General features: G+C 40.7%; 2 protein-coding genes and 3 long non-coding RNA genes across 5 annotated transcripts; 2 read left to right on the forward strand and 3 right to left on the reverse strand.

Annotated features, from left to right (window-relative positions):
* Positions 1-11,285: 11,285 nt before the first annotated feature.
* On the forward strand, positions 11,286-12,477 carry LOC306997431. The gene is made up of 3 exons (XR_013797375.1): positions 11,286-11,441; positions 11,538-11,691; positions 12,180-12,477. It is a non-coding gene; the product is annotated as an uncharacterized lncRNA (long non-coding RNA).
* Positions 12,476-13,123, forward strand: LOC306997432. The gene is made up of 3 exons (XR_013797376.1): positions 12,476-12,576; positions 12,691-12,820; positions 12,957-13,123. It is a non-coding gene; the product is annotated as an uncharacterized lncRNA (long non-coding RNA).
* A 7,544-nt stretch (positions 13,124-20,667) lies between these two features.
* On the reverse strand, positions 20,668-23,286 carry LOC306997676. Its single transcript, XR_013797426.1, has 3 exons — positions 22,761-23,286; positions 22,229-22,438; positions 20,668-22,139 (listed from the first exon to the last, which is right to left on the reverse strand). It is a non-coding gene; the product is annotated as an uncharacterized lncRNA (long non-coding RNA).
* A 35,659-nt stretch (positions 23,287-58,945) lies between these two features.
* On the reverse strand, positions 58,946-63,938 carry LOC306997443 (uncharacterized protein; the record flags this gene model as incomplete). The annotated part of the gene is made up of 9 exons (XM_079610748.1): positions 63,222-63,938; positions 62,602-63,041; positions 62,206-62,527; positions 61,323-62,124; positions 61,002-61,211; positions 60,588-60,904; positions 60,211-60,467; positions 59,851-60,099; positions 58,946-59,759 (listed from the first exon to the last, which is right to left on the reverse strand). The coding sequence occupies exons 2-9, from the start codon at positions 62,832-62,834 to the stop codon at positions 58,946-58,948; spliced, it is 3,204 nt and encodes a 1,067-aa protein (XP_079466874.1). The 5' UTR covers positions 62,835-63,041; positions 63,222-63,938.
* On the reverse strand, positions 63,223-65,268 carry LOC306997444 (uncharacterized protein; the record flags this gene model as incomplete). Its single annotated transcript, XM_079610749.1, has 3 exons — positions 64,533-65,268; positions 64,149-64,441; positions 63,223-63,506 (listed from the first exon to the last, which is right to left on the reverse strand). The coding sequence occupies exons 1-3, from the start codon at positions 65,075-65,077 to the stop codon at positions 63,223-63,225; spliced, it is 1,122 nt and encodes a 373-aa protein (XP_079466875.1). The 5' UTR covers positions 65,078-65,268.
* Between the last annotated feature and the right edge of the window lie 6,821 nt (positions 65,269-72,089).

Below are 72,089 nucleotides of genomic sequence, written 5' to 3' on the forward strand. Positions count from 1 at the left end.
ATCATCCTGAATACTCATTCAGATAAGACAATATATTGATTTAAAATTTGTATGACATGTTTTGTGTAAGAAAGCTTTATGCGAGGAGGCGTAAACTACCATGAATATTGAGTGTTTCACACCTGAGAAAAGACAAAGGCCCTCCCATAATGGCCCTATTAGGAGCTCTCAGGCACTATCATTACATTACCTTGCACAAAGAATGAGGAGATTTAAAAAAGAACGGCTTTTTGATTGTTTGAATTTATTTACAACACAACATAATCCAAAGATACACAACAAATGGCAAAAAGCACATTATTTAACACACTGAACTAAAGACAGAGACTTAACCAGTCACACACCTTTCCTTTCCTGAAACATAGTGCATACCTGTCATTTCCAAGGTGTTTGGTTTTTCACTTTACCTCCTCATGCTCATGTTGAAGTCAGCAGGACGGGTAGCTACCTAAAATAAATATATATATATAAAAAAGCTGTGAACATGCTGATATCAAGAAGAAACCAGGGCTGCATGATTGTGGGAATACATTTTAGATTTCTGGTGAAAATCTAAAAATCCTTTTTAAAATGTACAAAATACACACACACACACACACACACACACACACACACACACATATATATATATATATATATATATATATACATTTGTTGTGCCTTGTAGGCATATACCTGCAGGGCTGAATCAAATAATAAGAACAATAGTATAGCAGGCATAGTTAAAAAGGAACACTTCAGTAACACTACACTAGAGAAAAACATATTGATTATCATATGTTACTTCAAATGTTTACAATCGATATGACGTTATGAAATGAGATTGGAGTAAAATCATGGTGCGTTTTGCTTTTCAAACGCACGTCGCGCGAATGACTCAAACTCTCACAGCGCGTGCAGGGAACATTCACTGAAGCATCGAGCAACAGTTCAATGGCAATGTGAAGTTTATGCAACAATAACACTAACTAATATAATTCAGAATTATTTCTTACCTTAAAATCGTTCTTGTCTTCAAATCGCGATCTTCTTCTTCAGATGTAAACCCTATAATCTCACAGCATGTCTTCCAAACTCGACGACTGCAGGACTGATAAAGTTTGCCGCTTTGTTGTTGAGGTAATGGGGGCGTTCGCGCGACACATGGACGATTTGCATCTCTATATGTTTTGCGCGTGTGGGTGTGGCACATTAAAACTAACGAGGAAGGGTTAGAGAAACTGAATATCTTGTTGGTTTTATACAAATTACTTAAACAGAGAATATTTGTTTCCGTTTTGAATCAGATAATTTAAAACTACACACTTAAATGATTATAAATATATAGAGCTCACAAATGTGTGACAAATATTCGCTGAGTTTTTTAAATGTTTAGAGAGGTGCTCAAGAAAAAAAAAGTTCACGAGACGGAGAGGCAGAATGCACACCCTGTTTAATTTCTTTATTTTACAAAAGCACAACGTTTTGTTTTGATTGTAAGTGGACACATACAAAAGACATCTCACAGATTCTTTTTAAATTTTTATTAAGTCTGTATGACCATATATGACGGAGTATTTTAAGTTTATTCAGCTGCTATGTGAAAAAAAAACGTGCAAATCACGCCGGCGTGATTGCCGACCCCAGGGGGTTAAGGTGGCAACTGTAGGTTCAATTCCAGACTCATTGATATGTCTTGAATGAAGAGTAGGAACTGTGAAAATGGGTTTAATTCCTGAGAGTAAATGTAATCGAACATATTATCATTGTGAAATACGAAACAAGCCCTGATGTATGAGTTGTATTTTGGGAGAAGGACAATTTAACTCGGAAGAATGTATGAAACGATCTCCTGTCCCTCTATTCACTATGAATGCTTATGGATGGGCAACTCCCGAAGTTCAAGAACTGATTATTAGATCACCAAGAACCGATAATATGAAGAAGCAAAGAAACACACGCTCCCTCTCTGACCGCAGCTCAGTTAGTAGTCTGGGTAGAGATAATCCAGTACCAAAAGAACATCGACTCTGGACTGGTACGGAAAAATTCTTTGAAGGTATTTTTCCAACAATTGGAATATCCAGTCTTCAAATAGAAGTAGAAGTTACAAGATATGAGTTGTTTTCATTTATTAAAACTACTAGGAACACATTATCTGCTGTCCAAGAGGAACTTTGAGGACTCCGCTTAACTGCTCTACAGAATAGGTTGGTCCTAGATCAGCTGACTGCGGCAGGAGGAGGGGTGTGTGTTATTGTTGGAGCTTCATGCTGCACATTTATTCCCCAAAACGATTTAGACGGACATTTAATATCGGAAGGAATAAATAACATGACAAGAATTGCTCAAGACTTACAAAAAAGAGAAGTAAGTGACAGAGATGGGTTCGGTGATTGGATCACAAGTTGGAAACAAATGTTTGTATCTGCTTTAATCCCGATAGGGGTTATACTGTTAATCCTTACATTTATTATTTGTTGTATTATTCCATTTATTAGAATTTTGATTCACCGTGCTATGAATACTTTTGTATCTTCTCAATATGTGACCGGTCACGGAAAGTTGGGACACAAGTCGGTTCTGGAGCATTTTGAGTTATTCACAGATTCTGAAAGTGTAGTCTCCAAGCTTTCCAACTATGTGTAACACATGGAAATCTGATAATATTTGGAGAAGTCGTGGCCATTTGAAGGTAGGCACTCAAAAAAATTCAAAGTGGAGAAATCTGCCTTTAAAGATTGAGCAGTTCTCCCTCTCTGCTGCTGGGAGTGACAATAGGGCTCATTTACATCTCATTTAGATAAGCCATATCCCCTGTAAAGCTCCCCCTGTAAAGCTGTAAAGCACATGTTGTTTTATTAACATTAACCCTCTGGGGACTAAGCCCTTTTTGGTCCGTTTTCTCTATTTTTACATTTGGGCTTATAAACCATATGTCATGGAGATGGAACACCATGTGTTTGGTATCTATGGATTCAGAAGACCCTAAGCTAACATAATCATGCATGTAATGTGTTTATAAAGGAAGTATGAGTGAAAAATGTACAATAATCGAGAGAATTTCAAAAACGAAAATTAGATTTTTGTCATTTATTACTAAAAATCACACCTCACACAACAATAGTGAACAGTTTTTGAACCAAAAAATATTTGTCAAACCGTGACTGCTTGACAGCCATTTGTAATTGTTTAATCAAATGTGTTAAGAACAATGAAATAAGGAACTTTTTTTACAAACAGTCCCAGGCGTGAAAAAGCGTCTGCTTCGAATTAAATGAGAACTGCTTGCTCTGAAGAACAGACACACTCACAACCTGGCATATTTACTTTCCACTAACTGTTCCAGAGCTTGTTCTGCCATAAATCTTACTGCTTGCCATCATAAAAGTGCTAAACAATACAATAATAATGCTATTTAAGTTATTCTGTCTCTCTCTTATATAGATCTCTGTGCGCTCTGTAATACTCCGCTCCGTTCGCTATCTGTCTCATTCTCCGTCCACATGACGCTGTTTGTTTGTACATGTTGAAGGCTACAGAGTCCTCTGATTGGCTAGAATACGTCATGGTAACCTTCCTCTAATTGGGTAAAAAAAAAAATTCCTCCCAGCGGCAATTTTTCCATTGGTGGAATTTGCCTAACAACATCGATTTCATTGGCCTTTTTATGCAGTGGTATTGCGCAACAGCGAAGTGTGTGTATAATACAAACGGGACATCACTGTTTTCAGCGGAATCTGAGGAAGACGGCAAAAAAGACCGCACCTCTCTATCATTAATAGTTTTAATTCAAAAGTTTTGAAGATAATTGCACATTTGTAAAAGTATGCCATTTTGGGCGGTACCGCCCAATTCGTCCCCAGAGGGTTAAATGGATAGTTCTCCCCAAATGTTTAGTTAATTGTCATCATTTACTCTCTCAAGTTGTTTTAAACCTGAATATGTTTCTTTCTTCTGTTGAAGTTATTTGGAAGAATGTGGGTAACCAAACAGTTGATGTTCCCCAGTGACTTCAATATTTATTTCCTATGGTAGTCAATGGGGACCAGCAACTGTCTGGTTACCCACATTCTTCCAAATATCTTCTTTTGTGTTCAGCACAAGAAATAAATAAATACAGGTTTGGAACAACATTAGAGTGAGTAAAGAATGACAAATTGTTTATTTTTGGGTGAACAATCCCTTTAAGGACAAGCGGCTGCATGTTTACTATTAGGGCTACTGTCTCTTTAAGACCTGAAAGCAACGCGTCTAATATGTACGCATAATATGACACGCAGATTTCTCTCAATTTAGACATAACCAACTTTCTTTATGTAAACAAAAAGACTCGAAAGATAACTTAGTCCAGTATCCAGGCGCTGTTAGACAGGCTTTTAGTGCATGCGCGCGTCGGCTGTTTGCGCACAGAAAAGCGCATTAGAACAGCGCTTCAACAGCGAATGACATGTTTAACCGGCAAGGCTTTAAAGCACATGCAAATAATGAACTTTTGAGAACTGCAGTGTCCTGTTCCTCTGCGTAAACATTTAATGTGAGTATTTGTCGCGTTGTACACTGGGCTGTTGAGACGCAGACTGCTACAAAAGCACGCAGCAGCTTGCAGCAAGGATCACAGCGCAACTTTGAACTATATCGATGCGATATGGTCTAATTCCATATCCCATTTAAAAAATATATCAATATATTTTTTATATCGATATTATATCGCCCAGTCCTACCACGCTGTTCCCTTGGAGGGCGGGGGCAATAACAAAAGAAACAAAAGCCGGCTTATCCAGTATGGAAATACACACAGACAATGACACGCCCCTACTGCGAGCTAGAATCTCACAAAACAAGCCGATTTCAACCTAAAAATGTATGATTTTAAATATACCAATATTGATATCTAAAACATGGAGAGGCTTCTTCGTGATCTAACTAACAGATTCTGCAAAAAAGCGAAAATCACCAGTTTTGAAAAAAAAAAACGCTTTCTCATTTTGCTCAAAAGTTGTGCTGCCAACTTGTGTCCTTACTTTCCGTGACGGGTCACATATGCTTTGATGAACAGAACTGTAAAGTGTTAATGCTTTGAAGGAAATGTTTGATTGAAGGAAGTTTATTGTACAAGAATAGACATGCAGAAAATGATATGATAATTATATTATATGATAATCATCTATCAAAGGGGCCATTGTTAGAAATATTAGTTCTTTCCTGCATGCTCTGAAAACCTACATATTCAGCATAACATTCCTTTATGTTAATGTAATGGTCACATCTGTTATGCATTAAGCAGGCCCCTGTTGCTTCAGTGGAGATCTGGTTTTCAGGTTCTATTCTTTACATTGGAGGGTCCTGTTCGGACCCAGATGTCTGTGTGGAGTTTCGACAGGAAACTGACCATATTTAGCTGTGTTGTATAACTATGCTATATTATCCTGTAACCGATGTTTAGGGCAGAGGGTCAATAACCACACTCCGGAGGAGCAGACACCAGAGGACACCAAGAAGTGAATTTTAAAAGGTAAGTATTTTATTACTTTAAAATAATAAAAGCAGTGATGCGAATGTTCGTGGCTGGGACCCGGCGTGGGAAGAGGAACGGGGGGTGCAGGTAAGTGGTCCTTCGGGGGTTCCCCTTCTCGCTGGTTCGTGGGTGAGACAGCGGCTTTCTTCGTCTCTTCGACCCGTCAGATGTGCTCGTGAGACAGGCAAATGACAGTGCTCAGACTCGGCTGGTGTGTATGTTCGTAGAACAGTCAATGGGAGGACAGCAACTTCTCTTCTCCGAGGGACAGACAGTGACAGTGCTTAGGCTCGGCTTGTGTGTGTGTTCGTAGAACAGCCGATGGAAGGACAGCAGTTTCTCCTCTTCTCCGAGGGACAGACAGTGATAGTGCTCAGGCTCGGCTTGTGTGTGTGTTCGTAGAACAGCCGATGGAAGGGCAGCAGTTTCTCCTCTTCTCCGAGGGACAGACAGTGACAGCGCTCAGGCTCGGCTTGTGTGGCCGGATCGCGGTACTTTACCCGCCTGCGCTCTCGTTCCGGGTACAGCAGAACGGCGTCGTTGGAGAGTTCGTGAGACTGGGCTTTTGTTGACGCAAGCGATAGTGCTCGTGAATTGTGGTACTCAGGGTGTATTGAGCTCCTCGCCACACCGTGCACAAAGGGAAACCTGGACACAGCTTTAGACAGATCAATTTGAAGGGATCTTCATATTCAGACGTCAATTTTCATTCATCACAGTTTCAGAGGAAACAGTCGTTTGATCTCACCACACTTGTGCATAAATCACTCTTATAAATCCTCACACGTGTGCATTTCACTCTTTCCGACACTGCAAACTCACTTCATCTCCACAGTGATTAATCGACCCGTTTCTCTTCTCGCTGTAGGGTGAATGACTGAAGGAATAGTGTTTTCAGAAGATTGACGTGAGCACATCAGCGATCCTCCCAGCTGTTCCAGTTACTACGTTTCGCTCTATCAACAGGATAACACACACTGCCCGCAACACAGGTTAGTCACACACTGGTGATGGACAAGCTTCACATGTGGTTTTCTCAAAGGGTAATCAAATGAAGGGTGCACTTAACTTTTCCTCGGTGTGTTATTCCAATCCTGCGATGGTTTCATCTCTCACTTTGCCCAGTCACTTCTCCTTTTTCTGCTGTATAATTTCCTCACTTACTTCGTGGTGCTGGTGTTCATGGTTGCTTCAGAAAACTCACTTAATGAGCACGTCTCGGGGAAACTTCACAATAGAACACCGATCAGACATTCAACCTTCAGCTTTCTCTTGTCAGCTTTACAGAAAAGACATGTCTATCGATCTCGATTGATCTGTTATCAGAATGTTATTCAGAAATGTAAAAAAAAAGCACACAACCTCGTTCTTAACTACCGACTTGCTATACATTACCACGCTTATTACATGGCTACCTACCAAATAAATCATTACTTTGAAACAAAATATTGATTTAAAAAGGAGTTTATTGATGGTTTACGATTGTTTTGCTTCCGCTAAGCTTCCGCCAAAGAAAATAGTGCGCACTGTCTCTACGGTTAGAATCCTGTGAGTCCATAGCAACGCTCTGTTTTTCATTTCATGGCAATGGTCTGTTATACTCTGACTGCAGCGATCTGTTATCAAGAAATAACAGACCGCATTCTACATTTTTGTTTTATTATCTGAGTTTGCATCTTGTGTATAAATAAATCCTGTGTTCATTTGTACCTGTTCCTGAGTGAATTGACGGATATTGTATCTTGATAAAACCTAAGTACTTTAATGTTGTAAACAATAAACAATTCATGTTCTGTTAGATGTGTTTTGACTACTTATTTATGCTGTATAATTATATCTCTAGGTAAAAAATATATATTTACAAAAATATATATTAGAAGGGCCCCATTGATTAATTTTGCCTGGGGCCCCCCTCAACCTTGGCACGCCTCTGGTTATGGCCAGCAATCAAACACCGCCAGAATTGGGACCAATGAGGGATTTTTTTAGAATAGCTGGTTCTTTCACCTGGTGACAATCCTATATGATGTAATGTATGGTTTAATTGGTTGGAGGGGTAATACTCCCCCTTATACTTTTCCTATATCTATGGTAAACTATTGTCTGAGATTAGAGAATCTTCTCTCTCCAGCGCTGGAAGATTGTTCATACATGCCTAATTGAAGACAGATGACTGGGGCACTTTAGTAGGACTCAATTCATTTCTAACAGGGCCATAGATCGCATCACCGCGAGCTGTTGATGGCCATATAGACCGCACGCATTTAGAGCATTTCAAACATTTACACCTGTATTCACAATCATCTGTGGCAATATTTTAGCAATAAAAACCGAACATTTATATATTAAAATATAATGTCTAGTATTTAGACAGTAGGCCTATCACATTTTACCGGAGGCTGAAATATATTTGCACGAAATCATATTTACACCTAAGCAGATATTCGCAAATAAGCTACATTACGCAAAAGTCAGTATTTTTAGCACGATAATCAGTGTTATAAGCTAATCAAAACGGAGTGAAATATAATACAAATATGTTTAGAGAGTAATATCACCTTGAAACAGTTTACACGACCATATAGCTACACGAATGTTAGGGATATTGTAAGGCAATCTTTCCTGTAATATGTCAAAAGCTCCCCCAAAACTAAGCAAAATATAGTCTGAAAATTCATATGAGTTCTATATTATCAGAAAAAGAATTAGCCTATATAACACTAAACAACTTACTCGAACTTGTATCTTCGGCTGGATCAATTCGCTCTTGAAAATGGAGCCGTTCTTCGTATGAGATGCGATCTTCTTCCTCTGAGGAAAAGGTGAATTCTTCCTCGCTGTCCATAATCATCTGGAGGACGACTTTACCGGAGAAGCGTGCCATCCTCAAAACGCGATGAACTATCTGACAAAGAAACTGCGTGTTTTCATGGCATTGATCGGAGGGCGTGTGCGAGGCAAATAGATCACCTAAACTATTACCATGTGAATAGCGCCGGGGGGCATGGCGGCCTCAGCTCATTAAAAATAATGAAGGGAGAACGAAAAACTGTGCCTCTCCTTGGTTTCAAACGGATTACATTAACTAAGAATATGTGTTTTTTAATATAAATTACTTAATTTAAAAGAAGAGAATTCTAGCTTCATAAAGACAAATCTCTCGTTCCTGAGTGACAAGTATTCGCTGAGTTACAGTTCATTTTCGGACACGTTTCAGAATGGACTTCCCTGACAGAGAGAAGGCAGAACTCGCATCATGTTTATTTTTCTTTGTTTGGCGAAAGACACAACACTTTGTTTTTATTGTGAGTATACACAAAAAAATTTGAAACTTAACTAGATCGAATGATGTAAAACACTTTAAATGTAAGATCAAAACCAACAGAGTATTTTGAATCTCTTTTGCACTGATAAGAAAAAAAGCGAGCAGATCACGCCTGCATGATTGCCAACCCCAGAGGGTTAAAGGGTCTTTAGTGATGGTCTGTCCAGGGCCGGCGATTGCTAGATAGATTTACGATGACGTCACATTTCTCCCGCAACTCCTTACGGCGCCATCTTGTGTGTCAAGTGGGTCAAGCGTTTGTGTTACGGAGCATGATAATATCCTGAAGCAATGGGTCACAACTGTGTTGTGTGGGGCTGTACGAATCGTGCTGATCCCAACACGACGAAGAGACAATATTTTGATATTCCAAAAGTGATTTATCACCAAAGAACAGAAATGGAAAGGCCTTTCGTAGAGATGTAACGTTAACGTATGGCTGGCGAGAATAAACAGAGAGGGCTTTGATCCTGACCCAAACAAAAGACACTATAAAGTCTGCTTTTTATCTCAGGTAAATTTCTACCAGAAAGACTCGGGAGATAAATTGATATAACAGCGTATATTTATTAACAGCCCAGCAAGCATGAATTTATAAAGTTCTTTGGCGTAGGCCCCGTCCTTAGAGAGCAATGCGAGGGTAGCGGAATCTGCATATCCTGCCTGAAGACGAAGGCAGGGGCGCAGCCGACCCCCCTGGAGGTTAAGGAAGGGACCATCCTGGTGGTGGTGGGGAGGATGAGGGGGATGGTACCATCTTGGTGGTGGTTGGGGGGGATGGAGGTAATTAGCAGCGACAGCATCTGCGAACTCAGACGAATGTAAGTACCAATCTTTTATACTGTGAGTGTTAGCACATGATTGGTTAGAAGTGAAGTATTATGTGGCGCGCTGATTGAGTCTTCCTGGCAGAACTTACGCTAAAGCTTTCATTGATAAACAGCTGAGTTCCTTTAATCGCTCCGTGCCTCTGCTCTCCATCTCTCTCCTACACTAAATTAGTTCGGAGCGTTATGGTGTTGTTTTTTTACCCAGATGGTGTTGTCTTGACACTAAGTCTAAATGTACCGTATAATAAGGGCTGTGCAGATATCAGCCGCCTGGCTACAGCGATTTGAACCGTCAATGCAGGGCTCCAGACTAACTTTTCCACGAGGGAGAGAGAGCAAGACAGCGCTTAGTTTGGAGATGGTGAAGTCTTGTTTACACTTTCGCCTGGCTACGAAGAGAGAGGGAGTGCGCGTCCGTGACCAGCTCTCTCTCTTTCTGCTCGTTCTTTCAGTTAAACATGCGCCCTGTCACAAGCGCAGCAGTTCATCTACATTACTCACCGATCAAATAAGTCTTTGGCGGGACAAAAATTCACTTTGGCGGGCGCTAAAACAAGTAAAATGCAGGAGAATTCATGCATGAATTTAACTGAGTAACGTTAGTAAGTTACATGACCAAGTACTCGCACAAATACGACCACATACAATTTTAACTCGCACATTCTCCAAAAATGGTCGCAGTCTAATGTGTCCCAGTAAATAACCTTCACCTTGTCGCCAGGTTTGGAGGAATTTGTCATCGTTATCTCAACACAAGAGTCAAAAATACTTGGGTAAATGAAAAGGCGGTTAACATGAGCATGCAGCTTTGACACACAATATGGCGGCACGCCGCAGAGAATAATAGGTTAGAGGATCAAATGAATCAAATTAATTATATATGTATACATTGTTAAATATTGTTATCTGACTATACCTACATAAAAAAAAAGAAAATAGGGGAATGACGTTACATATTACATGAGCTTCATGAGGCACACGCAAGCGGTCTCTTGCTCTCTCCCTCTCTGCCGTGCACGCGCTATGCGGTTTGGAGCACAGTCTCTGTCTCGCGGGCGCGCTCGCTCTAGATTCCGGGAGATTTTAACTAATTCGCGGGCATCAGTGAGCCGCTATCAATATGCAGGAGACTCCCAGAACTTCCGGGAGACTTGGGATGTCTGCATTTCTATACTGAAATAATATCGGCATTATAATTATTGATTTTTCATTAGGCTATTTTTTGGTGCTCCCTCAGCTCTTGGTGCCCTACGTGGTGGGAGTGGCGGCGCTGTCCTATAGTCGTCACATGAAAGTGCGTAGAGTTTGCCTATAATGTAAATGACTTATTTTATTCGAGCTTTCTATCTATTTGCTAAAAAATAAAGTGAAATAGGCATTCATTAGTAGTAGTCTAAATAGCAGCATGTTGAAATGATGTGCCAAAATGCGTTTTCTTATAGGCTACAATGAAAATATTGTACAGTAGCCTATCAGATAAGGTCAGGTTTGCCGAAGTGCGTTTAATTTAGGCTATTTGTTTATTTTTGACCCTGTGCGCCGATCGGAGACGGAGTTCACTGCTGATATTCTGAGCCTTGCATCGCCCAATCAGCGGATGGCGGGCGGTGCGGTTTTGAAAATTGGTCAAAACGTGAGAAGCACCTGGCTGCAGCCTGCAGATTTGGGCGGGGGTGCATCTGGGGCCCATTCTGCCAGTACACCAGCATTCCACAGCTGATGTATTGCCACATCAAAAATCACTTTAGAGGTGATGGAAACCCCCCTGCCTGTTGATTCTTTGACCAAGGTAAGCGCAGTATAAACTCCTGTCAATGTATCAGTTACCCTTTTTAATAAGTCGTATGTAAAGTTACATTTTGGACTGACTGTTGTCTATGGACAGATGCCACCTGACATCCTCTGACGCATCCTGATGGGAGCCGTCACAGACGACGGCGATGTGGCTTTCTGGAGACTTTCACTGACGTGCAAGGTCTTCAGGGACGTTGTCAACAAGCCCAAATTCAGAGAAGAGGCCCACTTTGTATGGCTGGACAGTAAGTTCTTTAAATCTAAGTTGTGAGTAATGTAAAAGGTACTTGAGAAAATCTGTCTGTCCGTGCATCTATTTCTGTCTGTCTATCCATCCATCCATCCATCCATCCATCTATCTCTGTCTGCCAATCTATCTCTACCTGTCTGTCTGTGTCTGATAGACTGTATTGCCTTCAAAACTTTCAGCTTGAAATCTACTATGATCTTCAAACTGAAAACCTTCAAACTTCAAGCTTTTAAAACTATTTCAAACTTTTAGGATAGGCTTTCTCAAGCCAAATTAAAGTTTGTGTGGACAAACTTTTTTAAACTAGTTTATGTACTTTACAGACAAAGCCAATAACACTCAAGCTGATCTTGTCTAACATTTTACTATAATATGTTTAAAACATATATATATATAAAAAATTCCTTGTATGACTCTGTACTATGTTAATGCCTTTCTTCAAAATGATTCAATATTGTTTGTTCTGTATTTTATCTAAATTAGGTGTTGTGAACTGGAGTGCATTTTCCTGACAGTAAGCAAGTGTTCCGGGTGCCCTACTCGTCGACTCTGTGCTTGCACTGCACTACACTACACAAGGACTGCCCAGCTGGGTCTGTGGTGATGGCAGAAGGAGACCTGCAGGGATTTTATTTACACAGTGAAATGCAACAGAATGTGAAAAACTGATCCGCGCATCTCTAGGGCAACAGTATTAATACTGGAGTAGCTGAAGCATCCAATTATAGTATTATAAGTATTTTTTTTTCTTATGAAGTTTTTGCCTTTTATTTAAATGTGTTTTACTAAATGTGTTATACTTTTGTTTTAGACAAATGTGCTAATTTGTGAAGAAGACTACAACAGTTGATCTTTTGCCATTTAATTAAAACCTTTCAAGGTGAGTAAGCTATTGAAATAAGTGATATATTAAAGGGTTTTTATTAACTTATTTTTAAAGACTCGTTTACTTATCTGAAAATATTTCTTTTTTTTCTACTTCATTCTAACACAGGAAGGAGTAAATGAAAGTATGCTGCTGGATGACAATGGTTCTCAACTCTGGTCCTGGACAGTGTACAATAGTGCACATTTTGGATGTCTTCCTTATCTGGCACCGGTTTTGGTGTCCCTCTAACAAGCTGGTAAGTTGAATAATGATTAGAGAGACCAAAAGTGCAGTGCTGGGGCTACTACATATACAGGTACAGTTAATTACTTATGTTTGCTTGTTTTTTCAGCTGTCTCCCCTCATTTTAATACAGTATGTTTTAATTTCAGTAGAGTCTGAGCTGGCTGATGACTGACAATGATTGAGTGGCAAAAGAAAGCAAGAAGTCCTCACAGCCAAGTCGAGGAGTTTGTGAGACACACACCACCTCAACAAACTGCAGTGCATGGAATTGATCCTCTGGAACAAAAACTATCGAAGAAATCATTCGAGAACATCCCAGACTTCACAGTTTTCTTGGAATGGTAAGTTTAATGACGTTCAGTATAGCGGGTTTGCGCGTGACGTCACCATCGAGTGACTGCGGTTATACCCACTGAGTGGCAGAATGACTGCCACATAAAAACACCAATAAAATGGGAGAGAGCTTTTCAATTTGTTTGTGCAGCTAGATAAATCTGAGGTATATTTTTACAGACTGCTGAAAGCTATAGTAGTAGTGGGAAGTTCTGATCATTTTACTATGTCTATAATCTATTTAAAATGTTACATGTCAATAGCCAAATTCACCAAACACATTCAATGTTGATCACATTTAGAATAAGAAAAAAATTGCAATGCTAGGAAGAGGCCAAATTATGAGAAACAGAAATGATTGATTCATTTATCTGCGTCTTCAGCCAATACAGTCTGTTACTTCACCTCCCGATTTGTGTCGTTCGTTCATCCCATGACATCCTCGTAAACTGAGCTTTGCAGTCTGTAGTACCGGATATAGAATTGATTAGTTCACGTTTCGAGTGTCGACTTCGCGTTCAAATAATTTCTTTCAACACACGACAGCCACATAAACTGAAGCTATGCAGTCGGCACTAGATACAGTGTTGATTAGTTCATCTCTCTGGTTTGAGTCATCAGAAATCCTTTGAAATTTCAACAGAAATTCTTAAATGATCAATTTAAAATAAATAAAAAGCTATAATTTGAGACCAAAACCACAGCATGATACTGTTTAAAAAACTGACTACTGGAAAATGCTTGTTTATAAGAAAGTTTGGGATTTTATTAACTCATTTATGTGTCCAGCACTGTCACATCACGTCACGTGACAAAAGAACGAAAGACTCGGACCCGAACCTGAAGACTCGATAGATGAACTATCATTTCTCTTTCCAGTACAGAACTTATAGGATGTTGCGCATGTGCGGTCAACACAAAATGAACAAATAATTGTATCAACTGACGCGAGTGCTTTGTGCAATCATAATCACTGCGTTCACGCTCTTGTCGTCTGCTCTCACATTAACACAACACGCATGCGTCGAGGTGCTCTCGTGAACATGCGTTTGAGTTTAATGTTTTGTAAATAAAGTGGTAAATTATGGTTAAGGGATAGAATATACTCATGTTGCTTCATATAATTGAGGTTGAACCACTGGAGTCACATGGATTACTGTAATGATGTCTTCGCTACCTTACTAGGGCTTAAAAGTGATAGTTGTGTGACTGTCAATGGAGGGACAAAAATCTCTCAGACTCATCAAAAAGATCTTTATTTATGTTTATTTTAAGTCTTATAGGTTTGGAATGGTATGAGGGCGAGTAATTAATGACAGAATTACAATGTTTGGGTGAACTAACACCAGGTGTAATGATGACTAATTAGAGTGTCCATAATTTAATTCAATACAGCACTGCTTTGTAACTTTTTCATAATTTAACACTGTTGATGTTGTCACAGTGCATGCCCAACTGAACTTTATTTATTATTTTAAGGTTGGAGCTAACATGGTGCCTATCTGAAGTTCTAGCAAGTTCTACAAGCCCGGATCCCAGCCTGTTCTCACCCAAATGCGTCTCTATAGCACGCAGTGTGTTTATCGTGCAATTTATACGCGAAAATGAATCCACATGACTGATGCTTGGGGACAAAGAGAACTCGCAAGTTTTTAATATATTCAGTGTGGAAGCAGTTGAGCCGAAGACTTTATTTCAACCAGTGTTAATTTTGACAGCAAATTTTGATTTAGTTTTAGTCATAGTCTTTTGACTAAAATGGCATTTTAGTTTTAGTCATATTTTAGTCATCTGAATTGTTTTAGTTTTAGTCTAGTTTTAGTCGACTAAATACAATCAGATTTTAGTCGACTAAATCTACAGTAGATTTAGTCGACTAAAATAGAATGGGTTTAGTTCAATTGTAATGCATTAATTTCGAATTTCTCTAAAATTTCCAAACCCATTATATTCCCGCAGAAAACATCTATTAACCTGTTAATATAAATTATTTTTAAAATTTGAACATGCAACACAGACACAGATTTAGCACTGTGACACAAAATAATATCTTAAACTTCTAAAGTAGAACAGTCTTTTTTTTCATCCAATTAATGATTATACAGTCTTTAACTTACATACCATTCTTTATTCTTTCAAGCAGATATATTTATTTGTATAAATTAAATATAATTAATCCTTATTAAAGCTATTAAACAGCAGTGTATGCTTTTCTCTTTTTATTTTGTTGTTTGATCAATATTAAGTGTACAGAAGGCAATAGGTTTATTACGCACTGTCACTTTAAGACCGAGTGTGCAGATCCAGCACTGCTGATGCACATCCGATATTCTCACAACTGTACGTTCTGTAAAGACATAACCAACTTTGTTTACGCGAATACTCTCCAAAACGGACATTTAGACATAACGTTGTGTGTATTTGTCCATTCAGACGCGAAAGAGAGCTCAATTCAGTCCTTGCGCGCAGCGCGCTGTATACAGCTGTCTGCAGGGCTGCGCACGCTTCGGGTCTGGTGTATGTGTGTGTGTGTGTGTGTGTTCGCACAGAAAAACATACCGAATAAAGCTCTCTTTCGCGTCGTCACTCTTATTCAGATCAATCCATGTCTGCTCTTCTCTTTCTCCCAGACGTTTACATTTTTTAACGATTTATGAGACATGCATCAAGCGCATTGTGTGCCGCCGCGCCGGGTAGATCAGCACGTTACAATTCAAATGTGCGCATCTTCCACAAGCGCAAATCAGTTCTGACAGGATCACTTCCCCAATCGTCCCTCCCTAACATTTTCGTCTAGTTTTTATTCGTTGACGAAAATGTCAATACATTTTTGTCATAGTTGTCGTCATTTAAACCTGTTTTTATTTAGTTATCGTCTCGTTTTCGTCTGTGAAAAAAATGTCGTTGACGAAAATAATGACGAAAATTATTCGTCAACGAAATTAACACTGATTTCAACCAATGGATGCGTTTCAAAAATGTTTTACATATATGTAATTTGTAATTTATTTATGGATAACCCCTTGAGATGAACCATCTCATTTTCGAGGGGGTCCTTACAGTACAAAGAAACCAACATCAAGAGATGATTTTAAGAAATAAAAGGAGGTTATAGATCTGAGCGAGCTAGGAAGATTGTTCCAGTCTGATGGAGCTTTAAATTTAAATGCATGACGAGCTACTTCTTTACTGATTCTGGGTACATAAATACAGAGCTGATCCGTATGTCTTAAATTGTACGGTGTATTAAAAGGAATTAGGTAATATTTCAAATATGGAGGAAAGTTGAAATGAATACACTTAAAAAATAAGTAGTAACCAATGGAATTGCCTTCTTGATTTGGGAGCCAGCCAGTTCAAAGACTCATACATTTGACAATAGTGAGTTCTGTAAGGACATCTAAGCACGAATCTACAAAGACTATTATATAATACAGAAATAGGGCGAAGATTTGAATCTGTGGTGGTCCCGTATACAGTATCAGCATAATCAATTATTGGAAGTATCAAATGATTAATAATTATTTTTCGAACTTGTTGTGAGAAGCAATCTGCAGAGCGATAAAGTGATTTCAATTGACCATATACTTTCTTGCAGATTGAGTTGATATGAGGTTTGAAGGAGAACTGGGTTTATATGACATAAACAACTTCAAGACCTCTGCACCCATTTGGTTGTTTTGGTAGCATTCAAACTTTAATATATCCGGAGTAGTTCCTTCAACACATTGCTGCCTCATTAAGAACTTTGATCATCATCATCATTAGATCCAGTAGTCAACATATGTATTTGTAGTTTTATTACTTAAAGGGGTCATGACATGTGTTTTTTTATTTTATTATTATGTTCCCTTAGGTGCAATTATAGTATTACTATAGTTTTTTTTACAAAAAACTTTCAAAATGTAGTGATTTATGATGTTTTCCCACCCTGTTTCTCATCCTCTGATTCAAACAGTCTGTTTTGGGGGTGTTTCCGCTTTAAAAGTTCAGTGTTAATGCCCACTGTTATGATTGGCTAACGTCAGTGCCTATGCATCAATTATTAACGCCCCCAGCCAGAACATTTGCGGATTCGGTGCAACTGTTTAGTAGCGGGTGATGCATGCGAAGCGATGGCTCTTGCAATGATAAAACCTTATATGTTTGAGCCGGAATCAGATGAGGAATCAGAGGAAAATTAACCATCACCACAACAACGAAGACTGGATCAGCCCGTGTCCACATGGAAAGTGAAACTATTTTGAATTAATAAAAAAATTGTAACCCGAGACACTTGTAAACAGATTATTGTTGCATAATTATCCTATAGCTTAATTTGCTAATAGTTTAACATTATTTAACTAATTTCAATGAAATGATAGGGTGTACCACGGACAAAAATGCATTCACAGGACATATTTGAAGATGCAGGATTGATAAAGGCAACATTTTAAATTTTCTATCACATGTAGGCCTACTAGAAAGGCGACATATTTTCAAGATTCTCTTATACAAATGTGTTTTTATTAGCCAGTGATCAAAAGTAAGTTTGCGTCGTCGTTGTTGAGCCCAGAATAGTCGGCACGGACTTATCTTTGAGCAACAGTTTTCTGGCAAAGCCAGCATCAAATTGGGATTTTTTCTCAAAACAGTCATCCTTAAAATGTATAGAACAAACGCTGAAATTAACACTGTCGTGACTGGGACGTCCGCAAAAAATAAAGTGCATCCATTTTTCCCTGACGTCTGGATCTTTCGGCAGCGTATTCAAAGATGCTGTTTGTCCACAGCCAGGAACAGCACATCTGCAGCATCGTAATTTCCCTGTACACAGACCCACTCGCTGTCCGTCGACTGAACACTTGTGAGGCGCGCAGCGCGCGGGCGCGACAACGATACAAAATGAGCGTAGTTGCCTTGCGCTTAAAAGAATAGTTCACTTTAAAATTTAAATTCTGTCATCATTTACTCACTCTCAAGTTGTTTCAAACCTGTATTAATTTATTTCTTCTGCTGAACACAAAGAAAGATATTTTGAAGAATGTCCGTAACCAAACAGTAGTCTGTACCCATTGACTTCCATAGTAGGAAAAAAAATACTATGGAAGTCAATGGGTACAGACTACTGTTTGGTTACTGACATTCTTCAAAATATCTTTCTTTGTGTTCAGCAGAAGAAATAAATTAATACTGGTTTGTAACAACTTGAGGGTGAGTAAATGATGACAGAATTTTAATTTTAAAGTGAACTATCCCTTTAAAGCGTAGTTGTCTTGTGCTGGAGGCGGTCATATGCAAACGCTGCTACGTCACTTCGCACCGTGACGTCACTTCTTACCATGGATCCAGAACAAGCTGTATTTAGAGCTTGATTACATAAATGATTTGTTTATAATGGGGAGGACGTCTTAAGCTATGAAACTTGCAGAGCGTTTTAATGGTAAAAAGACCTCTTATATACCAAAAGATCAAGGCAAATTTGGTTTCTCATGTCATGACCCCTTTAAGGTATGTTTACAACAACACATCTATGCATTCAGTGTACAGAATAAAGTTGTGATTAGGATTTAATGTCATTCATTTGTGTATTCTGTCCATATTTGTATAGGAATTTAATGTATAGTTTTTGTGCTGTGTATATATATATTTTATGTATGTTTTGAATGTGTACTGTTTGTACATATTTGCATAGGTTTTGAATTTATTATGCGTGTTGTATGTACACTTGTGTATTTTGAATTTCTGTACACAATTATGTATATTTACATTAAATGCTAGACTCCCCAATATATAGTGTGTCCTTTATAAATATATTTGTTAAAACGTATTGTTTTATACAAATAAACAATCTGTATTTGAAAACAATGTGGATTTTATTTATTAAAATAAGGTCTTAAATAAAAATAAATATTAAACTCAACTGTTGGGTTATTTTAACCCAATGCATTGGGTTAACATAACCCACAGTTGGGTTATTTTTAAATCAACATTTTTAAGTGATTCTTCTTTTCTTTATTACGGTATTATTATTATTATGCCTACGTTCAAAGAAGCCTATAAGTAGCGCCGTTGATCAAAATTACCTATGGATGAACAATAATTTAAATAGGCCTAGTCTATATTGTCAGAATGTGGCCTTTATTTAGGATACCGCAAGGGTTAACGCTTAACAGTGCAGTAGCTTGGATTATTTATTGGCGGTTTTGGGTCTGAGAAACAGCTGGAGAAAGCAGCTCGCTGGTTCAAAACGGTATTAGAGACGAGGCTGACTCTAGCTCCCGTTTAACCCTCTCCTTATTTGCCTAAATATATCAGTGTTGCCAGATTTGAACGGTGATTTCCACCTTAAAACCCGCACACTCCAAGACAAAAAAATCCAAACTTTTCTCTGCCTATAACAATGCAGTAACTTTAATAGATTGTGACAATTCAAAGATCAACACCATTCATTTTCCATAAGTTGATGTACATGTTGAGTCCATGTCCATGTAAAGATGGTGTACACTGTACAGTCTCATACAAATGCAAAACAACATCATAGTGACACACGCAAAACTCCAAATAATGCCATAGACATTAATTAAACAAATTATTTGTAATATAAACCCCAAATGTACATAGCTGAAAACAAAAACTATAAAGGAAAATAATTATTTAAATGAAATAACATTAAATGTGAAGTGTCATGCAGGGAATTCTGGGAATGTCAATTTAGAAGTAGAGAGAAGCGACGAGCAGCAACACGAGAACTACATCTGACTTCAGACACAGCCTTGATGAAATCAAATGAATATTAAACAACTCCACAAACAGCATTACCAGCTTCACTTAATACTAACCAGACTGACTTAACTTCTGTTCTGCTACAGTTCTGTTTGAGAAATAACAGAGGTTTAGATGTTGTTGATTTATTGTTTTAGTTACCATGATGGTGATTAGTGACTGCTTTTGTTGGGCTCTTGATAAGTTATATTCATTTTTTAAGTAATGTGTTCTGTATTTTGTGTTGAATAAGACTGAGGATGTTCCAAAGGGGACAGGGAACAGGGAACACCTGCGACACAACGACCACAGAGAGTGCGCCTGGCAAGAATACGAATGGGTTTGATTCAAAATGGGAATGACACAATATATATGCCAAAGCGTAAGTGCATATTTTATGCTAAAATATATAACATAACTATTAAATTAAGTAACATTTCACATAACTTGTACATGACAAGATTATTTTAAAGCAGGGTATATGCAGGAATCCTGAAGTTAATTTCAATACCTTTTTAAGACTTTTTGAAGACCTTCTCAAAATATTTTAAGACCTTATCGCCACTTCAAGTTCTAATCGGCAAAAAACCTTTAACTTAATAAACAGTTGTAGTTTGCAAATAAATCTATAGAGCACAACCATACAACAGAACTCAGATAAGCTCGGAAGAAACAAAACTCAAAAGAATAAATTAAAGCAAAGGCAAGGTTTATTAAAATATGCATTAATTAACAAAGAGCACTGAATAGACTGATTCAGACTCATGACATGTGCCTTAGTTCATTTGATTTGATTTCAATAAACTTTATGGTTTGCTCCAGATCATTGAGTTTTTCTTTTTGTCTTCTCCTCAAGGTGTTGGATTTGGTGATCAGTTGGGCCATTAATGACCCAGATTTTCCCTCAGCTTTCTCTGCTAGCTGATCTGCATCTTTTTGCAGTGTGTCGCACACCTCTCTTAAGACTTTTCTCTTCTTTTTTATAACTTCTAACTCGTCTTCAGCTTCTTTCCTCTTGAGGCTCTGTCTGGTAGTCTCTTTTTTCTTCCTTTCTTGTTCCAAGTGAATCCTGTACTTTGACCTCGCAGAGGCTACAGAAGCCAGGAGCTCCTTGGTCAGAGGTACCTTTAGAACGCCCCCACAGGCACTGACCTTATCACAAATCAACCTCAGAGCCTCCATCGACTCTTCAAGGATGTTGCAGGTTTCGACCTGTTTGTTGACTGAGAATCCTCTCTCGACTGTGGCTTGACCATGGGACAGAATTAAAATGTTCTGACAGAACTTTGACAACTCAGGGTAAGACTTGCTGAGCGCTGAGTGTAAGAATATGTCAATCCGTGGCTGAAAGGAGAGGAAACACTCATCTCTAGCCTCAACAGCGAGAAAGCTCTCAAACTGTTGGACAATCACATCACCTGCAATGAGAGAATTAAATAAGTAATTACTAATGTGTTAAATTACTAATGTTGTTAAATTACGTAATGTGCCAATATTAGAGGTCATACAGTGACCTATCGGCTTCTACTCTCTTTATACTATTTTTCCTAACCAGCTGAGACACCTCCTGCCAACTGACTATCCTGCAGGAATTTCTGCACTGTAGTCTTCATCTTTGTGAGGCACCACTCTGGATCCCTGTGCATGTTTGTGGGGTCCAAACATGCTATGGCCCTAACTACAGGAAACTTCAAGGGACTTTTCTCCTGTAGTTTCTTAATCATGGTAACCAGGCCCTGCCTACACTCTCTCCTGAAGACGAGCAGAGAAAGCTCCCCTACCCTGCCTCCTGGTTCGGTCTGAAGTGCCTGACAAGTAGAACATAAAATGTAAACATGCACTGTAAATGGTATATAAAAGTAAAATTTATAGTTAAACAAAGGTTATCTCCCTCTCATTGAGCTTGATAAATAAAATAAATAAATAAATAATAAATATATAATAAATAAATATATTTTTTAAACTGCATAAAGTAACTGCTAATCATTGCTAGCTGTACAATAAAATGTTAACATTTTTAATTTACTAACATTTTCACTTGCTGGTTAGATTGGTGTACAGTAAAAATCCATACATGCAATGCTACAAAGAGAATATATCAAACTTACCCTTATGGCAGATTCAGCGCCCAGGCCTATATCATCATTCATAACTGGGACCCAGTTTGCCTCATCAGCCACATTGACTTTGGTCAGCTGCAGGGGGGTGAGGTCCTGCAGGAGCTCTCTCTTCAAAAAACGTCTCAGTAGACTCTTATGAGGATACAGCAAGCAATTAGTGGCAGGACTATTCAATACATTTATCATATTCAGTTGAATTAGGCCTTACCGAAATCGTTTACCTATAGCAGCTCACTCAAATCTTTGGCCAAGAAGGGCAAAACTGGCTCATCTGTCTGGTATTTGGTCAGGAAGGGGTTGAAGGTCCTGGATATTGCCAGGAAGAACTGGAGTTTGGCAATGATAAGGGGATCAGCTTGTGCTGCCGCAATGGTGTCGTAAGAGGCAGTGCCCGGGTTTGGGAGCTTCTTTTGTTTCACAGCATCCGTGTACTGCATAAAGAAATACAATTTTATTTACATAATTGGCAACTTAAAGGACTTTATATGGGTTTTCAATGGGGAAGCAAAAAAAAAGAAAAGAAAAAAAAGTTAACCCAATTAGATAAATGTAGTACTTTTAAAGTTATAGAACTGTAAAAATTCTTCCCTGAACTCTCTAAGTTAGACAATCATGCAAGCTCCTGGAGAAAATATATATTTCCTATATAACAATTTTATGAAACACTTGTGCATAGAAATATAGTACATTATAAGAAATGTTGACAATGATATAAATTGACGAGTAAAAGTAAATAGTAAACAAACATAATACCTTCATAATCATTGGCCAAACTTGAACTGCCCTCTGCTACAGGGAGATTTTCCACCCATCTGTGGCCACAAAATGGCAGCGGAAAGCAGGTGGACCCAGTCAAGGCAGTGAAGTCCTCTCTCCTAGCAGGAACATTGTGGAAAAGGAAGTGGAGTGCCCGAAGGAGCTTGTCCAGCTGCCACATGGTAAAGCCTGCCTTCACTGCATTGTGGAGGGTGTGAAGCCCACAGCTTCCAACCTTGACCAGTTGAGCTCCATACAGCTCTCCATGCTCCTTCTAGAGAAGGTCTCCCAACTTCAAGTTGACATTGGGGCCGTCCATACTGATGGAGACAAGCTGCCTCATATTCAATTTTGCAACACACCTGTGAATGACAATATGGCTTAGATGTGTATTCTTGAAATACACAGGCAATCAAATAAAAATTAATTTATTATAGCACTTTTCATACATAATGCAGCACAAAGTGCTTTACATTATTAAATTGTATTATGTAATGTAAATAATTATTAGAAATTAAACTATTTGTTGTTCAGATTTACGAAAGCAAAACTACAATAAGAACATACCAATATTTTTTTTATAACTGAAACAAACAAGTGCTGAATACTGAACAAACAAACACACACACACACACACACACAATGAAATGCTAGTAGACTAGTAGATAAACTTACTTTGATGTGATGCAACAGGTCCTGAGCTGTTCCGTGTCCCAGGAATTGAGAGCCCAGATACCTGGATTGGACAAAGTCATCATCCCAAAAGCGAACATGTACGTCGAGCTGCTTCTTCTTTGTTGACTGATTGAGAGACTCGTCGAACATTAACACAAACGGGCCCGCTTTGTTGATGGTGTCAATGAGCTGCTCCTTAAAGAAGGTTGCAAGCCTGAATCTCACTATGTAACCAGTTTTGTCCTTGCCACAGGTAAATGTTTTAGCTATGTCTGAATCCGGAAACATTGACTTGAAAATATCAGAAATACCTTCATTTGAGTTCAGCGAGTGGTGATTCACCGCTGTATTGAGACACCAGATAACCTCCGCGCGCAACGTTGATGTGCCACCCTAATGTCGGCAGACGATGGGGCAGAGGTCGCTGTCGTAGCTGTTTTGACAAGTTCAGCTGTCGTGTTGGGTAACGTTAGTGGTGTTGCTGGTGGAGCACAGAAACTGGCGATGGACAGCTGCTTCTGCTCTCTGCGGCCAACGGCTGCCTTGTGGCTAGCACCTGTATGTGGCGAGCTGATCTCACTGGCCGACTACGCCGTTGTTTTTTATTAGTAATGGGGAGGGAAATAAATATATTCATGCATACTTTTTGGAGTCAAACTCTTTGGACAAAGCTTGAACAAAATGTAATACCTCATAAAATCGGGATTAAGACTTTTTAATACCTTTTAAGGGCCTTAATTTTCCCAAAATGGATTTATCAACTTTTAATACTTTTTAAGACCCCGCGGACACCCTGTAAAGGTCCCATATTGTCAAAACTGAAATCTCTTGGCTTTCTTCATGATAACAGGGCTCTAGGGTCTGTGAAACTATCATATAAGTTTGAAAACAGTTGATCCACAGACAAATGCACACAGCCTGCATAAAATAGCTTTGCCGTTTCAGGAGCTGTTGAGACTTCCGTATAAATGTGATGTCAGAACTACTCAGTCACCGCCTTCAGTCACACCCCAATGGTGGCTCACTCAGAAAACAACAGGCCAATTAGAAGAGAGGCTCATGAATATTAAGTAGACAGACCAAAATCGACCTGTTCTTGGCAGAGCTCCTGAGAAAGGAATAAATATTGAGTTGCTTTTTGGTGCTTATACAGCAAATATATATTCTTAAGGACATCAAAACCTAAAATAAAACTTTAGAAAGGTGTACAATATGGGGCATTTAAATGTGCAGTAAGCTATTTCTGAAAACAGCTGTTAAAGGTGAACTAAGTAACTTTTTTACCTTAACTGATCAACTTCGGAGTTACTGGAATGGTTATATTACTTATTTTGGGTTGAATGGTGGTGGTTTCGCACCCCCCTGGTGCCCGTGAGCGGAAAAACAGCGTTTGCAACTTTGGGCCGGCGGCTCAAAGTTTCGCGAGGTAAAGAATCGTGAGGTAAAGAATTGCTTTACTGCAAAAAGAAATCTGCTATAATGCTGTCATTATTGCACTCCCTCACGCTGTTGGAACCCGAATGAAGACGACGTTGCAAAGAGTTTCCCATCTGCTTTGATGTCGTTGATCTACTAAGCCTCTAGTGTCTGAGAATAGCCAGCGAGTTTTTAACAGTTGTTGTCAAATATCTATTCCGAAGCTGCGGGGGGAGCTCTAGAGAGAAACCTCCGAGCAAAACGCGAGGATACAACAAAGAAATCCCGATCTTACTGAGTGCTGCTTTAAAAGTGGATCTTGTAACCAATCAAATTGTTCTTTCTCATGCTCTGCCTAAACCCTTTTTTACCCCTCTTTACAGCTGGAACAACACAAAAACGATTGGTTGTCCCACATTCCAGGTCTGAGAGGGAATTTGTGGCAAAAATAAGGGAGGAATTTCCTGAAGTGCAGCAGTGTGAATTCACACTCTGCCGATTAAATCGGCAAAGACAGATTATCCCGTTAATCCTCCCCACAGTTTGCCCCGCTACCATAAAGTCCTGCCAAGAACTCGAACTCACGTTCTGCGGTGTACATTAGACCAAGGGTATGATTCTATGCAAATGTTTTGTTCAGCTCCTTTTATGATGTGCATTTTGCACAAGTGTCAATGTGATTTGGCATCTGACCAATCAGTTTTGAGAATGTCCTATCTAATCTGAGAAATGCTCAAAAGCAATGAAGAAAAACTGTAGTAGAAAAATGATATGTGATTAAATGACACTTCTTCAGCAAATAATTTGTTTTGATAGAATATATTTGTGTTATTTTTTTAGGTTCTGGAGCCAGCTGGAGATGATTTAGTGCAAGATGACAATGTAAATGTATCAATTGTTAAAATTTAAGATATTGAAAGCAATCCATGATTAACATGTGTGACAGTTTACAGCAATGGTGTTTTTCTAAGAACAGCATTTTGATCTTTTTCAGGTTATGGAGCCAGCTGAGGATGAAGCTATAATGCAAGATGACAATGTAACAATTTGTTTAAGATATTGAAAGGAAACGTTTGTTCAACAAGTTGCCTAATACTGTGTACTGTAAACTCTTTTCTAAGAAAAGCTTCTGGCGATTTTCACAGGTGTTTCATTGTTTAAGCTTTTGAGTGACCTAATTTATTATGATTGAAAATGTGATTGGGGAAAAATGTAAATGAAAAAGTGTTTCACTACAGTTAATAGACCAGAGTTACATCAAGCTGTTGTTCGCTAGATCAGTTCCATTCATTATTCATGGCTTCATTCTATTCACAAACAGAATTGAGTAGTATTTCTTATTGTGTTATATGCTGCACTACTACCTCAAAATCAACATTTACATTATATTTTCATAAATAAGCATGTGTTTACATGGATCTGTGCAGGATTTAAGGGCATGGAGGGCCCTAAGGCAACAACAGGATATAGAGTTCAATAACTCCCTGGAAATTGACAGAGCAAGGGTAAGTAGGCCTAATAATACAAATAATACTAGTTGTTTGGAGCCTGTATGAGGTTTTTTTCTTTCTTTTTTCTTCTTCTGTTGAACACAAAACAAGATATTTTGAGAATGTTGGTGACCAGACACTTGGTTGTAGCTATTGACTTCCACAGTAGAAAATAAATACTATGGAAGTCAATGTCGACAAGAAACTGTTCTTCAAAATATGTTATTTTGTGTTTGTATTTGTAAATTTTCAAATGTAACAGGAGATAAGGAGACAGATGGAAGAGTGTGAAAGGCGACGCAGATAGGTATATTCAAATATGATGTCATAAAAAATTTGGCCACAATATTTTTTTCTGTGTATGTAACTAAAAATGTTGAACTTTTTAAAAAGGCAATAGATGATCGCCGGAGGCATATATCAGCAATTCCTGAGCCGGCCAATGGTCTTATGATACAATTTAAATACCCAGACGGTAGAATCCTGAGGAGGAGATTCAATGTCTCTCAGTCATTTCAGGTTAATTGCTATTTAATGATCTACTTTTTACTTTTTTAATTTGTTGAAGAAAGTTGTTTCAATTACTGATCATTTATTTTGCTTGCATTTGCTGGTGTTGATGACATGGCAAGTGAAGTGTTCTCAGTGCAGTTGCCACTCTCACCAACACCGTTATATAGCAATCTAGTAGGTACCCTAGAAGATCATGGCATAGATGGGCCTTCCACTCTTTATGTGTTGTGGTTATCTTCGGATGAGGTACAGGTAAGAACATGTGATACATGTGTGTTTATGTTATGTGATTACTACAAATAGTAATTATCTGTGCATTATTATTATTATTTTCTTTATTGAATAATTACAGATATTTTTCATTCATTGGCTGGTTTCACTCCCTCAACTATATATATATATATATATATATATATATATATATTGTATAAGTATATATATGTATAAGTGTACAACATATATGTGATGAATGTGTTATCATTTCAGGAATTGCTTACAAATACAGACATCTCATCGACTGGATTTTCATCCGCCATTTCACCCCCACTATACGCCATTTCACCCCCACTATACGCCATTTCACCCCCACTATACGCCATTTCACCCCCACGCCCCGCCATTTCACCCCCACTATACGCCATTTCACCTCCACGCCCTGCCATTTCACCCCCACACCCTGCCATTTCACCCCCACGCTCCGCCATTTCACCTCCACGCCCCGCCATTTCACCTCCACGCCCCGCCCACGCTCCAACCGTTTAGAGCTTCCTAGAAACCATATTGCAACATATTTCAGCCCCACAATATCGTACAGACATGGTTTTGGCTCGATGCAATCATGTAAAGCACCCTAACAAACGATTGCTGAGTTTTGCCACAGCAAGCACCACTCACATTTTCTCCAGAAAATGTAGATATCTGCCTTCCAGTTGTGCTTTACATTCCTTTCCTTCCTTCCTTCCTTCTAATACTAGATAGCAAGTGCTGGTACACTAGAGGAGGCCAGAGAGGCAATCACTGGAGCCACAGATGAGCTGTCTGTTATGGGAGCTTTATGCTACCTAAACTCCATGGCCCAGAGAGACGAACTGATGACAGCAATCCTGGAGTTTTACACAGAGGGCCGTATTCATGCCGCACTCCAGCAGTAAGTTATCGTTTAAGGAATGAAGAAAAATTATGAAGAGGAATTCTCTTGTGTGGCAGATGCATCAATAAATCTTTATCCAGCTAAGAGACGTAATGAAGCTTGTAAAGCATTCAGATTCAGCGTTTTTACCATGATAAGATTTCTTAATTTCTTACAGCAGTAGTGTGATTTTAATAAGTGTAGTGCTTGTGAAATGGACTAACTGTTTTTATAGTTGTCATGTTTAGTGGTTCCCTGTCTTGTCTATTAATAATAATGATACTTTATTTCAGACCCAGAGGGATCCATAATACATTACAACACACATACATAGTAATACACCCCCCACCCACCCACCCACCCAACATGTTTGCTTGCACATACAGCTTACGACGCTGCCTATAAATATCCTTGTCATCGGACAGGTCATTTGCAATAATATGGCCAAGATATGTAATATCTGTGCATACATCAAGTACAATCATTAATGTACACATTAAAAAGAAAAGGAGACAAAATTCCACCCTGGCGAACCCCATTGGTCACTTTAAAGGGAGCCGTTGTTACATTCCCCCATTTAACTCTCATTGTCTGATGAGAATACCAATAAACCAAGATTCTAATAAAAAAAACCAGGGACCCCACTTTTAATCAATTTTAAAAACAATTTTTGATGATTAACACGATCAAATGCTTTAGAAGCATCAATGAAGCACAAGAACATTGTGGAATTTTGTTTATTATACCTATCTAAAATTTCCTTTAGTGCAAAAATACAAATCAGTACCATGCTTTCGTTTAAAACGAAATTGATTATCCGCAGACAGGACGTACCTCTCAAGTCTACACAGAATAACAGTCTCTAGCACTTTTGACATAACACTGGCCAGAGCTATTGGCCTATAATTATCTGAGCTATTCAGCTTCCCCACTTTATCCTTGATAACAGGTACTAGCTCAACAGACAGCATAGAATCAGGTAACTCTCCATGAACAAAAAACCCTGTGTAGCACATAGCCACCAGAGGACACAGTTTATTACTGGCAAGTTTAAGATGTTCAGCTGTAATATGATCCGGACCACATGCCTTATTATCTCTTAGCTTCAATATTGCTTCATGTATTTCAGAAGAAGTAATAGCAACATCATCATTATACTCCACATTATCCACCACAAGCAGATTACTTTTTACACAGTTTAGTAGTTTACAATAATGTTTCCGGCATAACTGTGAGATTTCATCAGGACCACTCACACCATCTATATTAGACGGAAGAGATGTTTTGCAATTATTAATAGTTTTAATTTCTTTCCAGAAATCATTAACATTATTATTTTGCAGCTTCCATGCCAGTGAATCAGACCTCATAATGTTTTCATTTCTTTTAATATAGCGAAGTGCACATTTAAATCTGGCATTAGTGCTTTTTTTTTGTTTCAAACAAGGAGCCCTGCCTACTTTTACCTGACTCAACCCATTTTTTAAAAGCATTATGGGCCTCTATTAGTTATTCCAGGTGTTTCTCATTTCCCACGCCCCCTTGTTATCCTGTTTAGCTCGTTTGTCTCTGATTATTTAAGACCTGTGTTTCTGCCCTGTCTTTGTGAGTTCTTGTTTAATGTTAGACTGTTAACGTTGATGTTGGTTGTTCCTGAGTCCCGTTATCCAGTCTAGTTTATAGTCTGTTAAATAAAGCGTGTGCTGCACTTGGATCCTGCCTCATCTCTGCCTCAGCCGCATCGCGTTACAGATAGTGGTGGGCAGATCGAGGCTTCGTGAAACAATGAAACAGTTGAAGCAAATTTGTCATATTGTGAAACAATCCGACACCCGTCTCAACGGTGACACTGGTCATTTGCAGGTGTTGATCTGAAACAACCTTGACAACTAACCCATTAAAAAATGAGTTGCTATTTTATTATTGTATTTTTCTAATATGTGAAGCTTGTAACCTGTAGGCTCCTCACTGTGCATAATGTTATTTTGATCATGAAAATGAATATTAATAAAAGAAATCAAACCACGTCTAACTTTTTTATAGATTTTTATTCAAAAATATTAATTTCTCTGCTGTGGAAGGACATAGCCTACTTCTTTTTTTACAGATAATTTCTACAGCCTTTGAAAATATCCTCTCACAGGGGACACTTGTTGTTGGGATACAAAGATATTTTTTTGCAAGGACATACAAATGAGGAAGCCTATGTATCGTTCTATTAATCTATGTATGTATATATCTATCTATTAATCTATCTGTCTATATATATATTTATATCTATTCATGTGTCACTATATGTACTCTGTTTGTCTCTAGCCTATCAGTCAATGTGTAAATTTAAATGTAAGCCTAAATATAACTAAACAAATCGCACTATAAATGTCACTATATAACCCAAAAATTAGCTATTTCAAAATCAAACTCCTCTCAAAAAAACCCACGTGGTCAATATGCGTTGATTTCACTTTATGTGCGATTGTGTGGTCTGTTCCCGACCCTGTCAATCAAACGCTGATTCGGCGGATCACACCTGATGAAACACTTGTGAAACACTTCGAGGCTTCGTTTGGCCATAGTCACGTGACATGGGTGTTTTGAGTCACGCTTCGGATCAGTGTTTCGAAACATCTGCGCTTCGGGATTTCGCAAAGCTTCGGAACGACTGTTTCGCGTCAGCCATCCCTGGTTACAGAAGAACTCACCACATCGTGATCCAGCAGCCATGCCTTTCTGGAAATCAGAGAACAATTTCTGAAAACTGATGCCCAAATGACTGCTGCTGACATTGTGGAGCTGTTCAAGCCACAATTCAGCTCACCAAAAGGCTCCCATAAAAGGAGACAAGAGACAAGGACCATTGCATTCTGGCGGGACTGGCTTCTGGAGGTGGAGGGTAAGACTCAGAACCAAAAAAAATCTATTTGAAATTATTACTTGTTAACGAAGTAATAGAGCTGCAGAATTAATCAATGAAGATTGCGATCTCAAACTCCCACAAAATATCATACATATTTAAAAACAGATTTGTCTGTCTATTTAACCTTGGGCAAGTACGGTCGATCACAGTGAACAGCTGCCGCTGACCCAGAGAGTCATAGATATGAAAAACCTTCACAAATTGTATTTTTCAACCATACCGTATAATTATTTTTGTTAAAATAATTCAAATTATCATAGATAATAGAAGAACTGCGATACAAGTTTCTAGTTTGGATAACAGTGATACAAATAATAGAGTAAATCACTTTTTAAACGTAACTTCAGATAAAAGTGCCTCAAATAAAGAGTATCAATTATGTTGTTACACCAGCGGACAAGCAACTGTTTAAAGGTGCTATCAGTGATCTCGGTTGGCGTAACCTCTTGTTGATGTTTGAATTATTATCAAACATAAGCTAGCTAGCTTATGTGCCCTTTTCCTCATCTGCACAATAACCCCCCAAACCCCACCCCACATAATTTTTGTCGGTTATTGGCTGGAACAGTTTATGTTTCGTGATACGGGTCGAACTGTTTATTGCTCAGTTTGCTTGAGCTGCGTTTGTGGAGACTAGGCTGTCTGCAGAGACCACGTTTCTTTACAGTGTGTTCAGGGGACATGCAGTTAGCGGATAGTGAGGAGATGTTTGCTGTATGTGACAAAACATGTTTTAGCCTAAAAAACGTGTGACATCGCTGATAGCACATTTAATGTATTTGTCATTGTATCATGCTAGACATTGTTCAAGTCATCGAATCAATTATTCAAACTTTTTTATTTTTTAATTTTTAACTTTATTAAATTGACTGCAGCAATAAACAGTTTGTCAGAATGGCAGTGTACCCCACTGCAAACACGTTTACTTATTTTAAGAATTCCGGTCAAGAATACCTATAGGGAGTTTAAAAGTGCAATGGAAACAGGGATTGGCTGTTCAGACCAGTTTAGTTTCCAGGAAATGTTTTATTTTTTTTGTAGACAAGTTTTGTATTTTATCTGAGTAAGTCTATGTTCACGTTTTTTGTTTTGAGATCCAGGCCACGCCATGCCTTTCTTTATGTTTGATCTTGTTTTAATAAATACTTCACTTGGGTTCTTCAAACTTGCCTTCAGGGGATATTACTTACATTTGTTCCTTTGTAACAAGTTCATATTTTTTTAATCCTGTTTAACGTGTTTGGATGTTTTTACTGAACTGTTTCCCTGTTCACTATTTCACATAATAAATAGGCTGAAATAGTTTATATTGTTATAGTTTTATTGACTTTAACTTGAGGAATTTGTTTTCTTTAAAAAATGAATTCTAAAAGAATTCTTTAAGAATTGTCTTATGAATGTTGCAGATATGAAGTAAACTGCATGTGAAATGAAACATCTAAATTAAATTGATTGGATAATAACTAGGATTCTGAAGCAGAAATACAACAGTACAAAGAACAATAAAAAGGTTATTTTTATTTTAAACTCTTTTAAAAGAGTTTAAAGTGCAAAGGAAACAGGGATTGGCTGTTCAGACCAGTTTGGTTTCCAGTAAATGTTGTGTTTTTTTTATAGACAAGTTTTGTATTTTATCTGAGTTCCGGTCATGTTTTGGTTTTGTTTCATGTCTGTCACAGTCCTGTTAAAATCATGTGATCCTGCCATGTGTTCCTCATGTGAATGTGTCATGTTGACCTTGATTGATTGTCTTGATTATGTTTACAGGTGACCCTTGTCTAGTAATTAGTCTTGTGAATCTGTGGCTGCGTTTACACTTGGCATTAACATACGACCTGAATCTGGATGTTGTCCACATACACATTGAAAAGACAAGTGTAAACGCGCTTCTGATCGGAATGTTATCGATCAGCGTGTCCAGTTTCGGAGGTAGTCGAGGACGCATTGTGATCGGATCTCAGTGTAATGTAAACGCAATCCAGCCATCGTGTCTGCATTCACAGGTGGACGTCATATAAAGCCCCGCCCAGTCTCCCCTCATGCTGTCAGAAAATAATGGCCAGACTAATGGCCCAACCTTACAATAAACGTCAATATTTAAAACAGTTTATTTAGACTTCCATGATACGGTGTGTGTCATTTTTTCATTTTAATTGTGCAACATTATCTGAACGAGGCGATCGCCTGTACAATCACAGCTGTGAGGCATGAGATCTTAATGAAGAGCGTGCGCTGCTTTGCCAGAGGAATAATAGGAATAAACTTTTTATTTTTTATTGTTTCAGCATGTTTATTAATCTCCCATTTCTGTTAAAGGATTAGTTCACTTTTAAAGTGAAAATTCTGTCATCATATACTCACCCTTAAGTTGTTTCAAACCTGTATGAATTTCTTTCCTCTGCTGAACACAAAGGAAGATATTTAGAAGAATGTCAGTAACCAAACAGTTTTGGTTCCCAATGACTGCCATAGTAGGAAAAAAATATACTATGGCAGTCATTGGGAACCAAAAACTGTCTGGTTACTGACATTCTTCTAAATATCTTCCTTTGTGTTCAGCAGAGGAAAGAAATTCATACAGGTTTGAAACAACTTAAGGGTGAGTATATGATGACACAATTTACATTTTAAAAGTGAACTAATCCTTTAATATAGTCATTGCATGCTGTAACCTTAAACCCCGATGATCGATGATGTGACTTGTTTAACCCTCTGGGGACCAAGGTGTTTTTGGGGCCCTTGGGATGTTTTGAAATGCCCTGACATTTGTGCTTTTTTCAGTTATTTATAAACATGTTAAAGGGGTCATGACATGGTTTTTTTTTATTTTATTATTATGTTCCCTTAGGTGCATTTATAGTATTACTATAGTTTTTTTTACAATTTTTTTTTAAAATGTAGTGATTTATGACCTTTTCCCACCCTGTTTCTCATCCTCTGATTCAAACAGTCTGTTTTGGGGGTGTTTCCCCTTTAAGAGTTCAGTGTTAACGACCACTGTTATGATTGGCTAACGTCAGTGCCTATGCATCAATTATTAACGCCCCCAGCCAGAACATTTGCGGATTCGGCGTATTTAAAAAGTAGTTTAAAGTTTTAAATACATTACTTACAGTTTGCGTCGTCGTTGTTGAGCCCAGAATAGTCGGCACAGACTTATCTTTGAGCAACAGTTTTCTGGCAAAGGCAGCATCATTTTGGGATTTGTTCTCAAAACAGTCATCCTTCAAATGTATAAAACAAACGCCTAAACTAACACTGCCGTGACTGAGACGTCCGCAAAAAATAAAGTGCATCCATTTTCCCCTGACGACTGGATCTTTTGCAGCGTATTCAAAGATGTTGTTTGTCCACAGCCAGGAACAGCACATCTGCGGCATCGTAATTTCCCTGTACACAGACCCACTCGCTGTCCGTCGACTGAACACTTGTGAGGCGCGCAGCGCGCGGGCGCAACGATGATACGAAATGAGCGTAGTTGTCTTGCGCTTTAAGCGTAGTGGTCTTGTGCTGGAGGCGGTCTATATGCAAACGCTGGTACGTCACTTCGTACCGTGACGTCACTTCTTACCATGGATCCAGAACGAGCTGTATTTAGAGCTTGATTAAATAAATGATTAGTTTATAATGGGGAGGACGTCTTAAGCTATGAAACTTGCAGGACGTTTTAATGGTACAAAGACCTCTTATATACCAAAAGATCAAGGCAAATTTGGTTTCTCATGTCATGACCCCTTTAATGGCAAAGGTGTAAATTCACTCTATATAGCACAAACGGGGCTACCATAATATGTGAGCAACATGTATGTACATGTTTGTATTTTTAAGAGAATAATGTTTATGCATGGTTATTGAAAACAATTTAAATGAAAGTTGCTGAAATAGACCACAAAACGCGTACTAAAAATATGTTCCGAAGACTTTTGACTAATAATTGTTGTCGCTTTGAGTTCTGGCTTCAAAATGATGTGAAAAACATCCTGCCTAATCGTTCACATAAAACAATACATTGATTTAAACTTTGTAAGACTGTTTTTTTGTCAGAAGAGGTTTATGCATGGGAGTGGTAATGGCCCATCAATTTTAATGAGATTCAGACCCGGGGTGTGACAGACACTCCCCCAATGAACAAAGAGATTCAAAGGTTTTGTTTTTCAATCTGTTTTATTGTAATTCCTCTATGTGGAGGAACTAAATGTTCAACTGAAGACACAAGTGAACATTACATGCCTGGCATTTCCAAGGTGTGTCCTGCCTTTTACCAAGCTGTCCTTTGCAAAGCACACAGATCTTGCGACCAACTGTGCAAAAATGAATATTTCGCAAAACTGCAATGGAAACAGTTTTTGCGCATTTACAATCATCTGACTTAGAAGACGTGGTGTGTTTAGGGTCCGTGTACGCAAATAATAATAATTATTATTATTTTATTATAACATTTATTAGGCTACATATTTAGAGACGCTTTTATCCAAAAAAGGAACAAAGCAATTCTTCAAATGTCATTCATAATACGGGTTAGACAATAATAATACAGGGCTAAGATTATCACAAATAAACACAAGATTTTGTCGCATATCCAAGGGTTATGGAGGGGAGTGTGGACCGCGCACTGCATGGCACGGAGCCGCAGACGCGAACACTTGCATTTTCCTATCAACAGTGGAAACAACTTAAAATACTCATCATTTCTGGTCATACAGAAAATAATAATACATTATTCACAACTACTTTTATTTGTGTAAACTCCCAATAACAAGAAAACTTTGTGCTTTTGTAAAATAAAATAAAACAATCAGGCGCGCTTTCATGATCTCCGTGAACTGGAGCGCGAGAGCTGAAACAAAATATAGCCTACAGATGGTACTCAACCAGAATGCCTATTACCGCCGCGCCAGGCACCACGGCAACACTACCGCGGTAAAAATAATCCAGTCGCATTTCAAAGTCATTCGCGAAATGACCGCCAGGTGGCGCAGAGCAACATTGTGCAAAACAGCAGCTATTGCCGTATTTTGAAATGTAAGCGGGGTTAATGTCAATTAACAGATGAAATAGGCTACTATAGAAAATTGTTTAGGACAGAAAAATAGAATCATAATTTAAAAATAGAGACGAGAACAATATAGCCTTTATTTCATATTGTAGCCTACGCCTAGATGTCGGTGGGCGACATAAGCCTATTGCCCGTTGGGAGCAGCGTGATAAAAAATAAAATAAAATAATAATGATAACAAAAATAACAAACAAAAAAATAATTAGGTGCAATGAAGCTGATTATTTGTTTACTATTCCATTGAGGAATGAGACGAATGATGAAGAGCGCTTCTCTGGACAATACTGGAGAACCGGGCATTTATCAGTGAGTAAATTCATGGCCGAGTGGCAGAACTTACGTATCGATAATTTGGATGACACGGGTTCATGTAGACTATAGATCAAACATAGACTATTGTACATTTTATATGAGCCTATTAATGCATGTCATAGCCTATTATTAAAGGGGGGGTACAATGGTGTTTCATATATTCAGAGTTGTTTACAGTGTTAAAGAGATGGATTCTCATGCTAATAATGGCCAAAGTTTGAAAAGTTATTTTGAACGAATAACAGAGAATTTCTGTGCTGAAAATCATACTTCCGGGTTGCAACACGTTTCGGCTGTTTTTTTTCTATCGTAGATCTAATGACGTAGACCAGAGTGGAACTCCTTATATGAGCATTGCTCTCGGAAAAGCGCGTTCACGCACACGTCGACCAAAGGAGAGAAAGGCCGCGCTCATCGACGCGCTACTACCGGAAATCATCAGCAGCAGCGCTAAATAGGAATGGTTGATGTCAAGAATGTCTCCAAAAAAAGTGTGTTTTGGGATGTGAGGGAAAGTTTACCTTGTTCAGCTTCCCAAAGAACCCAGTGTTACTGGAACAGTGGATGCAGTTTGTATGTTGTGGATGCTCCCGCTTGACTCTATAGCTCCGCCCACGCCCAGAATCAAGGACCTCGGCTTTTTCCGGATAGAATCGGAAAGCTGTATTTTTATTTTATAAATATGATGAAACTAAAGACTTTTTGGAGATATGAAGGACGCACTATTACTCTATAGGTACTCAAGATTAACATGAGATTGACTGAAACTAAGTATTTTACCCCCCCTTTAATGCAGTCAAACAAACAAAACAAAAATTTTTATACAGGATAGCCTTTTTTTTTTTTTTTTTTGGTTCCTAGCCTATAAAAAGAGTTTGTAAAAACATGGTTTTAAGCAAGGTGCGATTTGCCAGGGGGGACGGGGATTTCCTTCTGGTCTGAACATCCCTGCTTCTGCTGAATTATTTTAATCCCCCCTCCCTCCACAGTAATCAATGCTATAAATTACTTCACCAATAGACCATTTCAAATATATGAAAAAAGATATGCAACAGGCACGTTTAAACGACAAACAATAAAATCAGAACCAGTTTCAGTAACGTTCATGGTTCCAGTGGCCTTAATGCATGCACGGCTTTCAAAATCATTTTGCGATTATTTTGAATGAAATATTGAAGTTTATAATTAAGTATTTTGGCACACCATGCCGAGTGGCGCTATCCATTGTTCTAAGGTCGGGTTTTATTCTGGCATGTTGAATTAGTGTTCGGCAGATGCGGCGGCGCGTTCATTTGGATTTATTTTTCTCATAACAGACAGCTAAAATAACTTAGGCCCTTTAGGCTACTCCGTAGTTTTTTAGTCATACAGATCAAAGTAGAGTAGCCTACATCGTTCAAAACTGTAAACTTTTATTCATATTAGGCTAACGACAAAAGTTTATCTGTCGTCTCTGTCTCCGGGAACTGAGCGTCACAAAAATGAACCGAAAGTCACTTTACTCCGCTCAGTCACGATAAGAAATCGGCTATGTCTAAAGCCTTTAAATGTCTAAATATTTAATAAATGTTATCTGATTAGGTAATCCGTTTGAAACCGAGAGGTGCAGAGGATCTACTCAAACATGTTTAGCTATTATGCGAGCGCTTCCCAATGAGGAACGGACAAGGGTGAAAATCTCGCTATAATTAAATGTAGTCTAGGCTAAATCGCCCTGAATTAAATTGTAAAAACAGAACATATAATTTATTTGTCGGAATGTTGCGATATTGTTTCATTTAAGTTCATAATTATTCTATAAATGTTATTTAGTTTAGCAGCAGCACGAAGCACTGTGGTTCGGAAAAAATAATAATAATTCACAAATCGCGCACCCTGGTTGTAAGGATCCAAAGATCCCCGTGGAATTTAACATTGAGTTGAACATTGTATTCATGACAAATACTTTTAAAGATAAATCTCTCGATGTGTCCAAATGTAGGCCCTTAAATTATAAATATTGTAGTTTTATGTATTGTATTTAAAGGGGTTTCACACACACTTTCAGTTGAAGTGTTCAATCCATTTGTTTCAACTGGTTTTGTAGAATTTTAATATGTTTGAGCAGTGTGTTTGTCAATAATCTGGCATTATCTAAACATGAACTATCGACGAAACGCGTTCTTGCCAACTAAACGAATGCAAGTGAGCAGCAGATACAGAGCGCTTTTATTCTCGATCCACCTCGTTTTATTGTAGCCTACGGTGAATTCAACAAGGCATTCTGTGTCTTTGAAGCAACAAAGGCTAAATCATTTGTTACAGTTTATTTCGTGATTTGTATGGATGACACACAGCGACATACAGTATTATCAGCTGTATAATGGGGGTCGAGAGAGACCCGGCGCGCGCAGTGCAGGGAGACTAAATAAACTTAAATAAAAGAGATCCAGCGCGAGAGAGAAGCAAAGAAAAACGCATGATCTTAATTTATGTTGCTTAGAACTATTTTCGTTTTGTAGACTAGCCTACTGTTTTAATTGTTTATTTAGCTGCAATTTCTTTGGCAATACAGATTTAAAATGTCGCAAGAATAAGATTATGTTTCTTACTTAGAAAATAAACTCAATGCAACCCTGTTTTAAATAAATAAACTGCCCCCGGCACTTTATTTAAAATGTCATTTTTTTTTAAATGTCTTCCTTTGCTATGGCGGGTATCAATGTCAGTCTTCTCAATTTCGTGAATGATTCACAAAACAATAATTTAGGTGATTAAAGATAGCTTCATCATTTTCATTTTCTGACGCGATCGGCTGATAATCTTCCTTCATCAGTTTTGTCGTCTGTGCAGCGGCTCTACTGGAATGCAGCAAATTTATGTTGTAATGTGCCATTGATAATTAAACAAAACGCTTGACTTTAATAAACAGTTACCTATCTAAGCATCAAGAATGGTAAAACATTAACGCTGTCAGCCAAAGCTAATGAGATTCGATCTCGGGTCGCTTGAAGCTCCGTGAAGCTCGTGCTGTTGCGTTGTCCACTGCGCTATCATCGGACCGCTGTTAACGACACGTCATATGCTCTTGCAAAGCCTCATTGATGTAGCCTAATATTATTCTATTGCAATGTTTTGTGTTGAAATGTTTTCATTATTTATTAAATGTATTACATTTAATTTCAGTCTTGTGATTATATGAATTCGTTTAACTACATGTTTCACTTGAATTGATCTGCTAGTACCACATTTCAATTACTCTCAATGGCCCTCATTTATGAAAAGTGCATACACCAAATTTCCAGCGTACACCCAAAACCACGGTGACTTTGCGATTTATCAATATGGACGTTGGCGTACGGCACGCTCAAATCCTACGCCAGCTCAGGAGGTGGTGTACATGTACGCACGTTTTAAATTAGTTATGAAATAAGCAGAAAAACAATTCCTAACACCACAAAATGCACTGACAAACTAAAGATATGATATATTATGACCCATTGTAAAAAAAAAAAAAAACAACAGCATAGAAATGATAAACTTCAGTGTTTATTTTTGTGAGTTAAGCCCGGCAGGTGCGCACGGACTGGGTTCAGTAATGAAAGGCTTTCAATGACCAAAAAATAATTCAGACTGACAAAATAATTAAAATGACATTCTTCTTCTTTTAAATAATAATAATACTAATACAAATAATAATAATAACAAAGACATTCTTCTTCTAAATAACAATAAGCGTCATTAATAATCAAAATCATAATACTAATAAGAAGAATATTACAAATTGTCATGCAATTATTCACATCATCATTGTACACCCCATTACATGTGACGTCATGCGAAATTCAACGCTAATAGTTTCAAAACACGTGCTGTAAAATAATGCATTGTTGTGATAGGTAATTTGCTCAACCAACCAGCGATTTAAACTGGATTTCCACCGGAGAAGTTTCTCCTCTTTGCCGTCTTCCGCGTGTCCATGGCGTAAAATGAGGGCGTGGGGGAGGCGGAGACGTGAATATATAGGGGCGTGTTAATCTAATGACGATCGCATAATCTTACGCCAACATATACGCTCGTTTCGACGCAAGATTGATAAATGAGGGCCAATGAGCCGCGGGAACGCTGGCGGTAAAAGTCGTATTCTGGTTGAGTACCATCTGTATGTAGGCTAAAGCTTGAATTGTCCACTTTAAAACGAACAAATTCGAATCGAAATAATACCTTCTGATTATGTAATGCGTATGAAAGGTGCAGTTCTCTCTAAAAGCGCATCTGCTTAACAGCGGAAATGGAGATGATTTTACTCGACTTAGAAAACAATAGTTTATTAATAATATTAATGGCTCTTCTCATTCAGCACTGCGGGAAAAATATAAATTCCAGGTTCTAATTTGGCCTTAGAAAACCAGTAAAATCGACATGTTTTCCATATTAATTTGTGAAAATATCTGTAAAATATCTGTAATAATAGTGGGTAAATATGTAGCCTACTTACTCTTTCTGATTTCTGACTGTGTTGCTAAGCGCACTCCGAGTTGCAGGCGTAGGTAGTGATGAAGCTCCATTCCTTTTAAAAAAGTTTAAGAATATTATTGTATCGTGCCATCTTCCCAACGCGCAGGTGACTGAATGATGAAACTTAAAGCATTTGCTTGGGGGCGTTTACCTGTTTTGCATAGATGGCTAAACACATTATCTTGTGAATAGCGCGCTCTGTCAGTAGGCGTGAACGAATTAAAGTCAATGAGCTCGTAATGAACTCGACTGGAATCGCTCTCTTTTCATACAGATTACAGAAGCTGAGAATATTTGTTTTTTATATAAATTACTTCATCTGAAAGATGTGATCTTTATGCCCGTGGGTATGTTTGCCTGTTTGCCTGAATTTTCGCGGAGTTACAGATCATTTTCCAACGCGTTTCAAATTGGAGTTCATTGGTAGAGAGAGTGCAGAACTTGCATCATGTTCATTTTTCTTTATTTGGCAAAAAGCAAAACACTTTATTTTTATTGTGAGTATACAGAAAAAAAATAGGAACTGAACAGGATCGATTGATGTATAACACGAAAATGAAAGATCAAAATTAACAGAGCATTTTGAGTTTATTTTGCATTGCTAAAAAAAAACACGAGCAAAACGCGCCGGCACGTTTTTGGTCCCCAGAGGGTTAAAACAAAAAACAGTAAAAACAGTAATATTGTGAAGTAATATTACACATTAATATAACTGTTTTTTATTTTAAAGGGGTCATGACATGTTTTTTTATTTTTTATTATTATGTTCCCTTAGGTGCAATTATATTATTACTAGTATTTACAAAATTTATGACCCTTTCCCACCCTGTTTCTCATCCTCTGATTCAAACAGTCTGTTTTGGGGGTGTTTCCCCTTTAAGAGTTCAGTGTTAACGCCCACTGTTATGATTGGCTAACGTCAGTGCCTATGCATCAATTATTAACGCCCCCAGCCAGAACATTTGCGGATTCAGCGTATTTAAAAAGTAGTTTAAAGTTTTAAATACATTACTTACAGTTTGCGTCGTCGATGTTGAGCCCAGAATAGTCGGCACGGACTTATCTTTGAGCAACAGTTTTGTTTTGATTTATTCTCAAAACAGTCATCCTTCAAATGGACTGAGACGTCCGCAAAAAAGTAAAGTGCATCCATTTTTCGCTGACGACTGGATCTTTCGGCAGCGTATTCAAAGATGTTGCTTGTCCACAGCCAGGAACAGCACATCTGCGTGGCATCGTAATTTCCCTGTACACAGACCCACTCACTGTCCGTCGACTGAACACTTGTGAGGCGCGCGGGCGCGACAATGATACGAAATGAGCGTAATGCCTTTTGCTTAAAGCGTAGTTGTCTTGTGCGGGAGGCGGTCATATGCAAACGCTGGTACGTCACTTCGTACCGTGACGTCACTTCTTACCATGGATCCAGAACGAGCTGTATTTAGAGCTTGATTAAATAAATGATTCGTTTATAATGGGGAGGACGTCTTAAGCTATGAAACTTGCAGGACGTTTTAATGGTACAAAGACCTCTTATATACCAAAAGATCAAGGCAAATTTGGTTTCTCATGTCATGACCCCTTTAATATATTTTAAAATGAATAGGTTGAACCTTAACCAGTCATCTCAATAGAGCAGGGCCTTGGCGCCATCTACTGGCGATTTTATATTTATATTTAGTAGTTTCATATTTATTTAGCCTCTTTTCATTTCGGCATTTACAACTCGGTTTAAATGAGCTTGCTAGAAGTTCATAGAATGATTTTTTATAACATAGAAATAGTTAAGTAGCCTAATGCATACACTCAAGCTTTTTATTATTATTGTAGCCTATAGCCTATCTTATTCCCATGCATGCTTGTGCATAATATATATTGTAAAATACATTCAAATCTTTTTACTGTTGAGATTACTTTTTTTTATATACAAACCTAAATAGTATTTCCTTAATATTATTGGAGGATAAACATATAGGCTAAGACCTATGTTAAATAGCTATTAATGTGATTTTCTCTGTTGAAAATTCTTCTAGCCCACACTGTTTGAACAGTGTCTCAAATAAGAAAAGTCCATCATACAAGTAGCTGCATAAAAATACGTGCGCTATTTTTATATTAACCAAATGCATGTTACTACGCATGTTCTAAAGAGAGAAACCCGTAAATGAGAGCGTATTAGAGCGTCTTTAGAATCGCGTGGAAAGACAGTATGTCACGTTATAAAAAGGCCCTAAAAGCGGCATGGGCTGAGCATCTCCGCAAACTAATAGAAAACAACCAAAATAATCCAAGGTTTTTATTTAACACCGTGGCTAGACTAATAAATAAACAGACGTCACCCGAACAAAATATCCCGTTACAGTTTAGCAATAATGATTTCATGAACTTCTTCACTGAGAAAATAGAAAGCATCAGAACCACAATTGTAAACGTTTAATCTTCAATCGTGCCTTATAAATCAGCCTCAATTATCACCCCGCAAGAACAACTACAGCGCTTTACAACTATAGAACAAAAAGAGTTAAATAAACGTATCACTTCATCTAAAACAACAATATGCTTATTATATCCTATACAAACTGAACTACTGAAAGAAGTGTTACCTATAGTGGAAGAGCCTCTCCTCAATATCATTAACTCATCTTTATCTTTAGGTCATGTTCCAAAAACATTTAAACTGGCAGTTATAAAACCACTCATTAAGAAACCACAATTAGACCCACATAATCTAGCAAATTATAGACCCATTTCAAATCTTCCATTTATGTCTAAAATATTAGAAAAAGTTGTGTTCGCTCAACTGGGCTCTTTTTTGCAAGAAAATGCCATCTATGAAAAGTTTCAGTCTGGATTCAGGCCGCACCATAGCACTGAAACTGCGCTCGTTAAAATCACTAATGATTTACTTTTAGCTTCGGACCAAGGCTGTATCTCAATACTAGTTTTACTTGATCTTAGTGCTGCGTTCGATTATATAGATCACACAATACTCTTAGATCGACTATAAAATTATACTGGCATTCAAGGACAAGCATTAAGCTGGTTCAGATCATACTTATCTGACCGCTACCATTTTGTCTATTTAAATGGAGAAAAATCGATCATAACTTCAGTAAACTATGGAGTGCCGCAGGGATCTGTGCTAGGCCCTCTATTTTTTCAATATATATGCTGCCACTTGGAAATATTATAAGGAAACATGGAATTAGTTTCCATTGTTATGCTGATGACACTCAAATATATATTTCATCACGGCCGGATGAAAACGCTAAATTATCAAAATTGACAGAGTATGTTAAAGATATAAAAGATTGGATGACGCGTAATTTTCTTTTATTAAATCCAGACAAGACAGAGGTATTACTTATCGGTTCAAAAAACCGCCCACAAAACCTCTCACAATACAACTTTAACATAGTAGGATGTCCTGCTACTTTATCCTCTACAGTAAAAGACCTGGGTGTCATACTAGACTGCAACCTGTCTTTTAAAAATCATATTTCATATGTTACAAAAACTGCATTTTTCCACCTTAGAAACATTGCTAAGCTACGTAATATGCTATCAGTTTCTGATGCAGAAAAGTTAGTTCATGCATTCATGACCTCGAGACTAGATTACTGTAATGCTCTATTAGCTGGTTGTCCTGCGTCCTCAATAAACAAGCTACAGTTAGTCCAAAATGCAGCCGCTAGAGTTCTTACTAGATCAAGAAAATATGATCATATAACACCGATCTTATCATCACTACATTGGCAACCTATAAAGTTCCGTATTAATTATAAGGTATTGTTACTGACTTATAAAGCCCTAAACGACTTAGCTCCAGTCTATTTAACGGATCTTCTATCGCCCTATAATTGTTGTGGTTTCAATCTTTTTGTGAAATCACTTCTCAGAGATCTTTGATGCCAGAAATATTGTAGACTTTATTTAACAAAACAAAGCCGAGCAAACTCCTGCAGGAGATGACTCCCGAACATCAGTTAGCTTTTCACATATAGCCCCCAAAAGTCAAACCAAAGACACAGACACACAGAGGAAATAATGGTGTACAAATATATAGCTGAATTACTTATTTTCTAAATAATAAAATCTTCAACATTCCCTTCTTCTGGGGCTTATCTAAGCCCCACTTTTAGTATCCTTTTCCAGAGTGCAGTTTCAAAATCCAGCCCCCTCACTTATGCTACCTAGTGACTAAATCAAGTCACCCAGTCTCTTTTCCAATGACTAGATTATGCCACCACACTCCGGAGCAGCATTCGAGCCAAACATCTCTCTCCATATATTTATCTTTCTTTCAGTTATATTTTCTTTTTTTTCATTCAATGGAGAAAGTGAAAGACTTCGAATTCTCCCTAATAAAACAAAAAACATTGTAATAAGTGTGTGGATAAAGTTGGTTCAGCATTGCCGGTTATTGTCACAGTAGAGTATGTCAAACATAAAAATCCCTTATACATTTAAAAGTGTTCTTGCGGTGTAGACATCCTCTTCGACCCAGACTCCCAGGGTCTGACTCATCAATCATCTTCTTCATCTTTATTTGAGGTACTTGAATCAAAATCCAATGTTTGTAAATTTTAATTTGGTTCATAAGCCCAATCTTAATAATATATGATTTGGTTGACCTCTTAAATTAGTTTCCATTATCTTATTATTTCAGCATTTCCATTCAGCATTTCCATTTGTCTTAACAGTGGTTTTGACAACTAGTGATCTTAATATGGGAAGTACACAACAGAATAATAACCACCTTTCAATATTGCAACTTCAGAAAACATTCCTAATTTAGCAAACCATGCTCATAATTCTCCAAACTTCAAATAAAGTTTTCCTTAACTTTTTGTTCTTAAACTTTTTTTGACTTAATCCTGTATTCGCTAAATGCACAGTATTATTTGGTATAAGTGCAACACTGATCTTCAAACACAAGTCATTCTCCTTTTTGTCATGTAATTGTTTTCCTCCTGATGCAGACAAAGCATTACAGTACATCTCTGATGATTTATAATAAATAATTTTTGTTTTGTGTGATCCATATGAATTTTTATTTAAAATAGGGCTGGGTAAATACCTATTTCTCATTTTTAATAGCTTCTTATTTCTATGAAGGAATATCAATTCTTAAATTCGAAGAATCAAATCTTTTAGTCAATCATTTTTAGTTAATAAACGAACAGAACATTGGAGTGCACCTTCTATCCTTTAAATCGCTTTGTGCTGTGTTATAAAGTTTCATATTTTAAATTCTGTCTATTTTATTACCAAACTTAAACAATAAATACCATTTTGACATTTTTAAGCTTGCGTGTTATAGCTCCTCATTGTAGCCCCTCAGTTCAAGAATACCTTTTCTTCCTTTCTACTAATTTCTAAATAAACTAACATGAATAAACTAGTTATGTCCCATGTAATCACTCAAACTAAGAAAGCTTTAGAGCAATGTTACATTTACCTCATAAAAGTCATTCAATAAACTCATTAGACAATTAGAAAAAATAACTCTAAAAAATAACTTTTCCACTACCTTACATATTCATTATATGTACATTTCTTTTTGATGTAAATCTAAAACCATCATTTTTATATCAACCATTTAAAACATAAAGCATTATAACCTAATTATTATTAAAACTTCCTTGTGTGTAATTTAAGTGTTCGTATACAATTAATTCTAATCTTCAATATTCTTGGAATAACTGCTAACCCATTAGCATTTCTGCATCTAAGGAATACTTCTCTGTTAGAAATGCAATTTCTGCACCTGCCCCTCCTCTGCTAATACCATTGCCTTTACCCGTCTATATCATGTCCACATAATCCATTATCAAGTGTTTTAATTGTCCTTCTCGCCTATTTGTGTTGCATTTTCCTTTCTTAACTTTGTTTGTTTTTTTGCACAAATTTCACATTCTTAATCTCTCCTTTTCCCTAATCTCTCCTTATTCCCCCCTTGCGCACTGGTCAAAACCATGCGCATCTGGATTGAGAATATTCAAAAGTGATTTTGGTGTAACAGTTCATTCAAGTGAATGTCAAATATCTTTTTGACCCTCCTCTGGTACCATAGATTGTTCGTAAGGCCTTTTTGTTATTGAATTCGAATAACTTCCAATTGAGTTTGTCGTTCTATTAGCACTACTTGATATATATTTATTTAGTCAATAGCATATTGAATCATAACAATCTTATGAATTTAATATTGAAATCGAATATTTGTTAGTAGCTAGTCTTAATACTTGCTTTAATTTCAACTGTAGCCCTAAATTGTAATTGACAAGTTGCATCTGAGTCCCCGTTTGGATCTATTTTAAAATGTCTTTTAGTTATATTTTTTTATTTTCCTTTATGAATTGTCTTAATTCCCATTATGCTATGTACATTTCGTGAATTAGTCGTTACCATTCATTATTTTCTTTTATTTTCTAATTTCTCATTATCATCGTTACTACGTTGCTTTGATATATTTTTTCTCTTCAATCAGTTTTTGTTCTGGTGGGGTTATTATTAAGTTGCTAATAAATATTCAAGGGCTTTAACATTACATTTTTAGAAAAGTTTGGTTGATGTTGAGATTTGTTTGAACTTGTACTCATCTCTTTCACTCTGTTGATTGTCTTTTTTGCACAACTCCTTGTGAATCTCCCACTTTCTGCAACTTTTCATTACTGTGTTGCTGTTCAAGTTTGTCTCCTTTTTCCATTCATGTTGATCTTTGTGAGTTTGTTGCAATGGGTTGTTTCCTCTCATTTGCAAGGGAAGATCATTGCCAGCATGTCCTTGATCCCTCACTTTCTGCTGTCGGGGGCTGCTGAAGTTGGGTGGTATTTTAAGTTGAGAGGCATGGACTCAAATGTCTTTTTGCTGATCAATGCACAAGCCTCTTCTGAGATTACAATGCACAGTCACTGGTTCTTTGTTAGAATCATCCCAGAAACCTTCCTGGAAGTGAGCTACTGTCATCTTTTCAGCATATCTTATAGGGCTGGACTTGTACCTACTGAAAAAGCAGATAGGGTTAGTTTAGCAGAGAATATAAAGAATTGCTATGAGACCAGTGAATAATCAAAATTAATAAAGTTAAAGGATAATTCCGGTATTTAACACCTTGAGTCTATATTGTAGTTTGTTTTGGATGAACAAGAGTGGTGGACAACATTTTTTTGACAATGGTTCCTCTCTCGAGTTTTTGACTATAAAAGAATTGGCCATGGACCCATTTAACATTGGAGTCAATGTGCATGTCCGAAAATGTCATTAAAACTGCCAATAATGTTCGTTTACAAAACTGTTAAACTCACCGAGTGATTAGTGATGTTCGTTGATGTTCCAGAAACAAAAAGTGTTGCGAAATACAGTTTCTGTCGTGTTTTATTCGTCATTTTGTAAGTTACAGGGTTGTGAAGTGTCTGAAAAAATAGTTCCACTATAGCAAAATAAACGGATTGGAATCATATATTGCGACGAGATATTGTTTATAATCATCAACGAACACCACTAACCACTCGGTGAGTTTAACAGTTTTGTAAACGAACATTATTGGCAGTTTTAATGACATTTTCGGACATGCACATTGACTCCAATGTTAAATGGGTCCATGGCCAATTCTTTTATAGTCAAAAACTCGAGAGAGGAACCATTGTCAAAAAAAATTTGTCCACCACTCTTGTTCATCCAAAACAAACTACAATATAGACTCAAGGTGTTAAATACCGGAATTATCCTTTAATATAATAATTAACCAAATTTGAAGCAGTCTCTAGAGTGATCATTGAAGTGGCCACACCTGATTTGCCCGAAAGGGAAGGGATGTCAGTTCTTCTGTTTTTAGATCATCAGTCTGTTGAAGCTTCTTGGCTGTCTCTCTGCATGTGTCGTCAGCCGATGATGTCACGCAAAGGCCTGGTGTTTAGGCTCTGTTGTTTCTCTGCCTCTTCTCAGTTTGTGCATTGAAGTTGATCCTGCCAGAGTTTTGCATCTCAGGATTTTCTCTTTGTCCTTAGGAAAAGTCTCCAGTGAAAGTGCAGGAAAAAGCTATCTCTGTTTTTCAATATCAGCAATAATCTAACTTTGATTATCTGAGTATAATACAATTAAATAATTTCCCCTATAATAAGATCAGCTTTCGATCTTTCTTCTATCTTTGCATGCTGTGTTCAAATAATCTAGCATGGTGAATAACATTTTTCTCAAGCAACATCAAGGAATTCCTCTTATCTTTTCTTTTTAATTATTGAATCAACAATTCCCATTTACTACAATTCTAAGATTCCTGTAAAATGTTTATGAAACTTAGTCACCCAATCTTGCTCACAACTTATTTTTTCTTAAAGGGATAGTTCACTTTGAAATTAATTTTTGATATGTTTTAGCTTACCTCAAGGGCATCCAAGATGTAGGTGTCTTTGATTCCACAGTATTTTCAATTGTGATATTTTTAGGTCAAACCGTTCTTGTCTGAACGGCATATCATGCAGGTCTATGGGGTCCATCTCAAAGAGCATGCACAGAGAAGTCCAAATTAAACATGATTTAATGACTCGTAAATGTAAGTGCACATTGATGGCCTAAGACACGAAACGAGCGGTTTGTGTGAGAAAACGAACAGTATTTATATCGTTTTTACCTCTTGTAACACAGCCATGTCCAAGTGATCTGAGGGCGCGGGCGCTTCCTGGTATGTGACGTGTGCGCAGACTGGTGCATAGATGTATACACTAGATGTCGCCTTGGCTACGGCAGTTCATTGGAACGAATGTCTTTAATGCGAAATATACAGTGGGGCAAAAAAGTATTTAGTCAGCCACCAATTGTGCAAGTTCTCCCACTTAAAAAGATGAGAGAGGCCTGTAATTTTCATCATAGGTACACTTCAACTATGAGAGACAAAATGAGGAAAAAAAATTCAGAAAATCACATTGTGGAATTTCTAATGAATTTATTTGCAAATTATGGTGGAAAATAAGTATTTGGTCACCTACAAACAAGCAAGACTTCTGACTCTCACAGACCTGTAACAACTTCTTTAAGAGGCTCCTCTGTCCTCCACTCGTTACCTGTATTAATGGCACCTATTTTAACTTGTTATCAGTATAAAAGACACCTTTCCACAACCTCAAACAGTCACACTCCAAACTCCACTATGGCCAAGACCAAAGAGCTGTCAAAGGACACCAGAAACAAAATTGTAGACTTGCACCAGGCTGGGAAGACTGAATCTGCAATAGGTAAGCAGCTTGGTGTGAAGAAATCAACTGTGGGAGCAATTATTAGGAAATGGAAGACATACAAGACCACTGATAATCTCCCTCGATCTGGGGCTCCACGCAAGATCTCACCCCGTGGGGTCAAAATTATCACAAGAACAGTGAGCAAAAATCCCAGAACCACACGGGGGGACCTAGTGAATGACCTGCAGAGAGCTGGGACCAAGTAACAAAGGCTACCATCAGTAACACACTACGCTGCCAGGGACTCAAATCCTGCAGTGTCAGACGTGTCCCCCTGCTTAAGCCAGTACATGTCCAGGCCCGTCTGAAGTTTGTTAGAGAGCATTTGGATGATCCAGAAGAGGATTGGGAGAATGTCATATGGTCAGATGAAACCAAAATAGAACTTTTTGGTACCAACTCAACTCGTCGTGTTTGGAGGAGAAAGAATACTGAGTTGCATCCAAAGAACACCATACCTACTGTGAAGCATGGGGGTGGAAACATCATGCTTTGGGGCTGTTTTTCTGCAAAGGGACCAGGACGACCGATCCGTGTAAAGGAAAGAATGAATGGGGCCATGTATCGTGAGATTTTGAGTGAAAACCTCCTTCCATCAGCAAGGGCATTGAAGATGAAACATGGCTGGGTCTTTCAACATGACAATGATCCCAAACACACCGCCCGGGCAACGAAGGAGTGGCTTCGTAAGAAGCATTTCAAGGTCCTGGAGTGGCCTAGCCAGTCTCCAGATCTCAACCCCATAGAAAATCTTTGGAGGGAGTTGAAAGTCTGAATTGCCCAGCGACAGCCCCGAAACATCACTGCTCTAGAGGAGATCTGCATGGAGGAATGGGCCAAAATACCAGCAACAGTGTGTGAAAACCTTGTGAAGACTTACAGAAAACGTTTGACCTCTGTCATTGCCAACAAAGGGTATATAACAAAGTAATGAGATAAACTTATGTTATTGACCAAATACTTATTTTCCACCAAAATTTGCAAATAAATTCATTAAAAATTCTACAATGTGATTTTCTGGATTTTCTTTTCTCATTTTGTCTCTCATAGTTGAAGTGTACCTATGATGAAAATTACAGGCCTCTCTCATCTTTTTAAATGGGAGAACTTGCACAATTGGTGGCTGACTAAATACTTTTTTGCAGTGTTGCCAACTTAGCGCTTTTGTCGCTATATTTAGCGAGTATTCAGACCCCTCTAGCGACACATTTTCAAAAAAGCGACTAGCGACAAATCTAACGACTTTTTCTGGTGTTATTGGTGACTTTTGGCGACTCTCTGAAGTGAAAGCAAATATCGTCTTCTCAACAGCGGGTGCTGCCGTGGGTCCCATCCGCGTCCCAAAGCACTCACAGGCGGCCCAGTCCTCGCGCAGCAGCCGCTCCCAGCTGCAGTCAGAGCAGGAGATGTTAACCCCTCCGCCACATGAATCGCGCATGTGCGGGATTAATGTACTAATTTAGCGCCTTTGTTGCTATTTTTAGCGACTTTTCAGACCCCGACTTTTTTGCTTTCTCCCGGCCGTCACTCACTGTTAGCTGCGTCTACCCTGTTCATCTGTTGAGCGCACGGCTGATGACAGACGTGAATGAGCAGTGTTTTTTCACAGACTTATCTCTTATCTGCTTTTCTTCGGGTTTTTATTTAAATAATTTAGTTGGACCATTTTAAGTTCCTTTCTTTCTTGTGCTTATTACTTAATAGACTATCACTAATATCACAGAGCTCTCAATTCAGATAATTTTCCACATATGCCTAGGCTAATTTTTATTTATTTTTGTCATTCACAGGCCTATATTATAGTCGTTCTAGCCTATTGTCTGACAAAAAATATAGGCTATAGGAAATGAGAACAGCTTTATTTTTAATTTGGCTATATTATATTATATTACAATATATTAAATACAGTAGGCCTATGTGAGCATTCATTTAGAGAGAAAACACATTAGGCAAGCAGAACGCAAGTACGACGCGATGACGTCATTAATATGCTAATTGACGTATGACGCCATCTAGCGACATTTAGCGACTTTTAGGGAAGGCGTTAGCTACTTTCCTTTGAAAATAGTTGGCAACACTGCTTTTTTGCCCCACTGTATATATATCTATGCACCAGTCTGAGTACACGTCACACAGAAGGAAGCGCCCGCGCCCTCAGATCACTTGGTCGTGGCTGTGATTACAAGAGGTATGTAAAATTATCGTACATTATGTGATTTTTCTCATTATTGATCGTACATCGTACAGAGGTCAAAAGTATCGTACAAATACGATAATTATCGTACATCTGGCAACACTGTTGACAAGTCCAAAATAAAATAACTTTTATCCTTATAAATCCTCTGTGTGCATGCTTTTTGCGTAATCATCCATCAAGGCCCTCTTGATACGCAAAAACACAGATAAATCAACTGATATCCTTATCAGCCACTGATATCCTTATCAGTAAATACAAATCCTTGCGTACGTACGACAAAACCTTAGCGCAAAACTAATAGTACCAATGCTCATACAATCCAAACAGGATTACATAAGCACAGGCAAGCACTAACGGGAGCTCCCCCGCGCTATTACAAACTACTTGATATATACAAGGCCTTCTTATTAGAAATCACAATGCATGCAATCATTTCTGGAATCAAAGACCCCTTTTTCAATTTTGTCAGTTCTTTAAATTTGAAGAAGCTTTTCTTACCACTTCCGGGCAGCTGGTGACCAACACATACTTTACACAAAAGCAAAAATGCTCACCTCAAAGTACAGTGGCCACTGTTGTTTGTGCCGGTCACCAGAGATGCCCTTTGTGGTTCCTTCAGCTCCTAACACGTCCTGCCGGGGTCGCCACTTGTTGTGGTTTCAATCTTTTTGTGAAATCACTTCTCAGAGATCTTTGATGCCAGAAATATTGTAGACTTTATTTAACAAAACAAAGCCGAGCAACCTCCTGCAGGAGATGACTCCCGAACATCGGTTAGCTTTTCACATATATACATACATCACCTCCAAAAATGGTCATACATCCTATAGATAGGGTCTTACACCATGTGACACACTTAAATAGAATTCTAAATAATCAGCATTCTGACCTTTCTTGAAGCCCCCAAAAGTCAAACCAAAGACACACAGAGGAAATAATGGTGTACAAATATATAGCTGAATTACTTATTTTCTAAATAATAAAATATTCAACATAATCCATCGCGCTCTTTAACCCTTTGGGGTCGGCGTTTTGCTCGTTTTTTTTTTACATAGTAGCAAAATAGACCTGAAATACTCAGTTTTTCAATCAGTTTTGGTCATACAGCCTTAAGAAATATGAAAAAATAAGCTGTTAAATGTCTACTTTTTTATGCGTCCACTTACAATCGAAATAAAACATTGTGCTTTTGTTTTCTGAAGCACGTCTCTAAACTCAAACAAAACTCAGCGAATACTATTCACTCTGACATAAGCTATATATCTCTATAATCATTGTGTGTAGTTTTAAATTATCTAATTCAAAACTAAAAGAAATATTCTCTGTTTATGTAATCTATATATAAAGAGCGAGAGATCAGCCGTTCTCATTATCGTTCTGGCAAGCTCATTACTCTGCTAACTTGACACGCCCATCGAGAGCGCGCGCTATTCAAACGCAGATCTGAAGCAACACATGCAAACCAGTCAATGCCCACAACAGCTGGACAACACACTCGCTGTGAGGAATAGCTCTGCTAATAATATCGTGATTATCCTGGAAATTTTACCTCAAACGTGCTGGAGTAGCCTAACAACGGATCCAGCTGCAGATCATCAGTAAGTGCTTTGTTCTAATCACGATATGAAATGGTGTCTGTAAACCGCAAAAGACTGTTTAAATTTGAATCGTGTTTCTGTGTTTGAATTAATGCACGGCACATAAGCATGTTGTTGTTTAGCTACTACAGCTCACGCGTGTCTGTGTGAATGAATATCGCTTTTAGCAAACTATCTATATTGTCTACTGAGATGAGTAAAAATCGACTGAATACGTTGAAATAAAATGTCTTTGTATAAGCAACATATTAAACTGCAAATTAACATTTATGCCCTAATGTATATTATAAAAGACGATATGTTACAGACGAAATATGAAAGACAACATTTCGTTTTTGAATAGATTATAAAGTTTTTACTGCCACATCAAAACCTAATTTACAAAATTTTAAATGGTCAATATAAGCCTTCTCTTTAAATTATTTTTGTGTTTTATTAGTGACAAATTTGGGGAGAGGATAGCCTACATAATCCAAAACTTTCTGAAAATACGAATGAGAATTAACTGCACAATTACTAGAAATGTTTACCTTGGATATTATACAATTTGCAAGGATACAAAGTTTATGGAAAAATACACTTTTTTTCAAGATGTTTCCAACTCTGAACCAATTCTGTAGTAATATATATATATATATATATATATGTGTGTGTGTGTGTGTGTGTGTGTGTGTGTGTGTATGTATATATGTGTGTGTGTATGTATGTATATGTGCGTGTTGTCTTTGCATTCTTTCTTGTGGCTCAGTGACACACTCAGTGAAAGGCTCATTAGTATGCAGCATTAGCAGGTCTTTGTCTTCTCTCAGGTGTGAATGAGGACATTATTCATGACCTTGTTGGATCATTCACGCCCACCTGCATATTGCCTTTCCAAACAAAAAGTGTCTTACAAAATTTAAATCAATCTATTGTTTAATGTGAACGATTAGCCCGGATGATTTTCAGATAATTTTGAAGTAAACACTTTAGCTGACAACATCCATTAGTCAAAAGTATTGTGGGAATATGTGAAGTTGGTCGTTTGTGGTCTTATATCAGAAAATTTAAGTTTGAGTTTTTTGAATAACCACGCATAAATAATATTCTCTCAAAAATGCAAACATGTACATACATACTCACATATTATGATTGCCATGTTCGTGCTAGATCGAGTGTAATTACACCTTTGCCATTAATATATTTATAAGCAACTGAAAAAAATACAAATATCAGGGCATGTCAAAACATCTCAAGGACCCCAAAAACACCTTAGACCCCAGAGGGTTAAGATCACTAAATTTGAGGCTTTTGGTTATACCTAGGATATCTAGGTCCACCAAAGGAGGGAGAGCATTTTCACATTTAGCTCCAAAACTCTGGAATAGCCTTCCTGATACTGTTCGTTGCTCAGACTCGCTCTCCCAGTTCAAAACTAGACTAAAGACGCATCTCTTCAGCCAGGCATTCATATAACATTTTTTAATCTTACAGTTAGGCCGGTGACACACTGGATGCGTGCCGTGAGCGTCTCAGCTGCGTGGCGTGTCCGTTTTTATTTCGGCTCCCATGTTAACGGGTTAGAGCTTGCACACTGCTTGCGTGACACGCGCGTCTCAGGCGCGGCTCGAGCCGCGCGGAAAACGCGTGCATGCTAGAAATAGAACCGACGCCTATTTTTCACGCGACACGCAAGCGTGTTGGAAGCGTTTCCATGCAAAATATAATAGGAAAATATGTTTATATGTAATTTTATACACAAATACATATTAATGAATGATATTTTGATGTTTGAAAGTCTATAGGTTGACATAAATTCAGATATAAATGTAATTTAAAAAACAAACAAAAAAAAAATTATCGATTTTCAAATGCACCTGTCAAACATAGGCTATTTTGCCGTCAATACTGTTGACGGTGTCCTTTATCAGTAGGCTTTATATGTATGTAGCCTATGCTTAACAAAGTATAGCCTTCCACAACTGTGAACAAGGGTGATCCAAATCACGCGACTTGACACTTTCAAGTAGGCTACACTTCGAGTTTGCAACGATGGACGACGGCAGGTTAATTGAAGAGGTGGAGAAACTCTGTCACCTACTCTGTCCCTCTGTCACCTACAGCAGCTGCAGCGCGCCAGCGCCGCGTCAAGCACGGTTCTGGTGTGTAAAGACAGAGAAAACGCGACGCAGCCGCCACGCAGCTGACACGCAACAGAAACGCCACGCTCACGCCACGCATCCAGTGTGTCACCGGCCTTAAAGCCGGCCTCTAGTTCATAACCGCCAGAGGAGAACTGGCCCCCGACTGAGCCTGGGTTCTCCCAAGTTTTTTTTTTTTCTCCATTAGGTCACCTGATGGAGTTTTAGGTCACCATTAGGTTACCTGATGGAGTTTTTCATTTCCTTGCCACTGTTGCCTTTGGCTTGCTCAGTTGGGGTTATTCAATTTAATTAATCAATGAATAATACTATTGATTAGCATTACCAAACATGGACGTTTTATTATTATTTTAATTTAATACTGTGAAGCTGCTTTGATACAATCTGTATTGTGAAAAGCGCTATACAAATATTCTTGACTTGACTTGACTTGACATCAATCATTATGTCCAGCAAGGTAAGCAGTGGTGGGACGGCTCTCTGGGCCCTACCACCTTGGTGATGGCTCGCTGGAACCCGAGGTGTACATATGCCTTGAGCGGGCCTGCATGCTTGTGCTTGCTAAGGCAGCACATATACTAAAATTGGATCGATACAGAGAAGATTAGCATGGCCCCTTCGCGCATGCCCAGTCGTACAAACGAGCCACACTGAAATCGTAGGTTCGAATCCCGGCCAGGGCAAGTGCTCTAACCAGGGCATAAATATTAAAATCTGTCAAGTTAAGCATTACATTATATTTAAATTATGCCTATTACATTATATTTATATTATGCCTATTTTATATGTCTATGTATAAATAAAAGATACATGTATTATTTGTATTATTCCGTAAAATAAATATCAATTCAATATCAGTTGTTGTTGTTGTTGTTGATGTGCATAAATATTAAAATCTGTCATGTTAAACATTATATAATGCCTATGCGGACAACGCACAAAAACAATGACAGATATGAGCATGATAATGAGCAACATTACATAAAGCAGCTTGTGTGTACATCAGGGAAATGTATGATGGAAGTGTAGCCTTACCGTTTCAAGCTTTCTGGGCCAATCAGGAGTTCGGAAAATCGAGCGTTTATCGAGCGTTTTCAGTTCTACCAGAAAGACTCGGGAGATAAATTGATATAACAGCGTATATTTATTAACAGCCCAGCAAGCATGAATTTATAAAGTTCTTTGGCGTAGGCCCCGTCCTTAGAGAGCAATGCGAGGGTAGCGGAAGCTGCATATCCTGCCTGAAGACGAAGGCAGGGGCGCAGCCGACCCCCCCTGGAGGTTAAGGAAGGGACCATCCTGGTGGTGGTGGGGAGGATGAAGGGGAAGGTGCCATCTGGGTGGTGGTTGGGGAGGATGGAGGTACTTGGCAGCGTCAGCATCTGCGAACTCAGACGAATGTAAGTACCGATCTTTTATACTGTGAGTGTTAGCACATGATTGGTTAGGAGAGAAGTAATACGTGGCACACTGATTGAGTCTTCCTGGCAGAACCTACGCTAAAGCTGTCATATCTGGGCCAATCAGGAGCTCGGAAAATCGAGCGTTTATCGAGCGTTTTAGGCCAATCGGCAGCTCGGATTATCGAGCGTTTGTCATAGCAACCATAAACAAACTGCTTCAGATCAGAGTCACCGAGTGAGTAACGTAAAAATAAAAATAATAATTGACGTGAACGTCAACGTCAGGCGTTCTGTTTACACATTTAAACCATATTTACACTTCGAATTTCGACTCCAAACTGTAGTAACTACATCTACAGGGTCTAAGGAAGATAACCAGGTAGTTATTATGCCTATTTTATATATGTCTATGTATAAATAAAAGATACATGTATTATTTGTATTATTCAGTAAAATAAATATCAATTCAATATCAGTTGTTGTTGTTGTTGATGTGCATAAATATTAAAATCTGTCATGTTAAACATTATATTATGCCTATTACATTATATTTATATTATGCCTATTTTATGTCTATGTATAAATAAAAGATACATGTATTATTTGTATTATTCAGTAAAATAAATATAAATTCAATATCAGTTGTTGTTGTTGTATAGATGCAGAAAACACCAAACACAGTAGGCTACAGTGTGAAATAGATTATTTATTTTAAACTACAATACAATACAATAAAACATGATAATAATAATAAATAATAAAGCATCAGAGCAGACACATGGAATCACTGTTCTGTGCAGAGATGCAGAACAGTGGTATGGATGCAGAACAGTGACACAAGACCTTATTCCTCTTTTTTTAAATCACAGCAGACAGACACATAGTATAAGCGCTCAGTACAGACATGCATGGATGCATAACGCAGCAGCATTACAGTGTGAAGTACCTGTGGCATACAAGACTTTTTCTAAAAACCAGATCAATGACAGCAGACAGACACATTAGTATAAGAGCTCAGTACAGACATGCATGGATGCATAACGCAGGGACATTACAGAGTGAAGTACCTGTGGCATACAAGACTTTTTTATTTAACCACGTGGCGGCAACAGAGCCAGTGGCAGCAGCAGATGAAGCCACAACACCAACGGCAGTCCGATATCTTGCATCGCAGCCACTGGACGTAACTCCAAAGACAGTGACCACATTAATGAACATACCCACATATCCAAAAGGCCTATGTAACTTGTCAATGCATAAAATCAGAACAGCACAAAGGCATGACAATGTGTTATACAGGTGTGAATGGGACAGACAACTTATTTTTTTCTTAAACCACATGATAGGCAGCAGACACACAGTATAGGCCTAAATAACTTGTCAGTGCAAAGAATCAGAATAGTACAAAGGCATGACAACGTTATACAGGTGTGAATGGGATACACAATGTTTTTACAAGCATAGTGTCACTGAAGAGTTGTGGCATGTGTGGACCGGTGTTTGTAGAAAGCCTCCACACCACGGCAAGGTCCCGGTCCTTGTGGAGGGGAAAGTCAATGTCTTTCAAGAACTATATACACCTGCCCCAGCGAGAATACGAAATCAGTCCGGGGCTCGACCCTGGTCCCTGTCCTTCATCTCCCTCAGCCAGTCCTCCACACTCTTACCCGCCGCGGCAGAGCAAAAATGTACATTGCCGTAGCGGGTGTGTCCGGTCTCCCTCCGCTTTGGCTGGCCGCATTTCCTGCATTTTTGTGCTTGTGGCACGCCGGCCCGGGCAGCGACGACTGTTCCTGTCGCTGCCCTCTGCTCAGCCCTCTTCTTCCTCAGCCATTCAGTTTTGTATGTAAAAAGAAGAGGGGGAGCAGGAGGTGCTGCCTGCACTGCTTGTTGTCCTTGCAGCAGCTGCAGTGCAGACAGCTGAGGGCCGGCGTGATGTGCGGCAGCCAGTGGCAGAGGGAGGACGTGTGGGGCTGGGGTTGTCCAAGGGAGCGTTGGGGTGGGGAGCACCCTCACACTCTGCTGGGGCAGTGAGAGGTCCAAAAGGAGAGGCTGTGTAGCTTGAAAAGGTCCTGTTACAGCTGCAGCAGCCGGTAGTACAGCCAGGACAGCAGCTGAGGGGGCAGGCGGTAAAGGCGCCAGTAAACGCGGCGCTGGCCGAACAGGCACCGGTGCTGCCACAGCCGGTGCTGCTGCCAGAGTTACCGCCGCCCTTGACGCCGCTGTCGTCGCCTGGCCTGTAGGCACCGCCGTTGCTGCTGCCGGAGGATGATCCACCGCCGCTGGGCCCGGCGCTGTCGCTGCTGCCGCCGCCGCCGCTGCCGCCGCCGAACCCGCTGCCGCTGGTGGTCGTCCCTCTGCTGCAACGCCTGAAGCTAGCACAGTCCTCTCCTTGTCCCGCTGCGTCCTGGTGAACCTGAGAACGGATTTCAACGTAGTATTTTAGTTACATGTACAATTTTGAGAGCATGTCATTACCATAACACTGCCCAAAGCATCAAACATACCACAGCGAGAGGGTCCTGCAATTCAGCTCATAGAGCTGTATAGGCGCCCGAGCCATCAGCCTCTGGTGGCCCAGCACAAGGTCCCGGATGTGCTGGTACCGAAGCAGTATGCTACCCCACCGCGACCTCCGGGCACCGTGCAAACGGTCGCCCGAGGGGATCAAGCGGCAGAGCTGGGTGCATACTGCCTCTACCAGCCGGCTTGCGCTGGGACTGCTGGCAGGTCCAGAGGTCTGTCCGACCAGGCAGCTGCGGACAACGGACAAAAACAATGACAGATATGAGCATGATAATGAGCAACATTACATAAAGCAGCTTGTGTGTACATCAGGGAAATGTATGATGGAAGTGTAGCCTTACCGTCTCAAGCTTTCCACGCCAGGTATGGTGGTGCGGCTTGGCTTCGCTGCCATGAAGCGCCCCTGAGCTGGCCTGTCCCTGTAGCGGGGAGGGTAGACTACTCGGGCCCTGTCGTGTGGTGACAGGGCCTCGTAGAGCCCGATAAGCTCATCTACCCTCCCCTCGGACAAGGCCGGGTCGTGACGCAACCCCACCAAGGCCGTGGCCAACCGGACCACAGCCAGGTACCCCGGCTGGTCATCTGGTCCTCTGTAGTCCTGCAGACACACAAGCAGAGACGAAAAACAATAAGTCAGTTGGATGGAACAGAGCGAGCGCAGTTTTTGGTGATGTGAGATGCACTGCAGTCGCAGACCGCAAAGAGGTGGCGTGCTTACCTCAGCAGCCTGCTGAGGCTCTGGCGAGGACCGGTCGGGGGAGTGGGGTGCGGGCTCAGGGGCACTGGTCGGACGGGATGGCTCGGGCGCGGGTGCGTCAGCCGGTTGCCCTGACCGCGGGTCCGTCTGAGGAGCCGGGAACTCGCCAGGCACGTGGAGGGTGAGGTCCTCCACCTCGTGCTGGTCGTCGGCGAGCTCGTCCTCCTCAACGAGTGGGGTAATGTCCCCCCCCGCGTCCGGAATGTCAGGGTCCAAGCTGACGTCCTGCAGCACTCTGCCCGTCTGGGAGTACAGGTACTCGATGCCGATGAGTTCCCCTGAAGTACAACAACACAAATCGCATCAGTCAGTCTGGTACAAATATCATTCAGTGTGGACATGTGTAAGCGCGGTGGCTGGCTTGAGTGTTCTTACCGGTGTACTCCCTGGGCTGGGTGTAATCCTTGACCACACTCGTGCCAAGCGCCCTTTGGCTGAGCTGGTCAAGGGAGTGCAGCAGGGGGCCATTGTAGGAGCGGAGCAGCGGCCGTCCCTCCTGTGCCGCGGACGCCGCCCTGTCCGCGTTCCACCGCGTCAACCCCTCCAGGAGAAATGCCTGGAAGTGCCAGGGATTGGCACTTTCTCCTGAGGAGGAACACAGATGCGTTTAGCAGTTTATTCAGTGCGCACACAATGTGAATGACAATGAGTCGATGACAGTGAAAGATTGACATGACAGTGAAACGTGTGGTCTACCTGGAATGAAGCGGTTGAGATGCAGGTGGAACGACTCCAGGGACGTGGAGCCTCGTGCACAACGGTACACCGGCAGGCTGATCCCCCCCTTGGTCAGCCTGCCCGTCTCGGTGTACAGCTCCACGCCCGGCGGGTCCTGAATGCACCGGAGGTGGCGCCGCTGCTCCTTCCAGATTGCCTGGATGCGGCCTTGGTCCAGCAGGGGAATCCCCATGGTGTCTCGTCCGTTGGCACCGCCGAAGGTTTCCAGGAGGTCAGCGATCAGCCGCTCCGTCTCCGCCGCTCCGCGCGTGCGGCGACGGCAATGGAGAGCCATATCCCTGCGGCCGACGTGCCTCCACACTCCGGCGTCGGACGAGAAGGTCATCCCCTGCGCCTCAAGCATCCTCTTCTGCGCTTTGAGCAACCGGGCTGCGTCCTCTGGGTCCCACAGGAAGATGCAGGAAGACAGCTGCTGCAGGAAGGCCTTGTACAGCTGGTGGCTCTCGGTGGTGACACCTGACGCGAAGCGCCGCATCAGGTGCCAGATGTCCAGCCGGACCACCAGCTTGTCCCACTTCCTGAACATGTCAGCTGTCTTAGATCCCCCGTGGGACGAACAACAGTCCCGGTCAACGTAGAGGAGCTGAGGCGGCTCCACCCCAGCGTCCCGATACCGCCGCATTAACCCCGCAGCCATGGACAACAGGCCGGCACCCTCGGTGTCCGTGAGCACGGACATAAGCACCTGTCCGTGCTCGTTGCCAACGTTCGTTGACCAGGCTGCGGTCTGGGCGGCAGCACCGGCGAGCTTCCGGGTCACCTGTTTGAAAGAATAAAGCATCTCAGTAAGGCTGCACGCACATAGCCAGAGCATGATACTCCACTATAGCACCACATTTACCTTCTTGGTCGAATCCATCTTCAGAACCGTCCCAAAGACGGAGGTGACCCGGGCCTTCACGTCCTCCAGGCGGGAGAGGATGTCGTGGCAGTACACCATTAACAGCCACGCGTACTGGGGTACGGGTGGCGGTTGCGGTGGTGGGGTGCACCTGCGCACGACACCTTGCGACGTGAAGGGCTCCATGACGCTGAGGTAGTGTATGGACCGCCGCATCCAGGCCTCTGTGTGTGCCTCACAGAGTTTTTTGTACAGCTGCGTGGCGCTGTTCCCCCGAGTACGCTCACGCAGCTGGATGATTACCCGCCGGTCGCAGGCAAGCCTACAGAGAAGCACATCATGTGTTACAGAAGAGCCACACACAGACAGACAGACAGTGTTCTGACAGCTACTTACTTGTAGGTGAGGATTGCCGGGAAGAGGGCGCGATGCCCCTCTCCCAGCTGACCCACGACGTCCTGCGACCAGGCAGCTACCTTCCTCTTACACCGACAGCACTCCAGGTACTCGGTGGCCATCAAGTACCAGCCGTCGATGTCCAGGACCCTCCGGATGGTCCTGTAGAGCCCACACTTCGTGAGGGCCCTATTACAGCATGTCGGCCGGACGCCCCACAGACGCAGGGGCATCCAGAGGAACAGCCGACACGCGAAGAAGGCAGCTGGTGAGGCGGGTGGCTGAGTGTAACTCAGCCGGGGCTGAGGGGGGTCCCACCACAGCTTGAGGTCTGTGGTGAGTTTGGTCCTCCCCCCGCTGTCCGTCTTAAACAGCTCCCGGCCGATCCACTCCTGCTCTTCCACGGTGAGGGCTGTCCGCCAGCTCTCAGGCAACCGGGACTGTGAGGGGGAAAAAACAACACAAACAAACAAACAAACAAACAAACACACTGTAAGGAGGCTGAGAGGAGGTGCTACATGCAGTTTGACAGTCAACTCCACTGAGTTGTGCGTTCATGAGTACGGGCACGTGTGTGTGTGTGTGTGTGAGTGTGTGTGTGTGTGTGTGTGTGTTTGTACCTCAGCCGAAGCAGGAGTGGGCGTTGCGGGCTGCTCCACCTTCCCCTTCCTCTTTGCCGGCGGTGGTGCCAGGGTGGCCTCCCCGGATGGCGTCTCCTCCACGGAGACGCGACGGGGCTCCTCCCTGGTCAACGCCGGAGCCCAAGCCGGAACCGCGAGCGTAGGTGGAGCAGCCGCAACTAGACGTGGAGGTGGTGGGAGGGGTGGGGGAGGGATGGAGGACAATGCCGGAGGAGGTGGAGATGGAGGCCTCACCACCAGTGGGAGCGGGAGACTCTGAAGGACCTGTACGCGAGCTTCACACACAACAAAATGGCATCAGCACAATAATAGTCATTAGATAGTCATAATGATAGTGATCAAATGACGTGCAGCATGCCAGTGATAGGGCAGATGGTTTAGTGCTACAAGGTGAATGTTAAAGGAGAACTCCGGTCAATTTTAACATTGAGCTCATTTTTTTGTAAATTTGGAGTGCTGTCAATACAGAGAACAATGACAAAAATCAGCGTTGCCTACACCGTGTTATCCTCTTTTTAAAATTTGCACCCTATTGACTTCAATGGGGCAAGTTTTTTTAAACCTGCTTTTAGCCTCTTAAAGGGATAGTTCACTTTAAAATAAAAATTCTGTCATCATTTACTCACCCTCAAGTTGTTTCAAACCTGTATTAATTAATTTCTTCTGCTGAACACAAAGAAAGATATTTTTTAAGAATGTCAGTAACCAAACAGTAGTCTGTACCCATTGACTTCCATAGTAGGAAAAAAAAATATTGGAGTGCTGTATTGACAGCACTCCAAATTTACAAAAAAATGAGCTCAATGTTAAAATTGACCGGAGTTCTCCTTTAAGAGATGCAGCAGGGCCAGGGGAAGTAGACATGTGAAGGTGTTTGTTGTGTTAAAGAGAAAGAAAGAGATCTACCTGGAACTGCAGGCCGTGCTGGTGTGGTCATCAGCTTCCTGACCTTGGCCTGCAGTTCACCTGGGGCCATTGGACGCCTTCCCAGCAGGGCCGAGAACATGGGAGCGATCGACTTGCGCGGTGGCAGCGTGGTGGGGGTGGTGGTGGGGGTGCTGCTGCTGCTGCTGGTGGGAGGTGGCGGGGTAGCAGCCACCTCTGCCGACCGCTCCTTGTCTCGGCCCAGGATGTACTTTTTGGCGGCGTCCATCGAGGTCCCAGGCTGCGGTGTCTTCCGCCGTAGCCACTTGACAAAGCTGCAAGACAATGATCAAAGATTGGCACGCATATCAACAAGTCACAGCACCCTGTCAACAGCCCACTGCCCTTCACCACAACAGGACTTACGTCTGGTGCTTCTTCTCCTTAGAGTCGTACAGGTCCTTCAGGGTGGCCTCCTTGTAGTCCCCAAAGCCAACAAGCGCCTCGCCCTCACACCCGGGCTGAGTGGCGCGAGCCCGGGCCTCCTCGTGCACCCGGTGGTACCGCACCTGCTCCACAAAAGCAGGGTGGGCGCACGAGTACCGGGCGAGTGCGTCCTTGTTGGCCATAAGGGGGCTGTCGGAGGCACTTTGCTCCCGCTCCCGCTGGTGGCTGGCAACCAACTGCGTGGTGTAGCCCACGTCGTTCTCCAGGAGCCAACGGAACGTTTGACCCTGGTACTTGCCAAACTGGATGCTGTGGCAGCCCAGCACCAGCATATGGTTACCAGGGTCACCGCCCTTGGAGACGACGTGGGCTTGGGCCTCCTTCTCCACCTCCTCCGGCTTCTTGGCCCTCGCAGCAGTGGCGGTCCCGCGTGGCCCCTTGGCGGTGATGAAGGCCACCGCCTCATCAGAGGCCCGCAGGAGAAGCTGCTGCGAGGCCGTCATTTTTAAATTTGCAAAAACCATCTCTACAATGACAATAAATTACACAGCACAGCATTAAACAAGCACTGCATTAAGCGAGCATTACAGGTTAAACTACATGTTAATTGCCATATTGACAGGGATATCACACATAAGATTAATGATGTACTAGTACTACACATTCACTATTGAAATATTAACGTTAACAAATTAACATAACGTGACACAACAGGTAAATAATAACCCCAGGTTATGCATTGGCAGCCATTAAACAAACAGGCTTTTGGTAATAATGCATAAAACATACACTTAAACTTTATATTTTGATTTCACGTGGTGATATTATAATCTTAAGGGTCTAAAGATACTAACTGTATGGTCTTTTCATCATTTTATTTTGTTTTTAGAGTTCGTCACATGTTGTCCCATTAATTTCCAATGCATTCTAATGCATCACATTACATTACATGCTAGCGATCTCTCAAAATGTATTTAATCTTTGATCAGACTACCTGGTTATCTTCCTTAGACCCTGTAGATGTAGTTACTACACTTTGGAGTCGAAATTCGAAGTGTAAATATGGTTTAAATGTGTAAACAGAACGCCTGACGTTGACGTTCGCGTCAATTAACTAACGTATCTTTTAAAAATCAAAATCAGCGATTACATCGACACATTTCATGTCAGTACATTGTAAAAGTACTCTGGGAAGACAATGTTATATCAGTACATTCGTAATATTCTATTTATTTGTGTTTTTACGTTACTCACTCGGTGACTCGGTGACTCTGATCTGAAGCAGTTTGTATATCGTTTCTATGACAAACGCTCGATAATCCGAGCTGCCGATTGGCCTAAAACGCTCGATTTTCAGAGCTCCTGATTGGCCCAGATCTGTAAACGCTCGATTTTCCGAGCTCCTGATTGGCCCAAATCTGAAAACGCTCGATAAACGCTCGATTTTCAGAGCTACTCATTGGCTGTCATACAGAGACCATTGCTTGGCAGATAGCGAAAGGATGACACGCAAATCCGTGAAGCGCTCCATATTTTTGCAGCTCTGATCAAGCCTGCTTCACTGGACTTGATTCATACCCTCCTGCCACTCTTTATTTTCATTCCTGCTCTGTTGTGTCGAGAACCGGTGCATCTCCAATGTCTACAGGGCACTCTCAGTTTTCCTGCCAACTCTTTTTTTTAATGCTTGTACTCTGGGGCCATCGACGAGTGTGTCCACTCCCTTTCTTCAGCAGATGCCGTTGGGGATCCTCTGGTATCCTCTGGAAGGCAGGCTACACTAATAAACAAGGTTTGCGAACTGGCGAAATGGCTCGCTGGGCCCTACTACCTTGGTGAGGACTTGCTGGGATAGGACCCCAGGGGTACATATGCCTCAAATGACCCATGCTTTTTTTGGCTTGTTAAGACAGCGCCTATGCCGAAAGTAGACAGATTCAGAGAATAAATCAAAGAAAGAAAAAAAAAGTGAAGTCCTTCACGGTTTGGCTTCCGAGGCGTGGCCGAGGGCCTCAGCCTCAAGGGCTCCAGAGGACTAACTCCAGCTGCGGATCGTGTCCGGTTACATCGAGTGCATGCAACCTTGGCACAGACAGCAAAGCACTTTCCGTTTTTCTTCCAACTCATTTTTCTCTCGAAAACCTGGAGGACATTGCCCATTCAGAGCTTGTATTTTGGTACCATCGATAAGTCTGCCCAGCCCATTCTTTCAGTAGATGCTCTAATACATCATGGTGGAATTGGGCATATGTGAACCCTAAAGCTCTAAGATAACCTATCCCTAAACGTATTAAGCTGTTGCATCAATCATTGTGTCCAGCAAGGTAAGCAGTGGCGGGACGGCTCTCTGGGCCCTACCACCTTGGTGATGGCTCGCTGGAACCCGAGGTGTACATATGCCTTGAGCGGGCCTGCATGCTTGTGCTTGCTAAGGCAGCACATATACTAAAATTGGATCAATACAGAGAAGATTAGCATGGCCCCTGCGAAAGGATGACACGCAAATCCGTGAAGCGCTCCATATTTTTGCAGCTCTGATCAAGCCTGCTTCACTGGACTTGATTCATACCCTCCTGCCACTCTTTATTTTCATTCCTGCTCTGTTGTGTCGAGAACCGGTGCATCTCCAATGTCTACAGGGCACTCTCAGTTTTCCTGCCAACTCTTTTTTTTAATGCTTGTACTCTGGGGCCATCGACGAGTGTGTCCACTCCCTTTCTTCATCAGATGCCGTTGGGGATCCTCTGGTATCCTCTGGAAGGCAGGCTACACTAATAAACAAGGTTTGCGAACTGGCGAAATGGCTCGCTGGGCCCTACTACCTTGGTGAGGACTTGCTGGGATAGGACCCCAGGGGTACATATGCCTCAAATGACCCATGCTTTTTTTGGCTTGTTAAGACAGCGCCTATGCCGAAAGTAGACAGATTCAGAGAATAAATCAAAGAAAGAAAAAAAAAAGTGAAGTCCTTCACGGTTTGGCTTCCGAGGCGTGGCCGAGGGCCTCTGCCTCAAGGGCTCCAGAGGACTAACTCCAGCTGCGGATCGTGTCCGGTTACATCGAGTGCATGCAACCTTGGCACAGACAGCAAAGCACTTTCCGTTTTTCTTCCAACTCATTTTTCTCTCGAAAACCTGGAGGACATTGCCCATTCAGAGCTTGTATTTTGGTACCATCGATAAGTCTGCCCAGCCCATTCTTTCAGTAGATGCTCTAATACATCATGGTGGAATTGGGCATATGTGAACCCTAAAGCTCTAAGATAACCTATCCCTAAACGTATTAAGCTGTTGCATCAATCATTGTGTCCAGCAAGGTAAGCAGTGGCGGGACGGCTCTCTGGGCCCTACCACCTTGGTGATGGCTCGCTGGAACCCGAGGTGTACATATGCCTTGAGCGGGCCTGCATGCTTGTGCTTGCTAAGGCAGCACATATACCAAAATTGGATCGATACAGAGAAGATTAGCATGGCCCCTGCGAAAGGATGACACGCAAATCCGTGAAGCGCTCCATATTTTTGCAGCTCTGATCAAGCCTGCTTCACTGGACTTGATTCATACCCTCCTGCCACTCTTTATTTTCATTCCTGCTCTGTTGTGTCGAGAACCGGTGCATCTCCAATGTCTACAGGGCACTCTCAGTTTTCCTGCCAACTCTTTTTTTTAATGCTTGTACTCTGGGGCCATCGACGAGTGTGTCCACTCCCTTTCTTCATCAGATGCCGTTGGGGATCCTCTGGTATCCTCTGGAAGGCAGGCTACACTAATAAACAAGGTTTGCGAACTGGCGAAATGGCTCGATGGGCCCTACTACCTTGGTGAGGACTTGCTGGGATAGGACCCCAGGGGTACATATGCCTCAAATGACCCATGCTTTTTTTGGCTTGTTAAGACAGCGCCTATGCCGAAAGTAGACAGATTCAGAGAATAAATCAAAGAAAGAAAAAAAAAGTGAAGTCCTTCACGGTTTGGCTTCCGAGGCGTGGCCGAGGGCCTCTGCCTCAAGGGCTCCAGAGGACTAACTCCAGCTGCGGATCGTGTCCGGTTACATCGAGTGCATGCAACCTTGGCACAGACAGCAAAGCACTTTCCGTTTTTCTTCCAACTCATTTTTCTCTCGAAAACCTGGAGGACATTGCCCATTCAGAGCTTGTATTTTGGTACCATCGATAAGTCTGCCCAGCCCATTCTTTCAGTAGATGCTCTAATACATCATGGTGGAATTGGGCATATGTGAACCCTAAAGCTCTAAGATAACCTATCCCTAAACGTATTAAGCTGTTGCATCAATCATTGTGTCCAGCAAGGTAAGCAGTGGCGGGACGGCTCTCTGGGCCCTACCACCTTGGTGATGGCTCGCTGGAACCCGAGGTGTACATATGCCTTGAGCGGGCCTGCATGCTTGTGCTTGCTAAGGCAGCACATATACTAAAATTGGATCGATACAGAGAAGATTAGCATGGCCCCTGCGAAAGGATGACACGCAAATCCGTGAAGCGCTCCATATTTTTGCAGCTCTGATCAAGCCTGCTTCACTGGACTTGATTCATACCCTCCTGCCACTCTTTATTTTCATTCCTGCTCTGTTGTGTCGAGAACCGGTGCATCTCCAATGTCTACAGGGCACTCTCAGTTTTCCTGCCAACTCTTTTTTTTAATGCTTGTACTCTGGGGCCATCGACGAGTGTGTCCACTCCCTTTCTTCAGCAGATGCCGTTGGGGATCCTCTGGTATCCTCTGGAAGGCAGGCTACACTAATAAACAAGGTTTGCGAACTGGCGAAATGGCTCGCTGGGCCCTACTACCTTGGTGAGGACTTGCTGGGATAGGACCCCAGGGGTACATATGCCTCAAATGACCCATGCTTTTTTTGGCTTGTTAAGACAGCGCCTATGCCGAAAGTAGACAGATTCAGAGAATAAATCAAAGAAAGAAAAAAAAAGTGAAGTCCTTCATGGTTTGGCTTCCGAGGCGTGGCCGAGGGCCTCTGCCTCAAGGGCTCCAGAGGACTAACTCCAGCTGCGGATCGTGTCCGGTTACATCGAGTGCATGCAACCTTGGCACAGACAGCAAAGCACTTTCCGTTTTTCTTCCAACTCATTTTTCTCTCGAAAACCTGGAGGACATTGCCCATTCAGAGCTTGTATTTTGGTACCATCGATAAGTCTGCCCAGCCCATTCTTTCAGTAGATGCTCTAATACATCATGGTGGAATTGGGCATATGTGAACCCTAAAGCTCTAAGATAACCTATCCCTAAACGTATTAAGCTGTTGCATCAATCATTGTGTCCAGCAAGGTAAGCAGTGGCGGGACGGCTCTCTGGGCCCTACCACCTTGGTGATTGCTCGCTGGAACCCGAGGTGTACATATGCCTTGAGCGGGCCTGCATGCTTGTGCTTGCTAAGGCAGCACATATACTAAAATTGGATCGATACAGAGAAGATTAGCATGGCCCCTGCGAAAGGATGACACGCAAATCCGTGAAGCGCTCCATATTTTTGCAGCTCTGATCAAGCCTGCTTCACTGGACTTGATTCATACCCTCCTGCCACTCTTTATTTTCATTCCTGCTCTGTTGTGTCGAGAACCGGTGCATCTCCAATGTCTACAGGGCACTCTCAGTTTTCCTGCCAACTCTTTTTTTTAATGCTTGTACTCTGGGGCCATCGACGAGTGTGTCCACTCCCTTTCTTCATCAGATGCCGTTGGGGATCCTCTGGTATCCTCTGGAAGGCAGGCTACACTAATAAACAAGGTTTGCGAACTGGCGAAATGGCTCGCTGGGCCCTACTACCTTGGTGAGGACTTGCTGGGATAGGACCCCAGGGGTACATATGCCTCAAATGACCCATGCTTTTTTTGGCTTGTTAAGACAGCGCCTATGCCGAAAGTAGACAGATTCAGAGAATAAATCAAAGAAAGAAAAAAAAGTGAAGTCCTTCACGGTTTGGCTTCCGAGGCGTGGCCGAGGGCCTCTGCCTCAAGGGCTCCAGAGGACTAACTCCAGCTGCGGATCGTGTCCGGTTACATCGAGTGCATGCAACCTTGGCACAGACAGCAAAGCACTTTCCGTTTTTCTTCCAACTCATTTTTCTCTCGAAAACCTGGAGGACATTGCCCATTCAGAGCTTGTATTTTGGTACCATCGATAAGTCTGCCCAGCCCATTCTTTCAGTAGATGCTCTAATACATCATGGTGGAATTGGGCATATGTGAACCCTAAAGCTCTAAGATAACCTATCCCTAAACGTATTAAGCTGTTGCATCAATCATTGTGTCCAGCAAGGTAAGCAGTGGCGGGACGGCTCTCTGGGCCCTACCACCTTGGTGATGGCTCGCTGGAACCCGAGGTGTACATATGCCTTGAGCGGGCCTGCATGCTTGTGCTTGCTAAGGCAGCACATATACTAAAATTGGATCGATACAGAGAAGATTAGCATGGCCCCTGCGAAAGGATGACACGCAAATCCGTGAAGCGCTCCATATTTTTGCAGCTCTGATCAAGCCTGCTTCACTGGACTTGATTCATACCCTCCTGCCACTCTTTATTTTCATTCCTGCTCTGTTGTGTCGAGAACTGGTGCATCTCCAATGTCTACAGGGCACTCTCAGTTTTCCTGCCAACTCTTTTTTTTAATGCTTGTACTCTGGGGCCATCGACGAGTGTGTCCACTCCCTTTCTTCAGCAGATGCCGTTGGGGATCCTCTGGTATCCTCTGGAAGGCAGGCTACACTAATAAACAAGGTTTGCGAACTGGCGAAATGGCTCGCTGGGCCCTACTACCTTGGTGAGGACTTGCTGGGATAGGACCCCAGGGGTACATATGCCTCAAATGACCCATGCTTTTTTTGGCTTGTTAAGACAGCGCCTATGCCGAAAGTAGACAGATTCAGAGAATAAATCAAAGAAAGAAAAAAAAAGTGAAGTCCTTCACGGTTTGGCTTCCGAGGCGTGGCCGAGGGCCTCTGCCTCAAGGGCTCCAGAGGACTAACTCCAGCTGCGGATCGTGTCCGGTTACATCGAGTGCATGCAACCTTGGCACAGACAGCAAAGCACTTTCCGTTTTTCTTCCAACTCATTTTTCTCTCGAAAACCTGGAGGACATTGCCCATTCAGAGCTTGTATTTTGGTACCATCGATAAGTCTGCCCAGCCCATTCTTTCAGTAGATGCTCTAATACATCATGGTGGAATTGGGCATATGTGAACCCTAAAGCTCTAAGATAACCTATCCCTAAACGTATTAAGCTGTTGCATCAATCATTGTGTCCAGCAAGGTAAGCAGTGGCGGGACGGCTCTCTGGGCCCTACCACCTTGGTGATGGCTCGCTGGAACCCGAGGTGTACATATGCCTTGAGCGGGCCTGCATGCTTGTGCTTGCTAAGGCAGCACATATACTAAAATTGGATCGATACAGAGAAGATTAGCATGGCCCCTGCGAAAGGATGACACGCAAATCCGTGAAGCGCTCCATATTTTTGCAGCTCTGATCAAGCCTGCTTCACTGGACTTGATTCATACCCTCCTGCCACT

Source organism: Phoxinus phoxinus (genome assembly GCF_949152265.1).
Source record: "Phoxinus phoxinus genome assembly, chromosome: 4".
In the NCBI taxonomy this organism is placed as follows: Eukaryota; Metazoa; Chordata; class Actinopteri; order Cypriniformes; family Leuciscidae; genus Phoxinus; species Phoxinus phoxinus.